This window comes from Ranitomeya variabilis, chromosome 5, assembly GCF_051348905.1.
Source record: "Ranitomeya variabilis isolate aRanVar5 chromosome 5, aRanVar5.hap1, whole genome shotgun sequence".
In the NCBI taxonomy this organism is placed as follows: Eukaryota; Metazoa; Chordata; class Amphibia; order Anura; family Dendrobatidae; genus Ranitomeya; species Ranitomeya variabilis.
In genome coordinates, this window is record NC_135236.1 from 46,339,240 (window position 1) to 46,411,328 (window position 72,089).

At 46.8% G+C, this 72,089-nt stretch overlaps 1 protein-coding gene across 2 annotated transcripts; it reads right to left on the reverse strand.

Moving 5' to 3' along the window:
* Positions 1-13,670: 13,670 nt before the first annotated feature.
* LOC143774322 (uncharacterized) lies at positions 13,671-54,808 on the reverse strand. 2 transcript variants are annotated; one of them, XM_077261786.1, is made up of 10 exons: positions 54,672-54,808; positions 35,385-35,523; positions 35,140-35,219; positions 21,363-21,557; positions 19,980-20,118; positions 19,723-19,802; positions 18,758-18,952; positions 15,720-15,858; positions 15,467-15,532; positions 13,671-14,079 (listed from the first exon to the last, which is right to left on the reverse strand). In XM_077261786.1, the coding sequence occupies exons 1-10, from the start codon at positions 54,730-54,732 to the stop codon at positions 14,064-14,066; spliced, it is 1,110 nt and encodes a 369-aa protein (XP_077117901.1). In that variant the 5' UTR covers positions 54,733-54,808; the 3' UTR covers positions 13,671-14,063. The 2 variants fall into 2 exon arrangements, with proteins under 2 accessions (XP_077117901.1, XP_077117899.1); XM_077261784.1 differs by having other exon boundaries at positions 13,673-14,079; positions 15,453-15,532.
* Positions 54,809-72,089: the final 17,281 nt, after the last annotated feature.

A 72,089-nucleotide genomic window follows, 5' to 3' on the forward strand; every position in this document is an offset into this window, starting at 1 on the left:
CTGTAATGCATAATAAATGAAGAGTCATCACCATCATCTCATTTTGTCGTTCCCATACAGGTGATAATTGGGAGCCAAAAAATTCAATGCTCTGCCATGTTAGATTCTGAAGCAGGAGGGAATTTCATGGACTTACAATTCACACTTGACAATAGCATTGCAAGTAGGAGTAAGTTCATGCCCATCGATATGAAAACTGGATGGATCACATTTATCGTCTGGACCTGTTACTCACGAGACAATTGAACTGGAAATCTGTATGGAGCCGAATCATCATGAAGCGGTTAGTTTTCATCTTATTTTGTCTCCAAACTTTCCAGCTATTCTAAGAATTCCCTGGTTTTCAATTCATAACCCATCTATCAACTGGGCATCGAGGACCATTACCTTTCCTCTGAATCCTGTAAGAACAATTTCCATGCTAATGTATCTGTTTCCAAACAAACTCAAATTTCTGAGATTTCTCATCAGAATTGTGACAATCTACCACCTCAGTACCAGCAGTTCAGTGAGGTCTGCAGTAAGAAGTTAGCCGATCAACTGCCTCCTCATCGTCCTTATGACTGTCCCATCGATTTACTTCCTGGAGCGTCAATTCCGTTTTGGGCAAATATATAATCTTTCTGAACCACAATTGACAGTAATAATGAAATACCTAGGCGAAAACTTAGAGAAAGGCTTCATTCAACCTTCTTCGCCAGCTGGAGCACCCATGTTTTTCGTAAAAAAGAAGGACTCAACCCTGTGGCCGTGAATTGATTATAGTGAAACCAATAAAATTACCATTAAGAATCGCTACCTACTCCCCTTTGCTAGAGAGACTGCGCTCTGCCAAGATTTTTTCCAAACTCGATCTAAGAAGGGCTTATAATTCTAATACGAATCCGCCTTTAGAACTCTATGTAGACATTTTGAATATCTGTTTATGCCTTTCGGTCTTAGCAACATTCTTGCCACCTTTCAGCACTTCATCAATGATGTTTTTTGAGACTTTTTAGATCGATTTGTTGTTGTTTATTTTGATGACATTCTTATATTTTCAGATACCCTGGAGGAGCATCGCAGACATGTCCAGTTAGTCCTGGAACGTCTACTAGAAAACCATCTCTATATCAAACTCGAAAAATGTGAATTTGAACAAAGTAGAACTCAATTTCTTGAATATATCATCTCCCCAGAAGGTCTGAGCATGGATCCCAGTAAGGTCAGAGCAGTAGTTGACTGGAATACCCCAAGAAATCTAAAAGTCCTTCAGTGCTTTGGAGGAAACAGAAAATTAATTAAAAACTTTTCAAAAATAATTTTACCAATTACTTCACTCACAAAGAAAACCAAAGTGTTTTCCTGGTTCCCAGAGGCGCAGGTGGCATTTGACAAATTAAAGACACTTTTTCTTCCGCACCATTACTAGTCCATCCAGATCCTGAACTGTCGTTTGTTGTCAAAGTAGGAGCCTCAGACTCTGCGGTTGTCACAGCAAAAGTTGCAACTTCATCCCTGTGCATTTCTTTGTCTTAACATGTCAGCTGCAGAAAAGAATTATGACTTTTGAAATAAAGAACTTTTAGCTATTAAAGTCGCCCTCTCCGAATGGAAACATCTTTTGGAAGGGGCCAATCATCCGGTGACAGTCCTTACTGACCACTAAAATTTAGAATTTATCTGTACTGCTAAGAGGTTGTCTGCAAGACAAGCACTTTTGGCCTCATTTTTCTGCAAGTTTAATTTTATAATTTCTAATCGGCCTGGTTCAAGAAACGGCAAGGCTGATGCTCTGCCCAGGATATTTACCAAACCTCAGGAGAGGTCTAACACTCTCTGTACCATTCTAACCCAACATGGTTTTTTAGGGAATACTGGACACCAAATAATTTTTAACAAAGATTAAAGATGGATACCAAACTGACTTTTTTCTTAATCATTCTTCTAAACTTTTCCATGATTCTAAACTTGTAGGACACCCTGGAGTCACGAAAACTACTGCTTCATTCTTTTTTGTGGTCTAATTGTAGAAAGGGTGTAAGAAAATATGTTTCATCTTGTTTAACATTTGCACGGAACAAGAAGCCACGATCTTCACCTCTAGGACCTCTTCAACCTCTTCCAGTTCCATCCTGGCCTTGGGGATCAATCTCAATGGATTTTATCATGGACCTACCTCCAGCTAAAGAATTGATTATTATCCTCATTGTGGTGGGTCAGTGTTATGATCTGGTGGCCCAGGAGCAGCATGGATGAGCTCTGGAGTAGGTGGCCTCTATACTGACCGCAGACCCTGAACTTAACACCGCAACTAGAAGTAGCCGTGGGATGTTCCTGTCACTCCCTAGACACCTTGTCACAGCAGGGGAACTAATTACCCCTAAAGAAACAGGAAAACTATCTTGCCTCAGAGAAAATGCCCAAAGGAAAGACAGCCCCCCACAAATATTGACTGTGAGAAGAGAGGGAAATTACAAACGCAAACTGAAAACAGAATTTAGCAAAGGAGGCCACGCTACCTAGAAAGAAAAGACAGGGCAGAGTACTGTGCGGTCAGTATTAAATACTACAAAAATCCACCACAGAGAATACAAAAATCTCCACACCTAACTAAAGGCGTGGAGGGTAACTGCAACTCCAGAGCTTCCAGCTTGGCTGAAAAAATCCTTACACAGACAAAGCTGGACAAGAAAAAACATAGCAATTCACTGAACTATAAAGTCCACCGCATGTGGACTGCAAAAACAAAGCCAGGACTTATCTTTGATGATTTGGACAATCCAGCAGGAGAAACCAAGCAGAGATGTGAATTCCCCAGAATACAATGGACAACTGGCACTCACCAAAGGGTGAGGCCAGACTAAATAGCCCCGTCCAAAGTGGTCGCAGCTGATGACTGCTCTGAAGGACAAACAGCAGCACTACCACTTATAACCACAGGAGGGAGCCCAAGAGCAGAACCCACAACAGAATTCACAACAGTACCCCCCCCTTGAGGAGGGGTCACCGAACCCTCACCAGAGCCCCCAGGACGATCAGGACGAGCCAAATGGAAGCCACAAACCAAATCGCCAGCATGAACATCGGAGGCAACAACCCAAGAATTATCCTCCTGGCCATAACCCTTCCACTTGACAAGATACTGAAGCCTCCGTCTTGAAAAACAAGAATCCAAGATCTTCTCCACAACATACTCCAACTCCCCATCAATCAACACCGGGGCAGGAGGATCAACAGAGGGAACCACGAGCACCACATATTTCCGCAACAAAGATCTATGAAAAACATTATGGATGGAAAAAGAGGCTGGAAGGGCCAAACGAAAAGACACTGGATTGATAATCTCAGAAATCCTATAAGGACCAAAAAACCGAGGTTTGAACTTCGGGGAAGAAACCTTCATAGGAACATGACGGGAAGACAACCAGACCAAATCCCCAACCCGAAGCCGGGAACCCACACGCCGACGACGGTTGGCAAAATGCTGAGCCTCCTCCTGAGACAAAACCAAATTGTCCACAACATGAGCCCAAATTTGCTGCAACCTGTCAACCACAGAGTCCACCCCAGGACAATCAGAAGACTCAACCTGCCCTGAAGAAAAACGAGGATGAAACCCAGAATTACAAAAGAAGGGTGAAACCAAAGTAGCAGAACTAGCCCGATTATTAAGGGCAAACTCGGCCAATGGCAAGAAAGCCACCCTATCATCCTGATCAGCAGACACAAAGCATCTTAAATAAGTCTCCAAAGTCTGGTTAGTTCGTTCGGTTTGACCGTTTGTTTGAAATCAAATCAATGCCTAGCTTAGCACAAAAGGACCGCTAAAACCTAGAAACAAACAGGGAACCTCTATCGGACACAATATTCTCCGGAATGCCATGCAAACGAACCACATGAAAAAACAACGGAACCAACTCAGAAGAGGAAGGCAATTTAGGCAAAGGTACCAAATGAATCATCTTAGAAAACCGGTCACAGACCACCCAGATAACCGACATCCTCTGGGAAACAGGAAGATCCGAAATAAAATTCATAGAAATATGCATCCAAGGCCTCTCAGGGACCGGCAAAGGCAAAAGCAACCCACTGGCGCGGGAGCAGCAAGGTTTAGCCCGCGCACAAGTCCCACAGGACTGCACAAAAGAACGCACATCCCGTGACAAAAAAGGCCACCAAAAGGACCTACAAACCAAATCTCTGGTACCAAAAATCCCAGGATGGCCAGCCAACACAGAACAATGAACCTCAGAAATCACTTTACTAGTCCATCTGTCAGGAACAAACAGTTTCCCCGCTGGACAGCGATCAGGTTTATCAGCCTGAAACTCCTGAAGAGCCCGTCGCAAATCAGGGGAGATAGTGGAAAGAATCACACCCTCCTTCAGAATACCAACCGGCTCAAGAACCCCAGGGGAATCAGGCAAAAAACTCCTAGAGAGGGCATCAGCCTTAACATTCTTAGAACCCGGAAGATACGAGACAACAAAATCAAAACGAGAGAAAAACAGGGACCATCGAGCCTGTCTAGGATTCAGCCGTTTGGCAGACTCGAGGTAAATAAGATTCTTATGATCGGTCAAGACCACAATACGGTGCTTGGCCCCCTCAAGCCAATGTCGCCACTCCTCAAATGCCCACTTCATAGCCAACAACCCACGATTACCGACATCATAATTGCGTTCCGCAGGCGAGAACTTCCGAGAGAAGAAGGCACACGGTTTCATCGAAGAACCATCAGAACTCCTCTGAGACAAAACGTCCCCTGCCCCAATTTCAGAAGCGTCAACCTCAACCTGAAAAGGAAGAGAAACATCCGGCTGACGCAACACAGGGGCAGAAGTAAATCGGTGCTTAAGCTCCTGAAAGGCAGAAACAGCCTCAGAGGACCAATTCGTTACATCAGCGCCCTTCCTCGTCAAATCGGTCAGGGGTTTAACCACACTAGAGAAGTTGGCGATAAAAATTAGCAAAGCCCAAAAATTTCTGAAGGCTCTTCACGGATGTGGGCTGGATCCAATCATGAATGGCCTGAACCTTAACCGGATCAATTTCTATAGATGATAGAGAAAAAATGAAGCCCAAAAAAAAAACCTTCTGAACTCCAAAGAGGCACTTAGACCCCTTCACAAACAAGGCATTATCACGAAGGACCTGAAATACCATCCTGACTTGTTTCACATGAGACTCCCAATCATCTGAAAAAATCAAAATATCATCCAAATATACAATCATGAATTTATCAAGATAATTCCGAAAAATATCATGCATGAAGGACTGAAACACAGATGGGGCATTAGAGAGTCCAAATGGCATCACAAGATATTCAAAATGACCCTCGGGCGTATTAAACGCAGTTTTCCATTTGTCACCCTGCTTAATACGAACAAGATTATATGCCCCTCGAAGGTCAGTCTTAGTAAACCAACTAGCCCCCTTAATCCTGGCAAACAAATCAGAAAGCAAAGGCAAAGGGTATTGGAATTTGACCGTGATCTTATTCAAGAGGCAATAATCAATACAGTGTCTCAAGGAGCCATCCTTCTTGGCAACAAAAAATAAACCTGCTCCCAATGGAGAAGAAGATGGCCGAATATGTCCCTTTTCCAAAGACTCCTTAACATAACTCCGCATGGCGGCATGTTCAGGCACAGACAGGTTGAAAAGTCGGCCCTTAGGGAACTTACAGCCTGGAATCAAGTCAATAGCACAATCACAGTCCCTATGCGGTGGAAGGGAACTGGACTTGGGCTCATCGAAAACATCCTGGGAATCTGACAGAAACTCAGGAATTTCAGAAGAAGGGGAGGAGGAAATTGACATCAGAGGAACGTCATCATGAAACCCCTGACAACCCCAACTAGTCACAGACATAGATTTCCAATCCAACACCGGATTATGTACCTGTAACCATGGAAACCCCAGCACAATAGCATCATGCAAATTATGCAACACCAGGAAACGACAATCTTCCTGATGGGTTGGCGCCATGCACATGGTTAACTGTGTCCAAAACTGAGGTTTATTTTTAGCCAATGGTGTAGCATCAATGCCCCTCAAAGGGATAGGACTCTGCAAAGGCTGCAAGGGAAAACCACAACGTCTGGCAAATTCTAAGTACATTAAATTTAAAGCAGCGCCTGAATCCACAAATGCCATGACAGATAATGAGCAGATCAGGGTCACAGATAACAGAAATTTAGGTTGTACAGTACTGATGGTAACGGAATTAGCGATTCTCTTGGCACGCTTAGGGCAATCAGAAATAACATGAGCAGAATCGCCGCAGTAAAAGCACAACCTATTCTGACGTCTGAATCCTTGGCGTTCAGCTCGAGACACAATCCTATCACACTGCATTGGCTCAGGACTCCGCTCGGAAGACAACGCCATAGTGTGCACAACTCTGCACTCACGCAAGCGCCGATCAATTTGAATGGCCAGAGACATAGAGTCACTCAGACCTGCAGGCGTGGGGAACCCCACCATAACATCTTTAACAGATTCAGAAAGACCCTTTCTGAAAATTGCCGCCAAAGCATCCTCATTCCATTTAGTAAGCACAGACCATTTTCTAAATTTCTGGCAATACGATTCTGCCGCTTCTTGACCCTGACACAGGGCCAACAAGGTTTTCTCAGCATGATCCACAGAATTAGGTTCATCATACAATAACCCAAGCGCCTGAAAAAAGGTGTCTACATTAAGCAAGGCCGGATTCCCAGACTCCAGGGAAAATGCCCAATCCTGAGGGTCACCACGCAACAGAGATATGACAATTTTTACCTGCTGGATGGGATCACCAGAAGAACGGGGCTTCAGAGCAATAAACAGTTTACAATTATTTTTAAAGCTCAGAAATTTGGACCTGTCCCCAAAAAACAGATCAGGGGTAGGAATTCTAGGCTCCAAAACAGGAGTCTGCACGATATAATCAGAAATACCCTGCACTCTAGCAGCAAGTTGATCCACACGAGAAGCAAGTCCCTGAACATCCATATCAGCTCTTAACTCTTGAGCCACCCAGAGGTAAAGAGGGGAAAAAAAACCCCACAGAGTACAGAAAAAAAAATGGCTCAGCACTTTCTTTCCCTTCTTTTGAGAGGCGGTTAACTCATTGTTGGCCAGTTGTACTGTTATGATCTGGTGGCCCAGGAGCAGCATGGACGAGCTCTGGAGTAGGTGGCCTCTATACTGACCGCAGACCCTGAACTTAACACCGCAACTAGAAGTAGCCGTGGGATGTTCCTGTCACTCCCTAGACACCTCGTCACAGCAGGGGAACTAATTACCCCTAAAGAAAGAAACAGGAAAACTATCTTGCCTCAGAGAAAATGCCCAAAGGAAAGACAGCCCCCACAAATATTGACTGTGAGAGGATAGGGAAATTACAAACGCAGACTAAAAACAGAATTTAGCAAAGGAGGCCACGCTACCTAGAAAGAAAAGACAGGGCAGAGTACTGTGCGGTCAGTATTAAATACTACAAAAATCCACCACAGAGAATACAAAAATCTCCACACCTAACTAAAGGCATGGAGGGTAACTCTGCAACTCCAGAGCTTCCAGCTTGGCTGAATAAATCCTTACGCAGACAAAGCTGGACAAGAAAAAACATAGCAATTCACTGAACTATAAAGTCCACCGCATGTGGACTGCAAAAACAAAGCCAGGACTTATCTTTGATGATTTGGACAATCCAGCAGGAGAAACCAAGCAGAGATGTGAATTCCCCAGAATACAATGGACAACTGGCACTCACCAAAGGGTGAGGCCAGACTAAATAGCCCCGTCCAAAGTGGTCGCACCTGATGACTGCTGTGAAGGACAAACAGCAGCACTACCACTTATAACCACAGGAGGGAGCCCAAGAGCAGAACCCACAACAGAATTCACAACAGGTCAGCTCATAATGACGCCAAGCACAGTTCTACATCCCAAAGCCCATGTTTTGCTAACAATGGCTTGCATCGGGTATTTATTCATAATTTTCCCTTTAATACTTCGGTTCCTGCTGTTACCGACAGACTTAGTTGCAGAAAGCTCAGAAATAACTAATTGAGATGTTACAAAAGGCCCAAGAAGATTACAAACAAACAGCAGATAAACGTCACAAAGCCCCTCCAACCCTTCAGGTAGGTGACAAGCAGGGCCGGACTGGCCATCAGGCAGTTCTGGCAAATGTCAGAAGGGCCGGTGGCAGTCATGGGCCGCTCCCAGCACCGACTCCCCCCCCAACTCACGCCCCCCTGCCGCCGCCTCACCCCCCCCCAGCGCCGCCGCATTCAACTATACCGGCGCAGTTGAATGCAATGATAGAGAAGAGAGCGTCTGCTGTCGCTCCCTCTCCCATTATTCCCCGCCCTGGCTCTGACACTGTGGGTGCACGATGACATCATATCATCGCGCACCTGCTGTGTGACCAGGCAGACTGCAGCTGCTGAGACCAGAGCTGGGAGCAGTGCGGGGCATGAGGAGAGGTGAGTGGTTTTTTTTTTTAAATATATCACTGAGTGATAACTGGATTGTGGGGCTATTGGGGGGCTGCATTACATTCTATGGGGGCTGTGCTGTATTACCTTCTATGGGGGCTGTGCTGCATTACATTCTATGGGGGCTGTGCTGTATTACATTTTATGGGGGCTGTGCTGCATTACTTTCTATGGGGCTGTGCTGCATCACATTCTATGGGGGCTGTGCTGTATTACATTCAATGGGGGCTGTTGTTATGATCTGGTGGCCTAGGAGCAGCATGGGACGTACTCTGGAGAAGGTGGTACCTGTACTGACCGCAGACCCTGAACTTAACACCGCAACTAGAAGTAGCCGTGGAATGTACCTAGCGCTCCCTAGACATCTCGACACAGCCGGAGGACTAATTACCCCTATAGATAGAAAAGGGAAAACTATCTTGCCTCAGAGAAAATTCCCAAAGGATAGGCAGCCCCCCACAAATATTGACTGTGAGAGGAAAGGGAAATAACATACGCAGACTGAAATCAGATTTTAGCAAAGGAGGCCGCTCTAGCTAAATAGAAAGGATAGGACAGAGTACTATGCGGTCAGTATAAAAACACTAGAATATCCACCACAGAAAATACAAAATCGCCACAGCTAACTAAAGATATGGAGAGTATATCTGCATCTCCAGAGATACCAGCTTGGCTAAACAAATCCTTATACAGACCAAGCTGGACAAGACAAAAACATGGAAAAGAACTGAACAATAGACCACAGCATGTGGACAGCAAAATAGGCCAGAACTTATCTTTGTTGAAATGAACAGCAAAGCAGGAGAGACCAGGCAAGGATGCGAATCCTCCAGGAACAATGGACAACTGGCACTGACTAAAGGGTGAAGCAAGACTAAATAGCCCAGTCCAAACTGCAAAAAGTGAACACACCTGATAACTGCTGTGATTCAGAGACAGCAGCGCTACCACTTAGAACCACCGGAGGGAGCCCAAGAGCAGAATTCACAACAGTACCCCCCCTTGAAGAGGGGTCACCGAACCCTCACCAGAGCCCCCAGGCCAATCCGGACGAGCCAAATGAAAGGCATGAACCAAATCCTCAGCATGAACATCGGAGGCAACAACCCAAGAATTATCCTCCTGGCCATAACCCTTCCATTTGACAAGATACTGAAGCTTCCGCCTCGAAAAACGAGAATCCAAAATCTTCTCAACCACATACTCCAACTCCCCATCAATCAACACCGGGGCAGGAGGATCAACAGAGGGAGCAACGGGCACCACATATTTCCGCAACAAAGATCTATGAAAAACATTATGGATGGAAAAAGAGGCAGGAAGGGCCAAACGAAAAGATACCGGATTGAAAATCTCAGAAATCCTATAAGGGCCAATAAACCGAGGCTTAAACTTAGGGGAAGAAACCTTCATAGGAACATGACGGGAAGACAACCAAACCAAATCCCCAACCCGAAGCCGGGAACCAGCACGCCGACGACGGTTGGCAAAACGCTGAGCCCCCTCCTGAGACAACACCAACTTGTCCACCACATGAGCCCAAATTTGCTGCAACCTATCAACCACAGAGTCCACCCCAGGACAATCAGAAGGCTCAACCTGCCCCGAAGAAAAACGAGGATGAAAACCAGAGTTTTCTATATCTGGCTATATCCTGACTACAATTCCTGGCTATCCTCAAGATCCTACTGCTACTCTGTGTACTGACTACTGGCTATATCTTGGCTATGCTATCTGCCGATGCTTCCCCTAGTGGTTGCAATATCACCACAACTCAGGACAGTCAACAACAGCATTGGGAATGAGGGCGCTAACCAGATCCCTAGAACTAGGAACGCTCTAGTCTTTCCCTGTCCCCTGGATTACTCCTGAAGGTGCAAATGCCGGGTGGATGTGCCTTACTATGCTCCAGTATCAGCCCTTATCTGTCCCCTCCCCTACCCAGGGTAGTAGTATGATGAAGTGTTTAGGTATACACTAGCCAGACAAACAAAGGAAGATGGACAGGGGATAAATGAAAACAACAATCATACACTCACCAAACAATGGAGTGGAAGACAGGAGAGTTAAAGCAATCTTCTGTACAATCTCCAAATGCCAACTCTAACCACAAACTACATCTCCAACTCCAAACCAGGCAGTAAGAACTAACACTGGTAATTCCTATGTGCCAGAAGTGAGTATCTATAGCAGAGGGGAGTGTCCAACACTGAACAGCTGAGAAAATCCAGGTAGGAAAGCTCATGGGGCCTCAACTGAACAAATTAACTCTTGCATTGCTAGCATGGAAAAAAACTGCATTGTTTAACAAGATAGTGAAGCACTTCTAACCAGTGCAGGAGTTTGTGAAACCAGATGCCACAATCTTCTGGCGTCTCTCTATCGTAGTATCCCCGTGACAAAAACACTGACATAGCTCTAGCAACCAAAATATAAATTGCAAAAATATATAACACAAGGTTTTTTATTTTTAAGTTTTTTATTTTGGAAAAGTAGCAAAACTTAAAAAAATATATACATTTGGTCTAATTGGAATCATGCTGATTGTAAGTTTGCCTTATAGAGGGTAATCTTGCCTTTTAGATTGTAAACTTTCCTTATAGATTTTAAGCTTGCCTTATAGATTCTAAGCTTTCCTTATAGATTGTATGCTTGTCTTATAGATGGTAAGCTGGTCTTATAGATGGAAATCTTGCCTTAAAAATGGATTAGCTGGTCTTATAGATTACAAGCTTGCCTTATAGTTTGTAAGCTTGCCTTATAGATGGTAAGCTTGCCTTATAGATGGTAAGCTTGCTTTATAGATGATATGCTTGCCTTATAGCTAGTAAGCTTGCCTTACAGATTGTACACTTGCCTTATAGATTGTATGCTTTCCTTATAGATGGTAAGCTTGACTTATAGATTGCAGCTTGCCATACAGATTGTAAGTTTGCCTTACAGATTGTAAGCTTGCATTATAGATTTTAAGCTTGTCTTACAGATGGTAAACTTGTCTTATAGATGGTAAGCTTACCTTATGGATTGTAAGCTTGCCTAATAGCTTGTAAGCTTGTCTTTTAGATGGTAAGCTTGGCTTATGGATTGTAAGCTTGCCTTAGAGATTTTAAACTTGACTTATAGATTGTAAGCTTGTCTTATAGATGGAACGCTTGCCTTATATATGGTAAACTTGCCTTATAGATTGCACGCTTGCCTTATAGATGATAAGCTTGACTTATGGATTGTAAGCATGCCTTATAGCTTGTAAGCTTACCTTAGAGATGGTAAGCTTGCTTTAGAGATTGTAAGCTTTTCTCATAGATGAATTACTTGCCTTATACACTCACCGGCCACTTTATTAGGTACACCATGCTAGTAACGGGTTGGACCCCTTTTGCCTTCAGAACTGCCTCAATTCTTCGTGGCATAGATTCAACAAGGTGCTGGAAGCATTCCTCAGAGATTTTGGTCCATATTGACATGATGGCATCACACAGTTGCCGCAGATTTGTCGGCTGCACATCCCAAAGATGCTCCATACAAGGCAGGATGGATCCATGCTTTCATGTTGTTTACGCCAAATTCTGACCCTACCATCCGAATGTCGCAGCAGAAATCGAGACTCATCAGACCAAGCAAAGCTTTTCCAATCTTCTACTGTCCAATTTCGATGAGCTTGTGCAAATTGTAGCCTCAGTTTCCTGTTCTTAGCTGAAAGGAGTGGTACCCGGTGTGGTCTTCTGCTGCTGTAGCCCATCTGCCTCAAAGTTCGACGCACTGTGCGTTCAGAGATGCTCTTAGGCCTACCTTGGTTGTAACGGGTGGCGATTTGAGTCACTGTTGCCTTTCTATCAGCTCGAACCAGTCTGCCCATTCTCCTCTGACCTCTGGCATCAACAAGGCATTTCCGCCCACAGAACTGCCGCTCACTGGATTTTTTTTCTTTTTCGGACCATTCTCTGTAAACCCTAGAGATGGTTGTGCGTGAAAATCCCAGTAGATCAGCAGTTTCTGAAATACTCAGACCAGCCCTTCTGGCACCAACAACCATGCCACGTTCAAAGGCACTCAAATCACCTTTCTTCCCCATACTGATGCTCGGTTTGAACTGCAGGAGATTGTCTTGACCATGTCTACATGCCTAAATGCACTGAGTTGCCGCCATGTGATTGGCTGATTAGAAATTAAGTGTTAACAAGAAGTTGGACAGGTGTACCTAATAAAGTGGCCAGTGAGTGTATATGGTAAGCTTACCTTATAGACTGCATGCTTGCCTTATAGATTGTAAGCTTGTCTTATGGATTGTAAGCTTGTCTGATAGTTTGTAAGATTGCCTTATAGACGGTAAGCTCACCTTATAAATGGTAAGCTTGCCATATAAATGGTAAACTTGCCTTATAGATGATTGGTAAGCTTATCTTATAGATGGTAAGTTTGCCTTATAAATGGTAATTGTTGTGGATTCTGTTTGCGGGCTCCCTCTGGTGGTTACTGCTGGTACTGGGTGACTTTGGTGGGTTGCGGCCTTTGGTTTCCATCTGTCCATCAGAGGCTGGGTGTTTCCTATTTTACCTGGCCTCTCTGTCATTTCCCTTGCCGGCTATCAATGTATTCAGATGTGCTCTGTTTGGTTCCTGCCTACCTGCTCCCAGATCTTTCAGGATAAGCTAAGTGCTGATTTTCAGTTGTTTGGTTTTTTGTCCAGCTTGCTTAGAATGTCTCTTTGTTAGCTGGTTGCTCTAGTGGACTGAGGTTCTCCCCATGTGCCATGAGTTGGCACATGGGTTCTTGTAATCTCAGGATGGTTTTTTTGATTAGGGTTTTTTGCTGACCGCTCAGTCCCCTTTTTTATCGTTCTGCTTTCTAGTTTTCAGCGGGCCTCTATTTGCTAAAGCTATATACATCATCTCTATGTGTGTGCCTTCCTCACATTTCACCGTCAATACATGTGGGGGGCAACTATATCTTTGGGGTTCATTCCTCTGGAGGCAAGTGAGGTCTTATTTTCTCTGCAGTACTAGTTAGCTCTTAGGCTGGTGCGTGGCGTCTAGAACCAACGTAGGCACGCTCCCTGGCTATCTCTAGTTGCGTTTGTCAGGCGTAGGGCAGCGGTCAGCCCAGGTTCCATCACCCTAGAGCTCGTCCGATATTTATTATACTTTGCTCATCCTGTGCTATCCCTAGCCATTGGGGATTCATGACAGGTAATCTTGCAAGCTTATCATCCATGATCTTAGCATCTCTGAGCAGTTGGTGCTATCAACTCTGAATGAATGGAAAAAGGAATGAAGAAGCTTGCAGATCACCTTCCAGCCTCAATAAAGATGGCTCCGCGCCTTCAGTCCACCCCATGGTCCATGGCCCCTCTGTTCCATGGAGTAGCTCACTATTCTGATGTGGGTCCGGCACTACAGTGGTGTTGGCCTTTATGGATTTCTTTGTGGTACAGTTATTTTTATTAGTAGATGCTGAAGACTCCTTTCAAGGTGTGTATGGACTGTCTCAGAAATGGAACTGTTTTGGTTGTAGAGATTGTGATTTTTTTGTTTCGTTGAGGGCAACTTCTTGTTGAAGCCTTTGGTAAAAAGCTGGTACTAAAACTGTTTTCTACAAGGAAGTCTTCCTGCAAAGCAGAGCAAAGATTATTAGAAGTGACCAAATACCGATTGTAATGTTATGTATTTGTTGACAAAAAAATATTCCTCCTCTATATCTATAGTCTTATTGCCACAGCAGATCGAGAACCTCACCCTTTATTATACACCCGGTGACTTTGTCCACCCATTATCCAGCTATGTGGCCACAGAAGACTTCTCTAAGTAGCTGAAATCTATCTATTATCTATCTATCTATTATCTATCTATCTATTTATCTATTATCTATCTATTGATCTTTCTATCTATCTATCTATCTATCCATCTATCTATCTATCTATCATCTATCTATCTATCTATCTATCTATCTATCTATCTAGCTATCTATCATCTATCTATTATCTATTTATCTATTATCTATCTAATATCTATCTATCATCTATCATCTATCAATTATCTATCAATCTCTCTATTATCTATCTATCAATCATCCATCTATTATCTATCTATCATCGATCTATCATCTATCTATCAATCATCTTATCTATTATCTATCATCTATCTATTATCTATCTTTCTATTTATCTGCCTATCATCTATCTATCTATCTACTGTACCTATCATCTCTCTATGTATTATCTATTTATTATCTGTCTATCTATCTCTCTCTATTATCTATCATCTATCTATTATATCTCTAACTATCTATCATTTATCTATCTATCTATTATCTATCTATCATTTATCTATCTATTATCTATCATCTATCTATCATCTATCTATCTATCTATCTATCTATCTATCTATCTATCTATCTAACATCTATCTATTATCTATCTATCTATCATCTATCATCTATCTATCTATCTATCTATCTATCTATCTATCTATCTATCTTTCTATCTATCTGTCTATCTATCTATCATCTATCTATCTATCATCTATCTATTATCTATCTATCTATTATCTATCTGTATATCATCTATCTATTATCTATCTATCTATCTATCTATCTATCTATCTATCTATCTATCTATCTATTATCTATCTGTATATCATCTATCTATTATCTATCTATCTATCTATCTATCTATCTATCTATCTATCTATCTATCTATCATCTATCTATCTATCTATCTATCTATCTATTATCTATCTATCTATCTATTATATATCTATTATCTATCTATCTATTACGTATATATCATCTTTGTATTGTTCTATTCTGTATTTCTCATTATTGTGTGGTCACAATTGAAATAAAATAATAAAGTTCTAGATTGGACAAGTAATTATATCCTTGGAGGTGACAGAACGTCCTCAGAGACAATCTTTGCCCATCAGAGATGATTTGCTCCTCTACATCCATAGTCTTATTGCTGCAGCAGATGGACAATCTCACCCTGGTTAATGCACCTGATGACATTTTCTACCCATGATTCTCCTCTTTCTCCACAGAAGATTCCTCTTGGTAGAACAAATCTGAAAATATGAGAAAAATAGACAAGAAAGTGATGAGAAGACAAAGAGATAGAGCTATAGAGCTAAGGATGAGACAGAGACAGTAGATGTCCTCCACTCACCGGCAGACTATATAGGATGGGCCATCACATCGGAGGTCTTCTCCCGGAGGATGGAGCCCCTTTATATATATAGACCTCTCTCTTACCTGGCAACATTATTAGGGCAGGCTTCATATCGGGCATTTTCAACCAGATTTTGATAGAATCGTTCATTCATATCTGCATCCTTGAGGAATCTTCTACAGTCCTGACAATATTTCCAGTTATTGATTCCTTGTGAGACGCCTGAGAAGAGATGAGAGACAATTGACCAGGATGATGAAGTCAATCCGACCATCCTTCTCTTTACATCCTCACCAGGTACAGATCAGCCATAAAGTCCTGATTTTAGACCACAAGCCCTATCACGATTTTCACCAGTAGGACTACTTAGGTCCAGATAAGGTCTCCACCACTGGAGCTGAGAAGGAGCCGAGGTAAGGCAGTGTTCATACATGCCCGATTTACTTACAAAACAGCACAAGGTCCCAAAGAATTTCATGGATCAATTCACACATCTCTGATTTGAGGATCAATGGGTCCATGTGGTGTCCAATAAGAAATCGGGCAGCACACCGACGCTTCACATGTGTGACCCTAACCTAACACTGATAAAATGTGCACTGGTAGGACTGGGAAATGATCCAGCAATAGCTTTTAGAAGATGTGTGACACATTGCAGAAATGTTACAGGACTAACTGCACCTGTGAGGATATGAAGGTGTGAACTGGGATGACTGGGAAATGGTCAGAAATGTGAAGTTGTTCACCACTAGCTCTTCAGGGGTGTGTGCTAATATATCTGTGACGCTGAGCACAGGCCGGGCCCAGAAAATGTGGAAAATATGTAACCAGCCCTCATCCCAAGGTAGTGTAAGGGGTCACAGAGACTGTTTTATACCCCAAGCACGTCCCGTTTAAACATTGTGAAATGTTGCTTATTGTATATATTTTACTCTATGTTTATACATGTTGTATACTGCATACTGTAAGATGTGCCTTACGTTGTAGCTTAGGGAGGGTGCAGTTAGAAGTTAGCACACTAGCTGAAGATACTTAGTACTATAGTTTTACAGGAATAGTAACAGTTAACATAGGAGGGGCAACTGTCACGGGGATACAAGGAGGGCGAGAGCTAATAACCCGGGCCCCTGCAATTTCCCTCAGACTAGGGAAACCCTGACTGACCCTCTACCTGAAGTTTACACTGAAGGTGTGCATGTTCAGGCCTCCACCCTCACCCTGACTCCTGATTCAGCCCTAGACTGAACACCACCGCCCACCACCCAGTGAATGCAATAGACCAATACCCACAGTTATAACAAACAAGGATACAGGAAAATATACACCACGCCGCAGTCAATCAGGAATCTATATATATAATTGTCTAAGGGTTTTTCCGTCTGTCTGTCTGTCTGTCTGTCTGTCTGTCTGTCTGTCTGTCCTGGAAATCCCGTGTCTCTGATTGGTCGAGGCTGCCAGGCCTCGACCAATCAGAGACGGGCACAGCATGGCGACGATGATGTCATAATGGAAATCCCACGTCTCTGATTGGTCGAGGCCGCCAGGCCTCGACCAATCAGAGACGGGCACAGCATGGCGACGATGATGTCATAAAGGTTGCCTCGACCAATCAGTGACGGGCACAGTCTGCCGTGAATTTGCCTCGACCAATCAGCGACGGGCACAGTATCGACGTAGATGTCATAATGGTTGCCATGGCGACGATGATGTCATAAAGGTTGCCTCGACCAATCAGCGACGGGCACAGTCTGCCGTGAATTCTGGAATCATCATTGTCCATATACTACGGGGACATGCATATTCTAGAATACCCGATGCATTAGAATCGGGCCACAGTCTAGTACACTATAAAGGTGAAGGGCAAAATAAATACAAATATAGGAAGGAGTAAATAAGACAAAGGAAAATACACCACCAGCAACGAATCTCCAACAACCAGCTCTCCACTCCGGACCGAGATAACTACGGATAAGACAGAAGCTATAATCGGCGACGCCCAAAGATCAGGAGAGCTATTTAAAGGAAATGGGCATGGCCCAGCTTCCAATCCGAGGATCAGATAAATTAACCCCGGAGCAGCCAGACGAAAACTAGCCGACGCCAATGAGCAAACAGTGGTCAAACGCGGAATTACCGCTGTCTGTCAGACGACCTGGTCTGAACAGTGTCCGACATGACAGCAACTCTGGGATAAGTGTAGTGAGCTTCCTGTTTGCAGTCAGTGAAGCCAGGGAGCTGGTACTGCTCAGTAGGGTCAGAGAGCCCAGACAATCCCGGAGTGCTCTAGAGCTCGGGGCTACACAGTGGGCCCCGCAATGTTTAAGGCAAGAAACCCAGCCATCCAGGGCCCACTGAGGCAGAAGTACAGCCTAACAGCAGCGTGACAGCAGTGGTGGAGTGGAAGCTACAGAGGAGAGGTTCTATACAGTACGAGGATGCAGGTCGCTCATCATGTGGCAGATCATCGCATGGGCAAATGCCCTCAGATCCTGGGTGAAACGGATGAGGGAAATCCAAGCACAATGAGTCTGGACAGCGAGGAACCTGCGTTATCGCAAGAGGTGATACGACCCGGGCACGTACTGAGGACCGTAGAAGGAAGTGCACGGAAAGTAGAGAATGTGGACTGTAAGAAACTCTATGCTGATGCTGTACCTGAAAAGGCAGAGGAAATGTGCTGTGTGGAACCTTCTGTTGATGCTGCTAAAGACATGGATGTGCTGAGAGAAGAAACCAGTTAAGTTATCTGTTTTAAGTTGAATGTGAACTCTGTCTCTATTTGTGCCACAACACCAGCAGCAGAACTTTGGCCGCTCAGATGGGACCCTGACAGTGCAGATGATGTAGCTGAAGATACGCTAAAAAGGGGACACTGTTTTCATGTGGCGGGAGGCCAGGGCGCGTGTAAACAGATATTCTCAGCCACGACTACGGCCCTGGTCCTCCCTCACAGTAGGACTGTTGTGTGCAACAGTGATGTGGTTTACCAGTAGTCCTTTAAAGGTGCATGCCCAACTAGGACTGGGATTGAATGAATGAAGAAGCCTAGAGACCACCTTCTAATCTCCATGAAATTGACACCACTCCTCAGTCCACTCCATAATCTGTGGCCCCTCCGTACCCTGCCGTACACCATTATTCTGATGTGACGGTTCCTTCTGCGTTCCTCCTTCCAAGGTCTGCATGGACTGTCCCGGAAATGGAGCTGCTTTGGTTGTAGATGTTGTGGTTTCTTGGGTGGTTGAGGGCAGCTTATTGTCAGAGCCTTTGGGGAAATCTTGTTGGTTCTCAGACGACTTTAGACAAGGTAGTCTACCTGCAAAGAGGAGACCAAGATTATTAGAAGGGACCTAATCTATCTATCTATCTATCTATCTATCTATCTATCTATCTATCATCTATCAATTATCAATCTATCTATTATCTATCTATCATCTATCAATTATCTATCTATTATCTGTCTATCATCTATCTATTATCTGTCTTTCTATTATCTATCTGCCTATTATCTATCTATCTATCTATCTATCTATCTATCTATCATCTATCTATCTATCTATCTATCTATCTATCTATCTATCTATCATTTATCTATCTGTTATCTATCTATCTATCTATCTATCTATCTATCATTTATCTATCTATCATCTATCTATCTATCTATCTATCTATCTATCTATCTATCTATCTATCATCTATCTATTATCTATCTTTCTATTATCTATCTGCCTATTATCTATCTCTCTATCTATTATCTATCTATCTATCTATCTATCTATCTATCTATCTATCTATCTATCTATTTATCATCTATCTATTATCTATCTATCTATCTATCTATCTATCTATCTATCTATCTATCTATCTATCATTTATCTATCTATTATCTATCTATCTATCTATCTATTATCTATCTATCTATTATATATATATTATCTGTCTATTCTTATTTCTCATTATTGTGTGGCTTAAGTAATTATATCCTTGGAGGTGACAGAACGTCCTCAGAGACAATCTTTGCCCATCAGTGATGATTTGCTCCTCTACATCCATAGTCTTATTGCTGCAGCAGATGGGGAATCTCACCTTGGTTAATGCACCCGATGATGTTTTCTACCCCTGATTCTCCTCTTTCTCCACAAAAGATTCCTCTTGGTAGAACAAATCTGAAAATATGAGAAAAATAGACAAGAAAGTGATGAGAAGACAAAGAGATAGAGCCAAGGATGAGACAGAGACAAGAGATTTCCTCCGCTAACCGGCAGACTATACAGGATGGGCCATCACATCGGAGGTCTTCTCCCGGAGGATGGAGCCCCTTTATATATAGACCTCTCTCTTACCTGGCAACATTATTAGGACAGGCTTCATATCGGGCATTTTCAACCAGATTTTGATAGAATCGTTCATTGATATCTGCATCCTTGAGGAATATTCTACAGTCCTGACAATATTTCCAGTTATTGATTCCTTGTGAGACGCCTGAGAAGAGATGAGAGACAATTGACCAGGATGATGAAGTCAATCTGACCATCCTTCTCTTTACATCCTCACCAGGTACAGATCAGCCATAAAGTCCTGATTTTAGACCACAAGCCCTATTACGATTTTCACCAGTAGGTCTACTTAGGTCCAGATAAGGTCTCCACCACTGGAGCTGAGAAGGAGCTTAGGTAAGGCAGTGTTCATACATGCCCGATTTACTTAGTTAGAAGTTAGGACACTAGATGAAGATACTTAGTACTATAGTTTTACAGGAATAGTAACAGTTAACATAGGAGGGGCAACTCTGGGATAAGTATAGTGAGCTTCCTGTTTGAAGTCAGTGAAGCCAGGGAGCTGGTACAGCTCAGTAGGGTCAGAGAGCCCAGACAATCCCGGAGTGCTCTAGAGCTCGGGGCTACACAGTGGGCCCCGCAATGTTTAAGGCAAGAAACCCAGCCATCCAGGGCCCACTGAGGCAGAAGTACAGCCTAACAGCAGCGTGACAGCAGTGGTAGAGTGGAAGCTACAGAGGAGAGGTCCTATACAGTACGAGGACGCAGGTCGCTCATCATGTGGCAGATCATCGCATGGGCTGATGCCCTCAGATCTGATGCGAAACGGACAAGGGAAATCCAAAGCACAATGAGTCTGGACAGGGAGGACCCTGCGTTTTTGCAAGAGGCGATACGACCCGGGCACGTACTGAGGACCGTAGAAGGAAGTGCACGGAAAGTAGAGAATGTGGACTGTAAGAAACTCTATGCTGATGCTGTACCTGAAAAGGCAGAGGAAATGTGCTGTGTGGAACCTAATGTTGATGCTGCTAAAGACATGGATGTGCTGAGAGAAGAAACCAGTTAAGTTATCTGTTTTAAGTTGAATGTGAACTCTGTCTCTATTTGTGCCACAACACCAGCAGCAGAACTTTGGCCGCTCAGATGGGACCCTGACAGTGCAGATGATGTAGCTGAAGATACGCTAAAAAGGGGACACTGTTTTCATGTGGCGGGAGGCCAGGGCGCGTGTAAACAGATATTCTCAGCCACGACTACGGCCCTGGTCCTCCCTCACAGTAGGACTGTTGTGTGCAACAGTGATGTGGTTTACCAGTAGTCCTTTAAAGGTGCATGCCCAACTAGGACTGGGATTGAATGAATGAAGAAGCCTAGAGACCACCTTCTAATCTCCATGAAATTGACACCACTCCTCAGTCCACTCCATAATCTGTGGCCCCTCCGTACCCTGCTGTACACCATTATTCTGATGTGATGGTTCCTTCTGCGTTCCTCCTTCCAAGGTCTGCATGGACTGTCCCGGAAATGGAGCTGCTTTGGTTGTGGATGTTGTGGTTTCTTGGGTGGTTGAGGGTAGTTTATTGTAAGAGCCTTTGGGGAAATCTTGTTGGTTCTCAGACGACTTTAGACAAGGTAGTCTACCTGCAAAGAGGAGACCAAGATTATTAGAAGGGACCTAATCTATCTATCTATCTATCTATCTATCTATCTATCTATCTATCTATCTATTATCTATCTATCATCTATCTATATATTATCTATCTATCTATTATCAATCTATGTATCTATTATCTGTCTATTATCAATCTTCTATCTATCTGTTATCTATCTATCTATCTATCTATCTATCTATTATCTAACTATCTATCTATTATCAGCTATCTATTTATATATCTATCATCTATCTATCTATTATCTATCTATTATCAATCTATCTATTACCTATCTATCTACCTATTATCTATCTATCCATCTATCTATCGATCTATCTATTATCTATCTACCTATTATTTATCTATTATCTATCTATCTATCTATCTATCTATCTATCTATCTATCTATCTATCATCTATCTATTATCTATTTATCTATTTATCTATCTATTATCTATCTATCTGTCTATTATCTATCTATTATCTATCTAGCATCAATCTATCTATTATCTATCTATCTATCTATCTATCTATCTATCTATCTATCTATCTATCTATCTATCATCTATCTATCTATCTATCTATCTATCTATCATCTATCTGTTATCTATCTATCTATTATCTATCTATTATCTATCTATTATCTATTCTATCTATTGTCTATCTATATCTATCTATCTATCTATCTATCTATCTATCTATCTATCTATCTATCTATCATCTATCTATCTATCTATCTATCTATCTATCTATCTATCTATCTATCTATTATCTATTTATCATCTATCTATTATCTAAGAGAAATAAAGCAGAACAGCACATTAAATACTGTCGGGTGCACAGGCCTTTACTGCAATCTATCCACTATGCAAACATTCCAATAGCATTAGAAAAAATAAGGCAGCACTCCTTTCTTTGGATGAAAAATCTGTGAGTTACTTCAGACCCCCATGGCAGGCGACATTTCGGCTCCTATGGAGCCTTTCTCAAGCAGTGAATCCTTTACAACAGTGAGTTTAAATAAAAGCATTAATTACTCATATCTTTTACAAATTTGTGATTTAAACATAGTTTTTAACAAAATTACCGTACTTAGTTCCATTGTATCCATAAGTACATTATGGTACATAGTGTGTCCATTTTTAAAAGGTGATGATTCCTACAAAGTGCCCGTTATATACCGTGCGCTGTATTTTATAAATAGGACAATCATCTCATAGATATTATTACTAAAGTGCAGCTGTGCTTAGAAATGTTAAAAGAACTCACCCTGATGGGACCACCACAAAGCACATGGAGGACATGGTTTCACAATAGTAAGGTTGCCAAAGGGGTTAAAAATAGTGAGTTTGATCTTAAGGAATTGGGATTTAAAACCCAGAGCAATTTTGTACACCCAACCAATTCTGCAGTAATTGAGGCATTCATAAAAACAGTCAAAACGGATATAGAGGTTTTAAAAAAAGTTCCACAAATAATTTTAAATGCCCGAACATCACGGAAGAGGAACAAAAAGCTCTCAAAGAACTTGTCCATGACAAGGACATAATAATAAAGCCCGTGGATAAAGGGGGAGCGGTCGTCGTCATGGACAAATTAATGTATATTTCAGAAATTAATAATCAACTAAGTGACACTAATGTATATAAAAAATTGAGTGGGGATCCTAAATTTCAGATTATGAGTGAGATAGAAAATGCCTACAGAGGGCCTTAAATCAGGGAATCATAGATAAAGACACATTTGATTTCCTATTGATTAAAAATCCCAGGATGCCGGTATTGTATACGGTCCCAAAGGTACATAAATCCCTTAAAAATCCACCGGGACGACCCATAGTATCATGGATAGATTCAATCTTTAGTACTATCGGTACATTCTTAGATAAAGTTTTAAACCCAATAGCTAAAAATCTTACATCATATATACAAGATACATCAGACTTCTTGAGAAAGTTGGAAAAGGTGAAAATGGATGGAGTGACAATTTTAGCATCATTTGATGTAGTCTCTCTTTATACGTCAATAGACCATGATAGGGGAATATGGGCAATTGAGAAATCCTTCCCTGCTGTGCTCACGGAAAGTGACCCCACAACGGTTGTGTCTGTTTCTTAAGTTCCCTCACAACTCGATTTGATGTTCCTCTGTAATCCACCCCTCCCTGTATTCAGGTTGGAATGGCACCCGTTAGTCAGGTAGGCCTGGAGTTCTTCCGGGACCCTAGAGACGCCCCTCTCCCGCAATTGCCCCCCAAGACTTCATAGGTGATATGTGGTAGACAGCCCGCCTGAGACCGACTGTCCTGCCGCTGTTTGGAGTATGGCTTGAAGCTGTATTCTAATCCACTCCCTCGGCGTTCCGGCCACCGGTATTGCGCCTCAGCAGGGTGCTGCCTCTTTCAACAAAACCCCTGCTGGTATTCTCCTTCTGCTTGATCTCGTTTCTCACTCAGCACAATCTGCCTCGCTTCTAGTCCTTTCTTGGGCACCACCGCTAAGCTGAGCAGGCACGGTCCCGTTACGTTCTCTCAATGCCAAGCCTCTGCCAGGGTCCCACCCCTGGCAGAGACCCTACAGTCTCTCCCTTCACAACACCCTCTGCCACAAGGTGTTGCTCCGTTCAATCCCGTCAGCGTTCTCTCTAACTTCCTGCCTGACCCCCAGTTTACCCACTATGGTGGGGAGTGGCCTAATGAATAGCACCCTTAGCTCCCCCCGGAGGCCCTGCTGTGAAACATATTGGTGTCTGTGATACCTGATTGGAGGAACTCCTTCGGTGCCATCGAACGTACTATGGCTCCCCTTAGCGGCGGAGCCACAGTACTGCAACGACCAGGACTCTGGGGCGCTGCACTCCCCCCTGGTTAAACACAGTACTCCGGGACTGGGAAGAAAAACAACAATACAGATTAGTAAACAGACATACAATTTTGTTGAGTGCAAAACAATAAGTATACTTGAACAGGCTTCCCTTTATGGGAGGTGAGGACACTTTTAACGTTACAAACATAGTCAACATTATAAATTACAGGCTATACATAACTCCTGTTACCCAACCGGGTATTCTACTTACTGCAAATTCTGGAACAATAAATTAACATTGCCTTTAAGAAACATACACTCTTAGTTTACCAAAGGCCTTCCTATAATCACATTACAGGGTAGGGTAACTTCACATTCTCCTACTTTGAACCTGCAGGACCGCCTGTCCCTATGGCACCAGACCTACTGCCTCTCCTTTCTTTTACAGGACCGCCCCGTTCAGCCAGGGCCTACTGCCTTTCGCTACTATACATAGTATAGACATAACATTCCTTTCGTTTAAAGAACTCTGAGCCAGCTCTACTCGGCTCCTTTAAGGACTCACTCTCTAACCCCTACGGGTTCGCTTTCTGTCCTTAGTAACAAAGTAACTTTCTATGGGGACGCAGGGTTTACCTTCTATCCTCACCTTCATCATTACTTCTTTACTTTCAACTATGCAGATCTCTACTTCTACCCCTGTGGGCTCTCTGCATCTTTTCCTTTCACAAAACATTATCTTCAGATTTCACAATTCAAACAATTTAAACACATATAACTTTTCATGTAAAACAGTTACATTCTTTTCAAAGCATCATCATATTACTGTTCTAAAACAGTATCGCTTTCAAGTTCAATTCCACGCATCCCCTTTAAGAGGGGACCAAGCCTTTCTGAGGTAGCTCGTCTTCTCAGCCTACCAATCCACGCAAAGGCTCCGGAATGGCATCTTCGCAAAGTGTCTTTTAACTAAAACCAGTAGGAGGCACCCTTAAGAAGGCGCAACTATTTACAAGGAAGTTCGAATCATGCACAGTCCATGATTTCTGCAGTTTGTGTAAAACTTTTGGAAAACAACAATAGTGACCCCGGGTCAACAAAGGGGTCACCTTTTAAAGTTTATCCTAGACAGGTTTTAGCAACAAACAATCAGGAACAGTTAAAGGAAAACTATTTACATTTTTCAGGTTTCCGAGGTTTATTCTTCTTCAGGTGGCTTTGGTTCCGGGACCCCGGCCACTGTAGCGCCAGTGTCCGCGGTTCGAACATGCAGATGAACTTGATTGGCCAGCTCTGGGGCTGCCACCAGGCGTACCGTTGCGATGGTGACAAGTTCTGGTACTCCCGGGACCAGGTCTGGGGTAGCTAGTGCCGCGGCTCCAGACATACACCGCCGAACATTCCGTGCATACCACCCGAGTGGGTTCAAGTGGCGGCTGTAGGTCACTGGATCCCCCTTTTGTAAGGGTTCTCCGCTTCGGCCACAACAGGGAGCTCTCACGTTACAATGCGCAACGAAAACATCAGTATCCAGTCCCGACTCGTGTATGAGGCCCCACCCCCTTTTTACATGGTAGGCCAACACAGTGCCCCGCCTTACCGCGTCTCTGTCATCCCCTGTCGGGGGGGGTTGTCGTACTTTCGATGGGCCCATCGACTCAGTCCCTTTCCGTCCTTTCCACTGCAAAATCAAGCACTGTCTATATTGTTCCCATGTAAGCACCGCAAGAGTGGACCCGTTCTCCCGGGATCCATCTGCTTTAAACCAGGGGGTGTCCCACCGAAGAACCACTCCATCTAAGCTCACATCCACGGGCTCCCCCACTCCAGTCGACAGCGGTGGCACCATCCTCCCCAGGTCATCGGGGGATAGCACCATTAGCCCTGCCGAGATAAGTCGCTCCCTACTGAGACGGAGGTGGGTCATGGAATCGGGCTCGTGAAGGGGAGCAGGGACGTCGGCCATACCTGCGCCTAATGTGGTTCCATCGGTGTCGCTCCGGTCCATTAACAAGGGTGCTGGAGTCGGCTGCAGCCCGGACTGCGGCTCCTCCAATAGGATTCTCGGATTCGGCTCCGCTTGCTGTAGTTCCTCCTCCTCTAACTCCGAAGTCAGGATTGGTGGACGTAGCCCCGCTGTCGGGTCCGCAGGCTTCCGGTCCACCGTTGGTAAAGGAGGACAAGCCGGAATCGCTTCCTCCTCGCTCAGGCACTCGCCGTTCATCATCGCTGCCCGATAGTCGGTGGCAGTGCATGCACCTAACTCCGCCATTTCTCCGAGGTCGGGCTTCTCCGTCCCCAGCCCCTCGCTGTTGCATATCAAGGGGTGTTTCTCTTCCGTTTTGGGGCGGGTCATTCCTCTGCAACCAGAAGTGCAGGGGGCGGTAGCCATTTCTCGCGCCACACTGGGAGTCTCCGCCCATAACACGCCCTCCTTCCCCTTGGATGTAGCAATGGCGGCGCCTTTTGGCGGGAACTTTTGGCGGCTAATGGCGCAGCACAGTCTTACAATAAAGTACAGTCCAAGCACAGTAAATCACAGTCTCTAGGCACACATGACCTGATTCTTCAGGCTTAAGTAGATCCTGTTCGTGACGCCAAGTTGGAGCGCCCCCACACCGCCGCAGGGCCGAGGGGTACCCGGAGCCGGGCCTCTAGGTCTCAGTCCTGGGGTTGTCACGGTGGCTAGACCCGGTCCGTGGCCCTGTCCGTCAGTGGGGGACGTCCGGTGAAATAAGTGGTGCTAATGGTGGTGTAGCGGTGCAGTTGTGGGGTGCAGGTCGCGGTAAATAACGAGGACACCAGGTTGCAGTCTCTTTACCTCTTTACTGGAGATCTCTGAGTCCTCAGTCCAGAATACGGTTCACCAGGCTGCGCAAGTCCGGCCGGTCCAATGGCACCTCCAGAGTCCTCCTCTCAGGTGGAAATCTGTGCCTTCCTTCTAGCGCTATGTGTTGTAGTCCTTCCCTGCTGTGCTCACGGAAAGTGACCCCACAACGGTTGTGTCTGTTTCTTAAGTTCCCTCACAACTCGATTTGATGTTCCTCTGTAATCCACCCCTCCCTGTATTCAGGTTGGAATGGCACCCGTTTGTCAGGTAGGCCTGGAGTTCTTCCGGGACCCTAGAGACGCCCCTCTCCCGCAATTGCCCCCCAAGACTTCATAGGTGATATGTGGTAGACAGCCCGCCTGAGACCGACTGTCCTGCCGCTGTTTGGAGTATGGCTTGAAGCTGTATTCTAATCCACTCCCTCGGCGTTCCGGCCACCGGTATTGCGCCTCAGCAGGGTGCTGCCTCTTTCAACAAAACCCCTGCTGGTATTCTCCTTCTGCTTGATCTCGTTTCTCACTCAGCACAATCTGCCTCGCTTCTAGTCCTTTCTTGGGCACCGCCGCTAAGCTGAGCAGGCACGGTCCCGTTACGTTCTCTCAATGCCAAGCCTCTGCCAGGGTCCCACCCCTGGCAGAGACCCTACAGTCTCTCCCTTCACAACACCCTCTGCCACAAGGTGTTGCTCCGTTCAATCCCGTCAGCGTTCTCTCTAACTTCCTGCCTGACCCCCAGTTTACCCACTATGGTGGGGAGTGGCCTAATGAATAGCACCCTTAGCTCCCCCCGGAGGCCCTGCTGTGAAACATATTGGTGTCTGTGATACCTGATTGGAGGAACTCCTTCAGTGCCATCGAACGTACCATGGCTCCCCTTAGTGGCTGAGCCACAGTACTGCAACGACCAGGACTCTGGGGCGCTGCACATAAATTGTTCTTTGATTATTAAAGGTAGCATATTTGAACATCCTAATACACACAAAAAATACTCTATTAGACATTTCTTAACATGCAATTCAGATTTCGTGATATATCTATTACAATGTCCATGTAACCTATGGTACACAGGAGAAACAACATGGGATTTCAAAACACCCATAAACCATCACCAGTATACCATCAGAAAGAAAAGGATGGACCTTCCAGTCCCCAAACATTTTGTGGAATCTGGACATACAGAAAAGGATTTGAGATTTAGACTAATAGATACAGTCCCCATAAAGAGGAAGGGAGGAAATAGAGAAAGACTCTTGAAACAGAAAAACTAAAATGGATTTCCGAATTGAACACTTTAAAGCCAATGGGGCTAAATGTGGACTACAAACTACACACAGTCTTTTGTTCTCTTACAATATGTCCTTGAGTAATAGGAGATCTTTGTTTCTGCAGTATAGTAAGATACAAATGCCTAAAGGATAAACTAATCAGTAATTAAATGTTTTTAAATAACCTTTATATATTAAAACTAAAAATGTTTTTTTCTTCTTTTTTTCCAGATAAACAAAACACACTGCACAAGAAGTCACCAATATAAACCAGCCCAGGTGGGACACACCAGCGTGTGGAGGATAAGTTCTTTTCACAGGAAGTCACCAATGTAAACCAGCCCAGGTGGGACACACCAGCGTGTGGAGGATAAGTTCTTTTCACAGGAAGTCACCAATGTAAACCAGCCCAGGTGGGACACACCAGCGTGTGGAGGATAAGTTCTGTTCACAGGAAGTCACCAATGTAATCCAGCCCAGGTGGGACACACCAGCGTGTGGAGGATAAGTTCTGTTCACAGGAAGTCACCAATGTAAACCAGCCCAGGTGGGACACACCAGCGTGTGGAGGATAAGTTCTTTTCACAGGAAGTCACCAATGTAAACCAGCCCAGGTGGGACACACCAGCGTGTGGAGGATAAGTTCTGTTCACAGGAAGTCACCAATGTAATCCAGCCCAGGTGGGACACACCAGCGTGTGGAGGATAAGTTCTGTTCACAGGAAGTCACCAATGTAAACCAGCCCAGGTGGGACACACCAGCGTGTGGAGGATAAGTTCTTTTTAAATCTAATTTTACAATGTTAAAAAATCTTTTTCATTTTTTTCATGTATAAATAATAATAAATAATAAATAAATCCCATTAATAATAAGGGAGGAATTGAAAAAAAAATATAAAAAAATAATAAGGGAGGCATAAAAAAATAAAAAAACATGTATAAACAGTTGTGAAGGATTGGGATAAATAGAGCTGGACGTAATAATGACACCTATATGGACTTTGGTCGAGACACTTTGGCCATAACAGGTTATATGTCTCCCTAGGATACCATTGGTTGCAGGAGGTGACCTGTATGAGGCACTGTCAGGTAAACCAGGGTGTACCATATAGTCCGTATGCTCATATATTTAAATCCCTATACCCGTACAAACCAGCCATTTTGAGAAATAACAATATTGGGAAGACATGATCATTTATACAGCACTTCTCAAAACTGCAATGTGGGTGGTTCGGAGGTATTCTGATAAATGCCGCAATAAAACAAAGTCATTTTGTGATATAGCTTTAATAAATAATCCTTCCTCACCTAAGATGGCACCTAGACGTCCGAAATGACGCAGTGCGCAGGTGCAAAATGGGCATCAGACACGCACTGAATTCTATTGGCTGAAAGCGTCTACAGACGCCGTGAGACACTAGCGCAAGCACAGTAAAGATCTCTGCACACCGAAAAACTGCAAGGAATTGTCCTCCATGTGCTTTGTGGTGGTCCCATCAGGGTGAGTTCTTGTAACATTTCTAAGCACAGCTGCACTTTAGTAATAATATCTATGAGATGATTGTCCTATTTATAAAATACAGCGCACGGTATATAACGGGCACTTTGTAGGAATCGTCACCTTTTAAAAATGGACACACTATGTACCATAATGTACTTATGGATACCATGGAACTAAGTAATTTTGTTAAAAACTATGTTTAAATCACAAATTTGTAAAAGATATGAGTAATTAATGCTTTTATTTAAACTCACTGTTGTAAAGGATTCACTGCTTGAGAAAGGCTCCATAGGAGCCGAAATGTCGCCTGCCATGGGGGTCTGAAGTAACTCACAGATTTTTCATCCAAAGAAAGGAGTGCTGCCTTATTTTTTTTAATGCTATCTATTATCTATCTATCTATCTATCTATCTATCATCTATCTATCTACAGTGGGGCAAATAAGTATTTAGTCAGTCAGCAATAGTGCAAGTTCCACCACTTAAAAAGATGAGAGGCGTCTGTAATTTACATCATAGGTAGACCTCAACTATGGGAGACAAACTGAGAAAAAAAAATCCAGAAAATCACATTGTGTGTTTTTTTAACATTTTATTTGCATATTATGGTGGAAAATAAGTATTTGGTCAGAAACAAACAATCAAGATTTCTGGCTCTCACAGACCTGTAACTTCTTCTTTAAGAGTCTCCTCTTTCTTCCACTCATTATCTGTAGTAATGGCACCTGTTTAAACTTGTTATCAGTATAAAAAGACACCTGTGCACACCCTCAAACAGTCTGACTCCAAACTCCACTATGGTGAAGACCAAAGAGCTGTCAAAGGACACCAGAAACAAAATTGTAGCCCTGCACCAGGCTGGGAAGACTGAATCTGCAATAGCCAACCAGCTTGGAGTGAAGAAATCAACAGTGGGAGCAATAATTAGAAAATGGAAGACATACAAGACCACTGATAATCTCCCTCGATCTGGGGCTCCATGCAAAATCCCACCCCGTGGGGTCAGAATGATCACAAGAACGGTGAGCAAAAATCCCAGAACCACGCGGGGGGACCTAGTGAATGAACTGCAGAGAGCTGGGACCAATGTAACAAGGCCTACCATAAGTAACACACTACGCCACCATGGACTCAGGTCCTGCAATGCCAGACGTGTCCCACTGCTTAAGCCAGTACATGTCCGGGCCCGTCTGAAGTTTGCTAGAGAGCATTTGGATGATCCAGAGGAGTTTTGGGAGAATGTCCTATGGTCTGATGAAACCAAACTGGAACTGTTTGGTAGAAACTTGTCGTGTTTGGAGGAAAAAGAATACTGAGTTGCATCCATCAAACACCATACCTACTGTAAAGCATGGTGGTGGGAACATCATGCTTTGGGGCTGTTTCTCTGCAAAGGGGCCAGGACGACTGATCCGGGTACATGAAAGAATGAATGGGGCCATGTTTCATGAGATTTTGAGTGCAAACCTCCTTCCATCAGCAAGGGCATTGAAGATGAAACGTGGCTGGGTCTTTCAACATGACAATGATCCAAAGCACACCACCAGGGCAATGAAGGAGTGGCTTCGTAAGAAGCATTTCAAGGTCCTGGAGTGGCCTAGCCAGTCTCCAGATCTCAACCCTATAGAAAACCTTTGGAGGAAGTTGAAAGTCCATGTTGCCCAATGACAGGCCCAAAACATCACTGCTCTAGAGGAGATCTGCATGGAGGAATGGGCCAACATACCAACGACAGTGTGTGGCAACCTTGTGAAGACTTACAGAAAACGTTTGACCTCTGTCATTGCCAACAAAGGATATATTACAAAGTATTGAGATTAAATTTTGTTTCTGACCAAATACTTATTTTCCACCATAATATGCAAATAAAATGATAAAAAAACAGACAATGTGATTTTCTGGATTTTTTTTTCTCAGTTTGTCTCCCATAGTTGAGGTCTACCTATGATGTAAATTACAGACGCCTCTCATCTTTTTAAGTGGTGGAACTTGCACTATTGCTGACTGACTAAATACTTTTTTGCCCTACTGTATCTATTATCTATCTATTATCTATCTATCTATTTATTATCTATCTATCTATCTATCTATTTATCTATCTATCTATCTATCTATCTATCTATCTATCTATTATCTATCTATCTATCTATATATCTGCGGCGCCCCCACTGCCGCAGGGCCAAGGGGCACCCGTTACCGGGCCTCTGAGTCTCTGCTCTGGGACTGTCACGGTGGCTAGGCCCGGTCCGTGACCCTGCCGAGGGGCGCACAGTAGATGATAGAAATGATATGAATAGTAGTGATGGTCGTGGTGAGGCTGTAGTGGTGCGGTGCAGTAAATAACGAGGACACCAGGTTGCAGTCTCTTTACTGAAGATCTCTGGGTCCTCAGTCCGGAGTCCGGATAACCAGGCTGCGCAAGTCCGGCCGGTCCAATGGCACCTCCAGAGTTCTCTTAACAGGTGGAAATCTGTGCCTTCCTTCTAGCGCTATGTGTTGCGGTCCTTCCCTGCTGTGCTTACGGAAAGTCCCCACAACTGTTGTGTCCGTTTCTTAAGTTCCCTCTCAACTCGATTAGATGATGTTCTGCTAATCCTCCGTCCCTCCCTGATGTTACGGTTAGGACGGCACCCGTTTGACGGGTAGGCTCGGAGCTCTTCCGGGACCCTAGAGTCGCCCCTCTCCACTAGTTGCCCCCCAAGACTGCATAGGTGATTTTGGTGAGACAGCCCGCCTTTGACTGACTGTCCTGCCGTTGGTTTAGAGTATTGCTTGAAGCTAGATATTGTAATACTCCCTCGGCGTTCCGGCCGCCGGTAGTGCGCCTCAGTAGGATGTTGCCTCGGTCTTACAGCACGACCCCTACTGGTATTCTCCTTGTTGCTTTGATCTCGTTTCTCACTCAGCACAATCTATCTCGCTTCCAATCCCTCCTTGGGCACCGCCGCTATCCTGAGCAGGCACGGTCCCATTACGTTCGCTCAAGTTGCCAAGCCTCTGTCAGGATCCCACCCCTGACAGGGACCCTACCGAATCTTCTCCCGCAACACCCTCTGCCACAAGGTGTTGCCTGGTTCCAACCCAGTCAGCTTTCTGCCTAACTTCCTGCCTGACCCCCAATTTTACCAGTGTGTGGAGAGTGGCCTAGTAAATAGAACCCTTAGCTCCCCCTGGAGGCCCGGCGGTGAAATGTATTGGTGTCTGTGATACCTGATCAGATGAACTCCTTCAGTGCCATCAGACGTACCATAGCTCCCCTTAGTGGCGGAGCCACAGTACTGCAACAACCAGGACTCTGGGGCGCTGCATATCTATCTATCTATCAATCTATCTATTATCTATCTATCTATCTATCTATCTATCTATCTATCTATCTATCTATCTATCTATTTTCTATCTATCTAGACAATTATCTATCTATTATCTATCTATTATGTATCAATCTATTATCTATCTATTATCTATCTTTCTATCTATCTATCTATCTATCTATCTATCTATCTATCTATCTATCTATCTATTATCTATCTATCTATTATCTATCTATCTATTATATATCTATTGCTGCAGCAGATGGACAATCTCACCCTGGTTAATGCACCTGATGACATTTTCCACCCATGATTCTCCTCTTTCTCCACAGAAGATTCCTCTAGGTAGCTCAAATCTGAAAATGGGAGAAAAATAGACAAGAAAGTGATGAGAAGACAAAGAGATAGAGTCAAGGATGAAACAGAGACAAGAGATGTCCTCCACTCACCGGCAGACTATATAGGATGGGCCATCACATCGGAGGTCTTCTCCAGGAGGATGGAGCCCCTTTATATATATAGACCTCTCTCTTACCTGGCAACATTATTAGGGCAGGCTTCATATCAGGCATTTTCAACCAGATTTTGATAGAATCGTTCATTCATATCTGCATCCTTGAGGAATCTTCTACAGTCCTGACAATATTTCCAGTTATTGATTCCTTGTGAGACGCCTGAGAAGAGATGAGAGACAATTGACCAGGATGATGAAGTCAATCCGACCATCCTTCTCTTTACATCCTCACCAGGTACAGATCAGCCATAAAGTCCTGATTTTAGACCACAAGCCCTATCACGATTTTCACCAGTAGGACTACTTAGGTCCAGATAAGGTCTCCACCACTGGAGCTGAGAAGGAGCCGAGGTAAGGCAGTGTTCATACATGCCCGATTTACTTACAAAACAGCACAAGGTCCCAAAGAATTTCATGGATCAATTCACACATCTCTGATTTGAGGATCAATGGGTCCATGTGGTGTCCAATAAGAAATCGGGCAGCACACCGACGCTTCACATGTGTGACCCTAACCTAACACTGATAAAATGTGCACTGGTAGGACTGGGAAATGATCCAGCAATAGCTTTTAGAAGATGTGTGACACATTGCAGAAATGTTACAGGACTAACTGCACCTGTGAGGATATGAAGGTGTGAACTGGGATGACTGGGAAATGGTCAGAAATGTGAAGTTGTTCACCACTAGCTCTTCAGGGGTGTGTGCTAATATATCTGTGACGCTGAGCACAGGCCGGGCCCAGAAAATGTGGAAAAGATGTAACCAGCCCTCATCCCAAAGTAGGACTGTTGTGTGCAGTGGTTAGACAGTGATGTGGTTTACTAGTATCTCCATGAAATTGACACCCCTCTTCAGTCCACCCCATGATCTGTGGCCCCTCCGTACCCTGCCGTACGCCATTATTCTGATGTGACGGTTCCTTCTGTGTTCCGCCTTCCAACGTCTGTATGGACTGTCCCGGAAATGGCGCTGGTTTGGTTGTGGATGTTGTGGTTTCTTGGGTGAATGAGGGTGGTTTGGTGTCGGAGCCCTTGGGGAAATCTTGCTGGTTCTCAGACGGGTTTAGGCAAGGTAGTCTACCTGCAAAGAGGAGACCAAGATTATTAGAAAGGACCTAATCTATTATCTATCAATTATCTATCTATCTATCTATCTATCTATTATCTATCTATTCTGTATTTCTCATTATTGTGTGATCACAACTGAAAGTGATAAAGTTCTAGATTGGACAAGTAATTATATCCTTGGAGGTGACAGAACGTCCTCAGAGACAATCTTTGTCCATCAGTGATGATTTGCTCCTCTACATCCATAGTCTTATTGCTGCAGCAGATGGAGAATCTCACCCTGGTTAATGCACCTGATGACATTTTCTACCCATGATTCTCCTCTTTCTCCACAGAAGATTCCTCTTGGTAGCACAAATCTGAAAAATAGACAAGAAAGTTATGAGAAGACAAAGCGATAGAGCCAAGGATGAGACAGAGACAATAGACCACTGGCAGAATATATAGGATGGGCCATCACATAGGAAGTCTTCTCCCGGAGGATGGAGCCCCTGTATACATAGACACATAGACATCTCTCTTACCTGGCGATATTGTGGGGACATTCTTCATATGTGGCATTTTGAACCAGATATTGATAAAATCGATCATTCATAGCTGAATCCTTGAGGAATCTTCCACAGTCCTGACAATATTTCCAGTGATTGCGTCCTTGTGAGACACCTGAGAAGAGATGAGAGACAATCAATCAAAATGATGCAGTCAATCTGAGAGGAGTGGTGTACTGTAGGAGAGGGCTGTATACAGAGGCTGAGGAGTGATGTGCTGTAAGAAGGGGCAGTATACAGGTACTGAGGAGCGATGTACTGTAGGAGGAGGCTGTATATAGGTGTTTGAGGAGTTATGTACTGTAGAAGTGGGCTGTTTACTAGTGATTAGGAGCGATGTACTGTAGGAGGGGGCTGTATACAGGTTCTGAGGAGTAATGTACTGTAGAAGAGGGCTGTATACAGGTGCTGAGGAGTGGTGTACTGTAAGAGGGGGCTGCATACAGGTGCTGAGGAGGGATGTGCTGTAGGAGGAGGCTGTATGCAGGTGCTGAGGAGTGATTTAGTGTAGAAGTGGGCTGTTTACTAGTGATTAGGAGCGATGTGCTATAGGAGAGGGCTGTATACAGAGGCTGAGGAGTGATGTACTGTAAGCGGGGGCTGTATACAGGTGCTGAGTAGTGATGTACTGTAGGAGGGGGCTGTATACAGGTGATGAGTAGTGATGTGCTGTAGGAGGAGGCTGTATACAGGTGCTGAGGAGTGATGTACTGTAGGATGGAGCTGTATGCAGGTGCTGAGGATAGATGTACTGTAGGAAGGGGCTGTATACAAGTGCTGAGTAGTGATGTACTGTAGGAGGGGGCTGTATACAGGTGATGAGTAGTGATGTGCTGTAAGAGGAGGCTGTATACAGGTGCTGAGGATAGATGTACTGTAGGAGAGGGCTGTATACAGGTGATGAGTAGTGATGTACTGTAGGAGGGAGCTGTATACAGGTGCTGAGGATACATGTACTGTAAGAGGGGGCTGTATACAGGTGATGAGTAGTGATGTGCTGTAGGAGGGGGCTGTATACAGGTGCTGAGGAGTGATGTACTGTAGGAGGGGGCTGTGTACAGAGGCTGAGGAGTGATGTATTATAGGAGGGAGCTGTATACAGGTGCTGAGGATACATGTACTGTAGGAGAGGGCTGTATACAGGTGATGAGTAGTGATGTGCTGTAGGAGGGGGCTGTATACAGGTGCTGAGGATAGATGTACTGTAGGAGGGAGCTGTATACAGGTGCTGAGGATAGATGTAGTGTAGGAGGGGGCTGTATACAGGTGCTGAGGAGTGATGTACTGTAGGAGGGGGCTGTATACAGTTGCTGAGGAGTGATGTACTGTAGGAGGGAGCTGTATACAGGTGCTGAGGAGAGATGTGCTGTAGGAGAGGGCTGTATACAGGTGCTGAGGAGTGATGTACTGTAGGAGGGAGCTGTATACAGGTGCTGAGGATAGATGTACTGTAGGAAGGAACTGTATACAGGTGCTGAGGATAGATGTAGTGTAGGAGGGGGCTGTATACAGGTGCTGAGGAGTGATGTACTGTAGGAGGGGGCTGTATACAGGTGCTGAGGATAGATCTACTGTAGGCGGGAGCTGTATACAGGTGCTGAGGATAGTTGTACTGTAGGAGGGGCTGTATACAGGTGCTGTGGAGTGACGTACTGTAGGAGGGAGCTGTATACAGGTGCTGAGGATAGCTGTACTGTAGGAGGGGGCTGTATACAGGTGCTGAGGAGTGATGTACTGTAGGAGGGGCGGTATACAGAGGCTGAGGAGTGATGTACTGTAGGAGAGGGCTGTATACAGGTGATGAGTAGTGATGTGCTGAAGGAGGGGGCTGTATACTGGTGCTGAGGATAGATGTACTGTAGGAGGGAGCTGTATACAGGTGCTGAGGAGTGATGTACTGTAGGAGGGAGCTGTATACAGAGGCTGAGGAGTGATGTACTGTAGGAGAGTGCTGTATACAGGTGATGAGTAGTGATGTACTGTAGGAGGGAGCTGTATACAGGTGCTGAGGAGTGATGTACTGTAGGAGGGAGCTGTATACAGGTGCTTAGGATAGATGTACTGTAAGAAGGAGCTGTATACAGGTGCTGAGGAGTGATGTACTGTAGGAGGGGGCTGTATACAGGTGCTGAGGAGGGATGTACTGTAGGAGGGAGCTGTATACAGGTGCTGAGGATAGATGTACTGTAGGAGAGGGCTGTATACAGGTGATGAGTAGCGATGTGCTGTAGGAGGGGGCTGTATACAGGTGCTGAGGAGTGATGTACTGTAGGAGAGGGCTGTATACAGGTGCTGAGGAGTGATGTGCTGTAGGAGGGAGCTGTATGCAGTTGCTGAGGATAGATGTACTGTAGTAGAGGGCTGTATACTGGTGCTAAGGAGTGATGTACTGTAGGAGGGAGCTGTATACAGGTGCTGAGGAGTGATGTACTGTAGGAGGGAGCTGTATACTGGTGCTGAGGAGTGATGTACTGTAGGAGGGGCTGTATACAGAGGCTGAGGATAGATGTATGCAGCGCCCCAGAGTCCTGGTCGTTGCAGTAACGTCGCTCTGCCACTAAGGGGAGTGATGTTACGTCTGATTGCACTAAAGGAGTTTCTCTGACCAGGTAACACTCACACTACACTTCACACTCCGGCCACCAGGGGGGGTGGTTCTATCTAGTAGGCCACTCCTCACACTCTGGTAAAACTGGGGGTTGGACAGGAAGATAGAGAGAAGTAACTGGGAAGAGCTAGTGAGAGGACCTGTCAGGGATGGGATCCTGGCAGACTCCTAAGAGCAGAACTAACCAGTGAACAACGGGAATACAGAAAAGAGGATTAGGACCAGAAGGAGTCCTGCTGTTAGACCAAGGCAACATCCTTCTGAGGCGCAAACAGTCGGTGGCCGGAACGCCGAGCAAGTAAGAGACTCTAAGTACTACTGCAAACCACGGCAGGACAGCCAATTATAGGTTGGCTGTCTCACACAAATCACCTAAGCAGACAACGGAGGCAGCTGTGGGAGAGGGGCGACTCTAGGGTCCCGGAAGAACTCCAGGCCTACCCCGTCATACGGGTGCGTCCTACCATATCACCTGGGGGACGGAGAGAACGAACATCAGAGACAGACAGAATCAGTTGTGAGGACTATCCCGGGAGCTCAGCAGGGAAGGACTACAACACACAGCGCTAGAAGGTAGACACTGATTCCCACCTGTAAAGAGGACTCCTGATGTGCCTTTGGACCGGCCGGTCTCAAACAGCCCTGTTGACAGCGCTCTGGACTGAGGACTCTAAAACCTTCAGTAAAGAGGTAAAGAGACTGCAACCTGGTGTCCTCGGTATTTACTACGACCTACACTGCACCGCAATATCACCACCATTTACCACCACCTTTCACTGGACGCCCCTCAGCAGGGTCACGGACCGGGTCTAGCCACCGTGACAACCCCAGAACAGAGTCTCAGAGGCCCGGTACCGGGTACTCCTCGGCCCTGCGGCAGTGGGGGCGCTGCAACTTGGCGTCACGAACAGGATCTACTTAAGCCTGAAGAATCAGGTCATGTGTGCCTTGGAACTGTGATTTATTGTGCTTGGACTGTAACTTATTGCAAAGACTGTGTGTTGACAATTGCCGCCAAGAGTTCCCGCCACGATTCGCCATCGCAGTGTGCGGAAGGAGGAGCCTCAGCTTCGTGGGCGGGACCGTCCAAAAAGAAGCGCGGAACGAGAAAGCGCGGTAACGTGCCGATCCCGGAAGAGGAACTCCGGTCTCCAGCAGGTTAGTGGAGGAAGGGCCAGCCATGTCCGAGTCGGGAGGAGCGGGGGAAGAGGCCGCAGCCAGGGACGCAGGGGCACCTCCGGGCCCCGCAGCGGGTGAAGCCGCGGCCCTAATACCACCACCGATTGCCGCAGAACCCGCTGTTCCCCTCAGCCAGTCGGACACTGCCGCTAACACAAAAGCCATAATGCCCTTCTCTATGCCGTACCTGCCCGGAGCGGCCTGGCTCCGACGATACTCTGGGGAGTCGCATACATTCACTGACTTTAAGGAAGGGCTCTGCAGCCTGCTCGAGTTCTATCCCCTGGCAGAGCCTCAGAAGGTTCATATGATAACCGGCCAACTCTTTGGAGCGGCTCTGAGAGAATTGAAGTTCTGGCCCGCCGAGGATAAGGGAACTGCACAGCAGATTTTTGCAAAGCTTAAAGCTACCTTCGATACTCGCACTGCTACAGAAATTAAATTGACTTTCTATGGATGCAAACAGAGACCACAGGATAGCTTACGGGACTATGCCCTTAATCTTCAGGAGGCGATGCGGGCCATTAAGCAGGGTGACCCCGCCAGCATGCAGGATGAGGATAAAATCCTGAAGGAGCGGTTCATTGAGGGGCTCCTGTGCAGTCACCAGCGGGGCCAATTGCACTTCCTGGCCATGCAAAATCCAGACTTGACTTTTGCGCAATTCAAAGATAAAGCTATCCAGGCATTGCAGGAGCAACAGCCCAGCCGTGCAACACCTCCCCGGCGTCCCGCTCTCACATACCACCAGGAGGTGGCGTCGGATGCCCCAGTCACCGCCGAGGCCGATGCCCAGAGCCTGGAGGACGACTCCCCTGCAGGACTTCGCCTCCAGATGCAGGAGCTAACCAAGAGCGTTGCTGCCCTGACCCGGACGGTGCAGTCCCTACAGGAGGCCCCCAAGGAGAAGATCCGGTTGGCCTCCAGACCAGAGGATGTCCCTTGGATGCGACAGAGGAGGACTCCGCCGACCAGAGGCCGGAACGACGATCGCTTCCACCAGGACGGACGACCCATCTGCCGCCGTTGTCACCAGGTGGGCCACCTTGCAAGGTACTATCCTTTAAACGAGCAACCCCTGGGGCAAAGGGCCAACCCCCAGGAGTAGGACGGTCAGGCCCGCAGCATTGGAGAACCAAGTACATTGGAGGACGACCATTTCTCCCTGTAGTGGTTGATGGAATCCCCTTGAACGCTTTGCTGGACACCGGTTCTCAGGTGACGACTATACCTTACGTGCTTTATAAATGGTATTGGGAGGACACCGATATTACTCGTGGCCCTGACGATGATTTCACCATAATAGCCAGTAATGGTCAGCCGTTGCCACAAGTGGGGTATAAGGAGGTCACCATCAAGGTGGGGCGGGTGGAATTGAAAGCCCAAGGGATTGTGATTGTTGATATTGATCGTCGAGAATGTAATCCCATGATGACTCTTGGTACTAATGTTATAAAAAATTGTCTTGCAGAAGTTATTGTTTTGTTGCAACAGGTGGCAGAAACCGCTGGCCACAGTGAGCAACGTGCCCTGCAGAAGGAAATCAGAGCTCTGATGCAGAGACAGCAGGTAGAGCTGACTGGTGGTGAGATTGGTCGTGTCACCGTGAGTGATTCAAACCCCATTGCGATACCCCCCAGGAGTGAAATGTTAATATGGTGTCGGGCAGCCATAGGCCTCAGGGGAAAGGACTACCAGTCCTTGGTAGAACCCGTATATTCAGACAATAGGCCTACTATTCTGACAGCCCGGGGGGTGGTCGACGTTCGCCAGGGGAGAGTGCCCGTACGTGTCCTCAATTCTGGGTAGGAAGAGGTTCACCTCACCAAGTATGCCACGCTCGCCAGATTGTTCACTGTTAATAATAGTGTGATACAGACACCTGAACCCTTGGTCCCGTCAAACGTGGCGGAGGACAATGGTTCTGCAGAGCACTCGAAAGATTGGTGTCGAGAATTACATGTGGGCTCTGATTCTACCCCATCCCATCAGAAACAGGGGGCCTACAGGGTGGTACACGAGTACGAGCAGGTATTCAGCAAACACCCCTTAGATTTTGGGCAGGTGAAAGGGATCCAACATCATATCCCCACGGGAGACCACCGACCCATAAAAGAGAGATATCGCCCTGTACCCCCAGCTCATTACCAGTGTGCCAAGGACATGTTGTGGGAAATGAAGGAGGCTGGGGTGGTGAGAGACAGCTGTAGCCCCTGGGCAGCTCCGTTAGTCCTTGTTAAAAAGAAAGATGGTACAATGAGGATGTGTGTTGATTACAGGCAGTTGAATCGCATTACACAAAAGGACGCATACCCACTGCCCAGGATAGAGGAGTCTCTGGCTGCCTTAAAATCTGCTAACTACTTCTCTACCTTAGATCTCACCAGTGGGTACTGGCAGGTTCCTGTAGCGGAGGCGGACAAAGAGAAGACGGCCTTCACGACACCAATGGGTCTCTGCGAGTTCAGTTACATGCCCTTCGGATTGTGCAATGCTCCCGGGACGTTCCAGAGGATGATGGAGTGCTGCCTGGGACACATGAACTTCGAAACCGTGCTGCTGTATTTGGATGATGTCATTGTCTTCTCTAAGACCTACAAAGACCATCTGAAGCACCTGGCCGAGGTGTTTGAAGCCCTGTCCAACTTTGGCTTAAAGGTGAAACCGTCCAAGTGTCATCTGCTGAAACCTAAAGTGCAGTACCTGGGCCATGTGGTGAGCGCTGAAGGAGTGGCCCCAGACCCCGACAAGGTCACGGTGATCAGGGACTGGCCAAAGCCCAGTGACCTTCACGAAGTCCGGCAGTTCCTCGGGCTGGTAGGCTATTACCGGAGGTTCATTAAGGACTTTACCAAGAAGGCCGCGCCCTTGCAAAACCTATTGGTGGGCCAACCAAAGAAGACCAAGGGGAGGAACACCCCCTTTGATTGGAACGAGGAGCTGGAGGGATCCTTCACTTGTTTGAAGTCGGCATTGACGGGAGAAGAGGTACTGGCTTATCCCGAATACGACCAACCGTTTGGGCTGTACACAGATGCCAGCAATGTGGGATTAGGAGCCGTGCTGTCCCAGGTCCAGAAAGGCAAAGAAAGGGTGATCGCTTACGCCAGCAGGAAACTCCGTCCCACGGAAAGAAACCCTGACAACTACAGTTCCTTTAAGCTGGAATTCCTTGCCATCGTCTGGGCAGTGACAGAGAGGTTCAAACACTACCTGGCCTCCGCGAAATTCACCGTCTTCACGAATAACAATCCGCTAACGCATCTAGATACTGCCAAACTCGGAGCCTTGGAACAGCGGTGGATGGCCCGGCTGTCCAACTACGATTTCACCATCAAGTACCGGGCAGGACACAAGAATGCCAATGCCGATGCCTTGTCCCGAATGCCCAATTTGCCAGAAACGGGAGAAGACCCGGAGGCACTTGAAGAGGTGGAGCTGCCTGCATTCCATCGCCCCAAAGCCACTCAGAACTCCCATCATGTGAAGAACAGGCACAGGAACCAACCGGATGCCACGCTGAATCCCCTGCCCCATCACGGGTGGGCAGAGACCCAGGATGGTGACCCCGCGGTCCGTCGGGTGAAAGAGCTCTTGACGCAGGCAGGGTTGCATCCCGGCCCAGATGATCCACAGGAAACCCAACAGCTGTGGAAGGGGAGAAGCAAACTGTTTATCCATGATGGCAAGCTGTGCAGGAGGAGCATCGACCCACGTACTCATGAATTGGTGTGGCAGATAGTGGTGCCAAGGCGAGATGCGCCCATGGTTCTGGGAGCCTACCACGATGGAGCCGGACACTTCGGATGGAGGAAGCTAGAGAGGCTACTCCGAGGGAGGTTCTATTGGATTGGCATGAAGAGTGCCATTGAGAAGTGGTGTCGGGAGTGCGGTCCATGTAGTCTACGCAGGAAGGACCGTGGCAGCCAACAGGCTCCCCTGCAGCCTATCATCACCAAACGGCCGCTCGAACTGGTCGCGCTGGATCATGTGAAGTTGACACCTAGCCGGTCAGGCTATATCTACGCTCTTACCATCGTAGATCACTACTCCAGATTTTTGGTGGTAGTACCTGTCAAGGATCTAACGGCCAGGACTGCCGCCAAGGCCTTCCAGCAGTACTTTTGTAGGCCCCATGGCTATCTGGAGAAGGTACTGACCGATCAGGGACCAGCATTCGAAGCAGAAGTGTTCCAAGAGTTCTGCCAACTGTACGGGTGTAAGAAGATCCGAACCACGCCGTACCATCCTCAAACCAATGGGATGTGCGAAAAGATGAACCAGGTGGTGATCGACTTATTGAAGACCTTGCCCGTAGAGGAACGGAACCTGTGGCCGACAAAGTTGCCTGACTTGGTGGATATCTACAATCACATCCCAGTAAATTCCACCAACTGTACTCCAGCGTACCTAATGAGGGGAAGGCCTAGCCAGTTACCCGTTGATCTGGACATGGGGGTCCTAGTCCCCGAAGATACCTTGCCGGATGCAGATTGGGATGCAGAAAGGCAGCGAAGGTACCGCAAAGTACAGGAGTGCGTGGAAAGAAGTCTCGCCCAGGCTAGGCAAAAACAAGAAAGAGACTACAACCAGCACGCTCCTGCGATTCCCCTGTCACCTGGTGAGCAAGTACTTAAATGAAAGAGGAGACTACACAAGCTCGATGACCAATGGGAAGCGGAACCGTATACCATCCTGCCATCCGATTTCGACAACACGAAGGTCTGTCTCATCCGCAAGGACAGAGGGGAGACCTCGACAGCGGTATCCAGGGATCACCTTAAGGTCTGCCCCGATAAGTTGAGAGAGAGGGACATGGCCCCAAGAATCTCCCCGCCGGTGGAAGAGGAGAAGATGATCCATACCGTCCTTGGTGACTTTCCCCAGTCCTGGACCCAGATAAATCAGGCCATCGTGGTACCTGTTCTAACGTTTCAACAGCCGGACCCACCAGAAGCAATGGTGGTACCAGATTATCCGGCCCCGCAACCTCAACAAGCCCTACCTGAAGATACCATGCCAACCGTTGAACCGGCAAATCCTCCCTCTGCTATCGGTGAATCTGCTGTACCCACTGTTGATAGCAGCAGCTCTGAGAGCCCCAACCTGCCAGTGCTACCCAGACTCACTAGAAGTGTAGCTAGAAGACAGTGCACTACACCAGCGGTAGCAAGCATAGCGGGTCCTGTTAGGCCAATAGCAACCCCTGCGCTGCGAAGGTCCACACGCAGCACTCAGAACCAAACTCCCCTCCGCTACAAAACTTGGAGGTATTAGCAAGGGCTGCTATTTAGTTGAAAATGTTTGTGTGCATATCTTTTGTTACAGGTTTTAAAATGGACAATAGAGTAACAGACGGTGAATTGCTCTAAAACTTTCAAAAGGGGGACCCCTTTGTTTACCCGGGGTCCCCGCTGTTTCAACCATTGAACTGAGAGTCATAAACTGTGCATGACCTAACTTTCGCAACGTTCAAGAGTCCTCACCTCCCATAAAGGGAAGCACTGTTATGTTTAATTGTTTATGCTATTTCAAAATTTTGTGTGCTTTCTGTTGACATGTATTGTTGTTCTTGTTTTCCCAGTCCGGGAGTACTGGATTTAACCGGGGGGGGGGGGAGTGCAGCGCCCCAGAGTCCTGGTCGTTGCAGTAACGTCGCTCTGCCACTAAGGGGAGTGATGTTACATCTGATTGCACTAAAGGAGTTTCTCTGACCAGGTAACACTCACACTACACTTCACACTCCGGCCACCAGGGGGGGTGGTTCTATCTAGTAGGCCACTCCTCACACTCTGGTAAAACTGGGGGTTGGACAGGAAGATAGAGAGAAGTAACTGGGAAGAGCTAGTGAGAGGACCTGTCAGGGATGGGATCCTGCCAGACTCCTAAGAGCAGAACTAACCAGTGAACAACGGGAATACAGAAAAGAGGATTAGGACCAGAAGGAGTCCTGCTGTTAGACCGAGGCAACATCCTTCTGAGGCGCAAACAGTCGGTGGCCGGAACGCCGAGCAAGTAAGAGACTCTAAGTACTACTGCAAACCACGGCCGGACAGTCAGTCATAGGCGGGCTGTCTCACACAAATCACCTAAGCAGACAACGGAGGCAGCTGTGGGAGAGGGGCGACTCTAGGGTCCCGGAAGAACTCCAGGCCTACCCCGTCATACGGGTGCGTCCTACCATATCACCTGGGGGACGGAGAGAACGAACATCAGAGACAGACAGAATCAGTTGTGAGGACTATCCCGGGAGCTCAGCAGGGAAGGACTACAACACACAGCGCTAGAAGGTAGACACTGATTCCCACCTGTAAAGAGAACTCCTGATGTGCCTTTGGACCGGCCGGTCTCAAACAGCCCTGTTAACAGCGCTCTGGACTGAGGACTCTAAAACCTTCAGTAAAGAGGTAAAGAGACTGCAACCTGGTGTCCTCGTTATTTACTACGACCTACACTGCACCGCAATATCACCACCATTTACCACCACCTTTCACTGGACGCCCCTCAGCAGGGTCACGGACCGGGTCTAGCCACCGTGACAACCCCAGAACAGATTTGAAAAAACTGACCGTCACATCCATACATAGACTAAGTGTGAACAGGTGCTGAACCTAGAGTAACCAACTCATATATAGTCAAGTAAAAAAGGCAGCACACTGCAGCGCTAAGACATGCAAACATGAAACATGAAAACTGAACTGCAATACTGCACTAGAAATATGAAAAATGAGAGCGTTTAGTGCATAAAAATGGCCAATTTTATGTGTACCTGATAGCCCCTTTACGGCATCTCTCGTATATCAGGTCCTACGCTTGCCTACCTCGCTGAGAATAAACGTCTCCATGTGAATGGGTACCTGTGAAAACCTCTTCCCAGACTCATATTCTCTCTCTCTGTGGAGGGGTACTGGACCTGCTGCGATTAAAACACCTGGGCTAGGAGGCGGAGTGCTCAGTCAGAAGGCTAAATAATATATTTGAAAAAACTGACCGTCACATCCATACATAGACTAAGTGTGAACAGGTGCTGAACCTAGAGTAACCAACTCATATATAGTCAAGTAAAAAAGGCAGCACACTGCAGCGCTAAGACATGCAAACATGAAACATGAAAATATCAGGTCCTACGCTTGCCATTTTTATGCGCTAAACGCTCTCATTTTTCATATTTCTAGTGCAGTATTGCAGTTCAGTTTTCATGTTTCATGTTTGCATGTCTTAGCGCTGCAGTGTGCTGCCTTTTTTACTTAACCCCAGAACAGAGACTCAGAGGCCCGGTACCGGGTACTCCTCGGCCCTGCGGCAGTGGGGGCGCTGCATGTACTGTAGGAGAGGGCTGTATACAGGTGCCGAGGAGTGATGTACTGTAGGAGAGGGCTGTATACAGGTGATGAGTAGTGATGTGCTGTAGGAGGGGGCTGTATACTGGTGCTGAGGATAGATGTACTGTAGGAGGGAGCTGTATACAGGTGCTTAGGATAGATGTACTGTAGGAAGGAGCTGTATACAGGTGCTGAGGAGGAATGTACTGTAGGAGGGAGCTGTATACAGATGCTGAGGATAGATGTACTGTAGGAGAGGGCTGTATATAGGTGATGAGTAGTGATGTGCAGTAGGAGGGGGCTGTATACAGGTGCTGAGGAGTGATGTACTGTAGGAGGGAGCTGTATACAGGTGCTGTGGAGTGATGTACTGTAGGAAGGAGCTGTATGCAGGTGCTGAGGATAGATGTACTGTAGGAGAGGGCTGTATACTGGTGCTAAGGAGTGATGTACTGTAGGAGGGGGCTGTATGCAGGTGCTGAGGATAGATGTACTGTAGGAGAGGGCTGTATACAGGTGCTGAGGAGTGATGTACTGTAGGAGGGAGCTGTATGCAGGTGCTGAGGATAGATGTCCTGTAGGTGAGGGCTGTATACTGGTGCTGAGGATAGATGTACTGTAGAAGGGGGCTGTATACAGGTGCTGAGGAGTGATGTACTGTAGGAGGGAGCTGTATACAGGTGCTGAGGATAGATGTACTGTAGGAAGGAGCTGTATACAGGTGCTGAGGAGTGATGTGCTGTAGGAGGGGGCTGTATACAGGTGCTGAGGAGTGATGTACTGTAGGAGGGAGCTGTATACAGGTGCTGAGGAGTGATGTACTGTAGGAGGGAGCTGTATATAGGTGCTGAGGATAGATGTACTGTAGGAAGGAGCTGTATACAGGTGCTGAAGATAGATGTAGTGTAGGAGGGGGCTGTAGACAGGTGCTGAGGAATGATGTACTGTAGGAGGGAGCTGTATACAGGTGCTGAGGAGTGATGTACTGTAGGAGAGGGCTGTATACAGGTGCTGAGGAGTGATGTACTGTAGGAGGGAGCTGTATACAGGTGCTGAGGAATGATGTGCTGTAGGAGGGGGCTGTATACAGGTGCTGAGGATAGATGTGCTGTAGGAGAGGGCTGTATACTGGTGCTGAGGAGTGATGTACTGTAGGAGGGAGCTGTATACAGGTGCTGAGGAGAGATGTGCTGTAGGAGAGGGCTGTATACAGGTGCTGAGGAGTGATGTGATGTAGGAGGGAGCTGTATACAGGGGCTAAGGAGTGATGTGCTGTAGGAGGGAGCTGTATACTGGTGCTGAGGAGTGATGTACTGTAGGAGGGAGCTGTATGCAGGTGCTGAGGATAGATGTACTGTAGTAGGGGGCTGTATACAGGTGCTGAGGAGTGATGTGATGTAGGAGGGAGCTGTATACAGGGGCTGAGGAGTGGTGTGCTGTAGGAGGGAGCTGTATACTGGTGCTGAGGAGTGATGTACTGTAGGAGGGAGCTGTATGCAGGTGCTGAGGATAGATGTACTGAAGGAGAGGGCTGTATACTGGTGCTAAGGAGTGATGTACTGTAGGAGGGAGCTGTATACAGGTGCTGAGGAGTGATGTACTGTAGGAGGGAGCTGTATGCAGATGCTGAGGATAGATGTACTGTAGGAGAGGGCTGTATACTGGTGCTAAGGAGTGATGTACTGTAGGAGGGGGCTGTATGCAGGTGCTGAGGATAGATGTACTGTAGGAAGGAGCTGTATACAGGTGCTGAGGATAGATGTAGTGTAGGAGGGGGCTGTAGACAGGTGCTGAGGAGTGATGTACTGTAGGAGGGAGCTGTATACAGGTGCTGAGGAGTGATGTACTGTAGGAGGGAGCTGTATGCAGGTGCTGAGGATAGATGTCCTGTAGGTGAGGGCTGTATACTGGTGCTGAGGATAGATGTACTGTAGAAGGGGGCTGTATACAGGTGCTGAGGAGTGATGTACTGTAGTAGGGAGCTGTATACAGGTGCTGAGGATAGATGTACTGTAGGAGGGAGCTGTGTTCAGGTGCTGAGGAGTGATGTACTGTAGGAGGGAGCTGTATACAAGTGCTGAGGATAGATGTGCTGTAGGAGGGAGCTGTGTTCAGGTGCTGAGGTGTGATGTACTGTAGGAGGGAGCTGTATACAGGTGCTGAGGAGTGATGTACTGTAGGAGGGAGCTGTATGCAGGTGCTGAGGATAGATGTCCTGTAGGAGAGGGCTGTATACTGGTGCTAAGGAGTGATGTACTGTAGGAGGGAGCTGTATATAGGAGCTGAGGATAGATGTACTGTAGGAAGGAGCTGTATACAGGTGCTGAAGATAGATGTAGTGTAGGAGGGGGCTGTAGACAGGTGCTGAGGAGTGATGTACTGTAGGAGGGAGCTGTATACAGGTGCTGAGGAGTGATGTACTGTAGGAGGGAGCTGTATACAGGTGCTGAGGAGTGATGTACTGTAGGAGAGGGCTGTATACAGGTGCTGAGGAGTGATGTACTGTAGGAGAGGGCTGTATACAGGTGCTGAGGAGTGATGTACTGTAGGAGGGAGCTGTATACAGGTGCTGAGGAGTAATGTGCTGTAGGAGGGGGCTGTATACAGGTGCTGAGGATAGATGTGCTGTAGGAGAGGGCTGTATACTGGTGCTGAGGAGTGATGTACTGTAGGAGGGAGCTGTATACAGGTGCTGAGGAGTGATGTACTGTAGGAGGGGGCTGTATACAGGTGCTGAGGATAGCTGTACTGTAGGAGGGGGCTGTATACAGGTGCTGAGGAGTGATGTGATGTAGGAGGGAGCTGTATACAAGGGCTGAGGAGTGATGTGCTGTAGGTGGGAGCTGTATACAGGTGCTAAGGAGCGATGTACTTTAGGAGAGGGCTGTATACAGGTGCCGAGGAGTGATGTACTGTAGGAGGGAGCTGTATACAGGTGCTGAGGAGTGATTTACTGTAGGAGGGAGCTGTATACAGGTGCTCATGAGTGATGTATTGTAGGAGGGAGCTGTATACAGGTGCTAAGGAGCAATGTACTGTAGGAGAGGGCTGTATACAGGTGCTGATGAGTGATGTACGGTAGGAGAGGGCTGTATACAGGTGCTGATGAGTGATGTACTGTAGGAGGGGGCTGTGTACAGGTGCTGATGAGTGATGTACTGTAGGAGAGGGCTGTATACACGTGCTGAGGAGTGATGTACTGTAGGAGAGGGCTGTATACAGGTGCTGATAAGTGATGTACTGTAGGAGGGAGCTGTATACAGGTGCTAAGGAGCAATGTACTGTAGGAGAGGGCTGTATACAGGTGCTGATGAGTGATTGAGTGATGTACTGTAGGAGGGAGCTATATACAGGTGATGAGTAGTGATGTACTGTAGGAGAGAGCTGTATACAGGTGCTGAGGAGTGATGTACTGTAGGAGAGGGCTGTATACAGGTGCTGATGAGTGATGTACTGTAGGAGAGGGCTGTATACAGGTGCTGAGGAGTGATGTACTGTAGAAGGGAGCTGTATACAGGTGCTGAGGAGTGATGTATCATAGGAGGGGGCTGTAGACAGGTGATCTAAAATGATAAATGAAAGTTAAACACAAACCACTGTATAATAAAGTGATTAAGACGTAATCATCCCCAAACAATTCAAAAGAGACATCCAAGTATATTGTATTCCACACTGAGCCTTTTTGGTTGATGTGATGACAATCTAATTCATGTATCCAGCGTAATACGAGTGACTGGTGGGATTATAGACATGGAGTCTTTATCTGTGGTGGTTTAAAATTATCTCTACATCTATAGTAGGCCTAAATGTTCATCAGACCGTCCTCAGCAGAGCAGTAGACACTAGTGATGAGCGAATATACTCGTTACAAGAGATTTCTCGAGCACGCTCGGGTGTCCTCCGAGTATTTTTTAGTGCTCGGAGATTTAGTTTTTCTTGCCGCAGCTGAATGATTTACATCTGTTAGCATAAATACATGTGGGGGTTGCCTGGTTGCTAGGGAATCCCCACATGTACTTATGTTGTCTAACAGATGTAAACCATTCAGCTGCGGCAAGAAAAACTAAATCTCCGAGCACTAAAAAGTACTCGGAGGACCCCCGAGCGTGCTCGAGAAATCTCGAGTAACGAGTATATTCGCCCATCACTAATAGACACCCTATCACAAAGCCTCCAACAGCACCAGCAGGGTGTCACCGTAACAGAGTTATTAGAATGAGACGCTTTCCTTATTTGCAAAATTAGAACATTTTATTGTCGACATTCCGAGCAGAAGAAATCCTCAGCGTAGATTATTAACCCCTCACCGGACTGCAGGGATGAATTCTGCGCCAGACATCTGCTCGTGGTTCCTGCAGCCTCGGCCAAGTCTTCGTTCACACTCCGCAGGGACAGTGCTGGGTTTTCCCTATGACAACACTTCCCGTCCTGAGGTCTCACACTCCCACAGACACATCTGATGGCCAATATTTCAGGCAGTATGGCTGTGATCCTAATATCCCCCCTGGGGTAAGTGTGGGACCGCACAGGGCGATTTTAGGAAGATTTCTCTTTATTTTCGGGTTGTACCGGCCACCATGGAGACACATTCCTCACATCCTGAGGTAACGGCAGACATTGCCCAGACATGAACCTTCTCCGCACCTTACAGATCTTATCTGCTGGATGCGTCATCTCCACGCTGTGCCCACAGGGCGATGGTTGTGTGTGCCAGCCATAGATGCCACATAAGTGGTCCGGTTGCTCTACCAATGTCCCCAGCATCTGGCGACCCCCGGCAGGTACTGAGACCCCGACATTCACCGCTCATGTGCAGGAGCTGAGCCCGCGCCATACACGGCTGTGCCACCCTACAGCTCCGATCACGGCAGCGTACCCCCTTACACATTGCCATCAATCATGACCACAGCATGTAAACGGATGGAAATAGGGGTAGTTTTCCCTTCAAATGGCCATCGTGGCCCCTTCTGTGTCAAGTGACTCCTTTCACTGGGGCACCAAGGAGTTAGTGTCCCTGATGCTGTGACGAGCGTCTCGGCTCCAGGTGCCCCCCGGGGTATGTGTCATGGGCGATGGTGGAGGGGACAGAAAACAGACTGTGATGGAGGAGAGGTCCCAGCGGCACAGAGTATTTCAGGAGAGGAGCAGCTGCCGGCTCTGCTGGATGATGTGGGAGAAATAACATTGCTCCTGGACCAACGGCTGCGTCCTGCTGGAAGCCAAGAATAATGCTGTGCGGCGTCTGTTGTTCCTCCCATATGGAGCCTCTCCCCACTATGTGCACAGCGGAGAGGGGACACAATGCCCCCCATAATAACACAGTACAGGGGGCCGGGGGAGGCTCGTACATCACGACCCCCACAATAAGGAGAGAAACGTCTCATCAGTGTGTGATGGCGGCTGTGAGGCCACTGCTGAGAGGAGAAGAAAGGCATATCACCGCCATACAGAGCCCACAAATCACTGCCATACAGTGCCACAAATCACCGCCATACAGAGCCCACATATCACCGCCATACAGAGCCCACAAATCACCGCCATACAGAGCCCACAAATCACCACCATACAGAGCCCACATATCACCGCCATACAGAGCCCACAAATCACCGCCATACAGAGCCCACAAATCACCACCATACAGAGCCCACATATCACCGCCATACAGAGCCCACAAATCACCGCCATACAGAGCCCACAAATCACCACCATACAGAGCCCACAAATCACCGCCATACAGAGCCCACAAATCACCGCCATACAGTGCCCACAAATCACCGCCATATAGAGCCCACATATCACCACCATACAGAGCCCACAAATCACCGCCATACAGTGCCCACAAATCACCGCCATATAGAGCCCACATATCACCACCATACAGTGCCGACATATCACCGCCATACAGAGCCCACATATCACCCCCATACAGAGCCCACATATCACCACCATATAGTGCCCACATATCACCACCATTCAGAGCCCACATATCACCGCTATACAGAGCCCACATATCACCGCCATACAGAGGCCACATATCACCGTTATACAGAGCCCACATATCACCGCCATACAGAGGCCACAAATCACTGCCATACAGAGCCCACATATCACCGCCGTACAGTGCCCACATATCACCGCCATACAGAGCCCACATATTATCGCCATACTGAGCCCACATATCACCGCCATACAGAGCCCACAAATTATCGCCATACAGAGCCCACATATCACCGCCATACAGTGCCCACTTATCACCACCATACAGTGCCACAAATCACAGCCATACAGTGCCCACATATCACTGCCATACAGTGCCACAAATCACCGCCATACAGTGCCCACATATCACCGCCATACAGTGCCCACATATCACCACCATACAGTGCCCACAAATCACTGCCATACAGTGCCACAAATCACCGCCATACAGTGCCCACATATCACCACCATACAGTGCCACAAATCACAGCCATACAGTGCCCACAAATCACTGCCATACTGTGCCACAAATCACCGCCATACAGAGCCCACAAATCACCACCACACAGTGCCACAAATCACCACCATACAGAGCCCACATATCACCGCCATACAGAGCCACATATCACCCCCATACAGAGCCCACATATCACCACCATACAGTGTTCACATATCACCGCCATACAGAGCCCACATACAGAATTTTTGCTTTCTTGGCCTTTCTTCACAGAATATGAATGATAACACCAAAACTTTTTCTCCACTCATGGTTAGTGGTTGGGTGAAGCCATCTATTGTCAAACTACTGTGTTTTCTCTTTTTAAATCATAATGACAACCCAAAACATCCAAATGACCCTGATCACAAGTTCACATACCCCATTTCTTAATACTGTGTATTGCCCCCTCTATCATCAATGACAGCTTGTAGTCTTTTGTGGTAGTTGTGGATGAGGTTCTTTATTTTCTCAGATGGTAAAGCTGCCCACTCTTCTTGGCAAAAAGCCTCCAGTTCCTGTAAATTCCTGTCTAGCATGAACTGTGCGCTTGAGATCTCCCCAGAGTGGCTCAATGATATTGAGGTCAGGAGACTGAGATGGCCACTCCAGAACCTTCACTTTGTTCTGCTGTAGCCAATGACAGGTCGACTTGACCTTGTGTTTTGCATCGTCATGTTGGAACGTCTAAGTACGTTCGATGTGCAGCTTCCGGGCTGATGATTGCAAATTTGCCTCCAATATTTGTTGATAACGTGCTGAATTCATCTTTCCTTCAACCTTGTACAAGTTTCCTGTGCCTTTGTAGCTCACACATCCCCAAAACATCAGCGATCCACCTCCATGCTTTACAGTAGGAATGGTGTTCCTTTTATTATAGGCCTTGTTGACCTCTCTCCAAATGTAACGTTTATGGCTGTGGACAAAAAGTTAAATTTTGGTCTCATCACTCCAAATTACCTTGTTCCAGAAGTTTTGAGGCTTCCCTCTGTGCTGTTTTGTGTATTGTAGGCGAGATACTTTGTGGCATTTGCGCAGTAATGACTTTCTTCTGGCGATTCGACCATGTTGCCCATTTTTCTTCAGGTGCCTCCTTATTGTGCATCTTGAAACAGCCAAATCGCTAGTTCTCAGAGAGTGCAGTATTTCAGCTGATGTTATTTGTGGGTTTTTCTTCGCATCCTGAACAATTTTCCTGGCAGTTGTGGACGACCTTTAAGTTGGTCTACCTGACCGTGGTTTTGTTTTTACAGAGCTCCAGATTTTACATTTGTTAATCACAGTTTGAATGCTGCTGACTGGCATTATCAATTCCTTTGATATCTTTTTGTATCCCTTTCCTGTTTTATACAGTTCAACTACCTTTTCCCGTAGATCCATTGACAATTCTTTTGCTTTCCCCATGACTCACAATCCAGAAACATCAGTGGCTAGATGAAAGATGCAAGAGTCTGTCTAGATCCCAGAATCTCACTCAGCTTTTATGCACACACTGATTACAAGCAAACAGGTCACAGGTGAGGATGTTACCTTTAGTAGCCATTCAAACCATTTGTGTCAACTTCTGTGCATGTTATCAGGCCAAAAATCATCAGATTAGATGTAAAGTAAATGCCTGAAAGCCGCAGTGCGCTCCGCTCAATGTGAGCCAGGCGTCCTGTACGGGGTGCGGCACATACCTGGCTGTGGGATCAGCTCCAAAATCAGGAAGAGGAACAGAAGATTCCCTGGATTCCGCATGTCGGGACGTGTTCAGTGCAGCGGAGGTGACCTGTAGATGTCGGGACGTGTCCGGCACGGCGGAGGTGACCTGTAGATGGTGGCTCCTGGTGACAGTGCAGACTGGAGAGAAGACGTGTCCCTGGATCTCTTACTCCTTCCTCAGTGTCTGCCTTCTCTCCGCCCGTCTCGCCCACTCTCTTCTTTACAAACCGCGCTGATTCTGATTTTTCTGCTCCCTGAGGCAATATGTGAAATGTTGCGGCTCCACCTTTGCGATATAAACCCGCAATGAATAGATGTGATTCCAAATTATTTTCCTTAAGGCGTAGGAGGTGTTCACAGGATCACAGTGCTCCTTGTTGTGCACAAATGACTCCTCAGCTCGGGAAGATTCTGCCGTTATCAGACTCACACCGAGGCTTTTATAATTAATAGGTGATAACAAATTGAGACATTTGTATAAATCCCATCGCTTTATGTCTTTATATCTCCATTTTCCGAGACCAAAATGTTTTTCTTTCTCTATTTCTGGAGCCGCGTGAGGGCTGGTTTCTATGTAGAGATCTGGTTGTTTTATTGATAACAGTTGTAACGGGCTGGGTGGTGGAACCACTTTGCCCAAGAAAGACCTGGAGGGGCGTGACTAGGAGCCTCACCCAATCAGACCATGGATATGCAGCGGCGTATGACACCGAGATCTGAGGAGCGACAAGGGAGGTGGTCCAGGTGCTACTTCAGGACTGACCTCGGGTGCATGACAGCTAACCCCTAGGAACGGGAAGCTTGGGCGGCCCGAGGGAATGTCCAACAGATGCAGGCAGGCAAAGTAAGATGACAGGTACCGCAGATTCAACGGAACTGGCAGACAGAGAGATGAACACTGGCGGGTGCAACTGGACCAGCTGTCATTGAAGTGAGCACTGGCATGTGCAACTGGACTGGCTGGACAGTCACAGAGAACGAGACTTTGGGGTGTTGACCGTAGACCTCAAAACACAGAGATTTGGGAGAACAGTCACTCACATGCAGGGCCATATTTAGAGTTTCTGCTGCCCTAGGCACTTTTAGTGCTGCCTCCCCCATTGGTGAGTATGACACTATCGGCAGTGACTTCGGCAAAAATCGCAGATGTAACGTCGCCTTTTGCAGCAGATCCGGCAGTTTTTCCGCATCTGCCGCGTAACGGATCACTTACGGCAACACTGCGTTCGGCCTCATTCATTCCCTATGGGACTTGTGGACATGTGCGGCACTTGCGGTTTTGCAGCGATCAGGCAAATGCAATATTTGCAGCAATGGAAAAAAACGCTGCTAGCAGTGTTTTTTTTGTCTCACCGCAAAGGCAAAACCACAAGTGTCGTACATGTCCGCAAGTAGCCATCACTATCTGTCCCTGCACCTTGCTAGCTCATCCCTATCCATCCCTCCCTGACCTAAAACTACACTATAAAGCTTTAGGAATACAATTTATTAACTGACATATTCCTATGATAATGAGGGCTCCAGGCTATGGTGTAGACTAGGACGGGCAGTCTCCGGGTCTCCATTCTCTCTCTGTGGACACCCTCAGTCCCTGCCTCACTGCCTGTGCACAGACATCCCTCCACCGGACATGGTAATTACCGCTCGCAGTAGCATACCGGCAGAGGTGTAGCTAGGGTTTCTGGCACCCGGGGAAAGAATTCCCCAAGGACATATGTGATTTGCACACTTAGTCTTGTACCCACGAGCTCCTCTCCCTAATGCTCTCAATGTTCAGTGAAAAACTGAGAAGCAGAAGAGAAGCTCGTTGTCACAGGACCATAAGTATGAAAATCACATATGAGCGAAGTGTCCATGCGAACCTGGAACCTGCAAAGCTGAATCCTGACATCGCAGCTTCTGAATTCTCACAACTAATGCACTGACAGACAATCATGTCAGCACAAGTGTTGTGAATTCCGTTCTTGGGCTCCCTCCGGTGGTTGTAAGTGGCACTTTTGTGAGTTCTGCTCTTGGGCTCCCTCCGGTGGATTTAAGTGGAACTGCTGCTCCTTGGATTTAGCAGTCAGCAGCTGCTTCCACTGATCGTCTATTCTGGCTCGGCTATTTATCCTGGCTCTATCCTTCAGCCAGTGCCAGTTGTCAATGGTTCCTGCTTGGATTCACATCTCTCTTGGATTTCCCTGATATTCTGACCAGTTCAGCAAAGATAAGTCCTTGCTTTGTTCTTTTGCTTTCCACTTGTTGTGGACTTAATTGTTCAGCACATACTATGTTTTTTCTAGTCCAGCTTGTCAGTATAGATTTATTCAGTTAAGCTGGAAGCTCTGGGAAGCAGATTTACCCTCCGCACCTTTAGTCAGGTGTGGAGATTTTTGTAACTCTGTGGTGGATTTTTCTAGTTTTTAATACTGACCGCACAGTATTCTGTCCTGTTCTATCTATCTAGCTAGATTGGCCTCCTTTGCTACATCCTAGTTTCATTCTGTGTATGCCATTTCCCTCTCCACTCACAGTCAATATTTGTGGGGGCTGTCTGTCCTTTGGGAATTTTCTCTGAGGCAAGATAGCTTTCCTGTTTCTATCTTTAGGGGTAGTTAGTCCTCCGGCTGTGACGAGGTGTCTAGGGAGTGACAGGAACATCCCACGGCTACTTCTAGTGTTGTGTTAAGCTCAGGAACTGCGGTCAGTACAGGTACCACCTCCTCCAGAGCACGTCCCATGTTGCTCCTAAACCACCAGTTCATAACACACAAGCATGTGATTTGTATACTTCTGACCACATTCCGACTAGACGTGCCCGGCCACACTCAGTTCATTTTCAGTGAGTGAGGCCACACATGTCTAGTCAGCACGTGACCGCATGTATCTAAATAGCCAGCACAAGAGAATCCTGACAGCGTGCAGTGCGCACTGTGAGAACTCAGAAGTCTGCAGTCACATAGAATGACTGCAGACTCATTATGAACCTGGACATCCCCTTTAATGCTCCCAACATAAATAAAAACATGAGAGTTAGTCAATATCACAAATAACATTTACCTCCAGGTACCTTATAGATGACGTAGTCTCTGGAGCCGTTCTCCTTCTTTTCTTCATCTTGTCCAGACCCCATGATGAGTTTTCTCATCCACAGCCGTCTCTGCAGACTTCCATCTTCTCCGCTCTTTTGCAGAAAATCTCCACCTGATGCCCTTAAAGATACAAGTGTCATTATAATGCTCCCGAATAAAAATTGCCCCTCACTATATTGTTTGCACAAAATATGACCCCACATTGTCCCTCTTATGGTACATGCTCTTCACACTGACCTCTCCTTTCCATACTGGCCCCCTCTTCACACTGTCCTCTCATACTGTGTCCCCCCCATAGGGCCCAGTATTTATATTGTACTCTCATCACACTCCCCCTCCTTGGTATACTGTCCCCTCCTGGCTGTGCCCTTACACTGTCTCCCCATGCTACGCCCCCACTACTCAGTTTCTATTCTGTGCCCATTCACTTTTCTCCCCCATACTGTCTTCTCACACTATTACCCACCTTCCTCATACCGTCTCCTCTCACATCCCTCCTGTTCACCATACTGTCTCCTCATATATTTACCCCCTCACTTTCTATACTGCCTGCTCACCCAACTCCCTATACTGTGTCTGCACACATCCCTGTTGTGAACTCTGTTCTCGAACTCCCTCCTGTGGTCAGGAATGGTACTTCTGTGAGTTCTGTCCGTGGACTCCCTCTGGTGGCTGAAAATGGAGCTGCTGGTCTTGAAATGGCTTCCTCACCTGCATCGTTTAGGACTGGGCTGGTTCCTCTATTTAACTCCGCTCAGATCGTTACTTGATGCCAGCTGTCAATGTATCAGTACTGGTTCAGATCTCTCTTGGATCTCCTAATGACCTGTCTACTCCAGCAGAAGCTAAGTCCCTGCTAAGCTCATTTGTTGTTCATTTGTGTGCTGAATATATTTCTTAGTACCTGCTAAGTTTCTGTCCAGCTGGCTATCATGATTTTGTTTTGCTAGCTGGAAGCTCTGGGTTGCAGAGTGGCACCACCGCACCGTGAGTCGGTGCGGGGGTTTTTTGATCACTCTGCGTGGCTTTTTGTAGTTTTTTGTGCTGACCGCAAAGATCCCTTTATCTATCTTCTGTCTATTTAGTAAGAAACCTGTTTCATTCCTGTGTTTGTGCCTTCCTCTTAACTCACAGTCAATATATGTGGGGGGCTGCCCTTTTCCTTTGAGGAATTTCTCTGAGGCAAGTGAGGCTTTATTTCTCTTTAGGGGTAGTTACCTCTCAGGCTGTGAAGAGTCGTCTAGGCAGAGTCAGGCACGATCCACGGCTAATTCTAGTGTGTGTGATAATAGGATTAGGGTTGCGGTCAGCAGAGCTCCCACTTCCCAGAGCTCGTCCTATTTTGCAGTTTGACTATCAGGTTGTTCTAGGTGCTCCTAACCACCAGGTCCATAACACATCCCATCACCCTCACTCCCCATACTCTGTCCACATACATTTTTCACATCGCTACTCATACTGTGTCCACATACATTCTCTGCTTCCCCTCCTCCCATCTTTGCATTCGTGGCTCTGCTCCCCCTCCTCCCATGTTTGTATGTGTGGCTCTGCTCCCCCTCCTCCCATCCTTGTATGCATGGCTCCGTTCCCCCCTCCTACTCTCATCCTTGTATGCGTGGCTCTGCTCCCCCCTCCCCCTATCTTTGTATGCGTGGCTTTGCTCCCCCCTCCTCCCATCCTTGTATGCGTGGCTCTGCTTCCCCTTCCCCTCCTCCCATCCTTGTATGCGTGGCTCTGCTCCCCCTCTTCCCATCCTTGTACGCATGGCTCTGCTCCCCCCTTCCCTCCTCCCATCCTTGTATGTGTGGCTCTGTTCCCCCCTCCTCCTCTCATCCTTGTATGCGTGGCTCCGTCCCCCTCCTCCTCCTCCCATCCTTGAATGCGTGGCTCCGTTCCCCCCTCCTCCCATCCTTGTATGCGTGGCTCCGATCCCACCTCCTCCCATCCTTGTATGCGTGGCTCTGTTCCCCCCTCCTCCCATCCTTGTATGCGTGGCTCCGTTCCCCCCTCCTCCCATCCTTGTATGCGTAGCTCCATTCCCCCCTCCTCCTATCCTTGTATGCGTAGCTCCATTCCCTCCCCTCCTCCCATCCTTGTATGCGTGGCTCCCTTCCCCACTCCTCCCATCCTTGTATGCGTGGCTCTGTTCCCCCCCTCCTCCCATCCTTGTATGCATGGCTCCATTCCCCCTCCTCCTCCCATCCTTGTATGCGTGGCTCCGTTCCCCCCTCCTCCCATCCTTGTATGTGTGACTCTGTTCCCCCCCTCCTCCCATCCTTGTATGCATGGCTCTGCTCCCCCGTTCCCTCCTCCCATCCTTGTATGCGTGGCTCCATTACACCCTCCTCCTCCCATCCTTGTATGCGTGGCTCCGTCCCCCTCCTCCTTCTCCCATCCTTGTATGCGTGGCTCCGTTCCCCCCTCCTCCCATCCTTGTATGCGTGGCTCCGTTCCCCCCTCCTCCCATCCTTGTATGTGTGACTCCGTTCCCCCCTCCTCCCATCCTTGTATGTGTGGCTTCGTCCCCCCCTCCTCCCATCCTTGTATGCTTGGCTTCATTCCCCCCTCCTCCCATCCTTGTATGCGTGGCTCCGTTCCCCCCTCCTCCCATCCTTGTATGCGTGGCTCCGTTCCCCCGTCCTCCCATTCTTGTATGCGTGGCTCCATTCCCCCCTCCTCCCATCCTTGTATTCGTGCCTCTGTTCCCCCCTCCTCGTATGCGTGGCTCCGCTCCCCCTCCTTCTCCCATCCTTGTATGCATGGCTCCATTCCCCCCTCCTGGTATACGTGGCTTCATTCCCCCCTCCTCCCATCCTTGTATGCGTGGCTCCATTCCCCCACTCCTCCCATCCTTGTATGCGTGGCTCCATTCCGCCCCTCCTCCCATCCTTGTATGCGTGGCTCTGCTCCCCTTTCCCCTCCTCCTATCCTTGTATGCGTGGCTCTGCTCCCCCCTTCCCCTCCTCCCATCCTTGTATGCGTGGCTCTGCTCCCCCCTTCCCCTCCTCCCATGTATGCGTAGCTCTGTCCCCCTCCTCCTCCTCCCATCCTTGTATGCGTGGCTTCGCTCCCCCCTGCTCCCATCCTTGTATGCGTGGCTCCATTACCCCCCTCCTCCCATCCTTGTATGCGTGGCTCCATTCCCTCCCTCCTCCCATCCATGTATGCGTGGCTCCATTCCCCCCTCCTGCCATCCTTGTATGCGTGGCTCCATTTCCCCCTCTTCTCATCCTTGTATGCGTTGCTCCGTTCCCCCCTCCTCGTATGCGTGACTCCATTCCCCCTCCTCCCATCCTTGTATGCGTGGCTCCGTTCCCCCCTCCTCCCATCCTTGTATGCGTGGCTCCATTCCCCCCCTCCCATCCTTGTATGCCTGGCTCCGTTCCCCCCTTCCTCCCATCCTTGTATGCGTGGCTCCGTGTTCCCCCCCCCCATCCTTGTATGCGTGGCTCCATTCCCCACCTCCTCTCATCCTTGTATGCGTGACTCCGTTCCCCCCCTCCTCCCATCCTTGTATGTGCAGCGCCCCAGAGTCCTGGTCGTTGCAGTAATGTCGCTCTTCCACCAGGGGGAGTGATGTTACGTCTGATTGTACTAAAGGAGTTCACCTGACCAGGTATCACAGTCACACACTACACTTCACACTCCAGTATACCAGGGGGAGCAAAGGTTCTATGTACTAGGCCACTCCTCACAGATGGGTAAAACTGGTGGGTTGGATAGGAACTCAGTCAGAAGCTGCCTGGGTTAGACCCAGAGAGGACCTGTCAGGCAGACGGGGGAGAAGGAGGAACATCTGAGCTGCAGACAGAGGTCCCTGTCAGGGGTGGGATCCTGACAGAGGCCGAGCATGAGATAGAACGTTACGGAGCTGCGCCTGCACTTCATTGCGGCAGCATCCTAAGAAAGGTCACGAAGCGAAGTATATTGTGGAGAGTGAGAAACGAGATCACAGTGTAAGAGGGTGGTGCTGTTATGGATAATAAGAAACACGCTGTCACTTTAAGAGGCTGCATCCCCTTGTCTTATGTGATGGTATGTTCTGCTGTTCTCCCCTACTCTTGTTTTTGCTATGAACTGGTCGGGGCTGTGTGGAGTGGGTGGAGCTGAGCAGCGTGTGGGAGAAGAAGTTTTGAGAGGGAACTGAGAGCTCGGTGAGCTGTTCTGCCTGCAAGGAAGAGTCGTTGGCTGCAAGAAACACTACACAGCTTGAGACGAACTGCGATTGTTAAATAGACTTTCCCGGTTACAGCGAAGGGTGGCTGTTCTGCGCTGGTTTGTGGAGCCACGAAGATACTGAGAAGGGGACTTACGGTTTCCAGGAGCAAAGAGAAGACCACGCTTTACAGAGCCGACAGGAATCCGTGCGCACCACCGTTTTGGACTTCGGGGGCCCCCTGGGACTGGACCTGTGTCCCCAACATCACCGTGAGTCTGTTCCTGTCTGGTGCACCAGTTAGGGCCTAGTTCAGGGTTCAGTAGTTAGACCACGGTAGCCGTGTGGCCTGCGTAGTAAAGGCCAGGGAGATTATATGCAGAGTAGCAACGATATATGTTTTATTGTGTAAAGTTGCTTGTGAGATAGATTCTGAGTTTGCAATTGCTTAAGCACTGTGCTATTTTACAGACAAATTGACTCATGTGCATTATCTTTTGTTATTGTAAACCCCTGTTTGCACCTTCCTTGTCCTTTCCATTTCCTGTCTCCCAATAAATCTATCCCTTGTTGTTTGCACCTCGTCTTGTGTACAGTAGTCTTCCTGCACCGTGGTGGTCCCTCGGCCATCGCTTCAACAGCACAAGGAGATAACACCGGGAGGAGTTTTGCCTTAAGACCGGCAACATCCTTCTGAGGCGCGTAGCCGGTGGCCGGAACACTGAGGGAGTAATAGGCTCTACGCATTACTTCAGAGACCTGCAGGACCGTTAATTCCAAGTTGGCTGCCCGACCTTAATACCTATGAAGACAACGGAGGCAAATTGTGGGAGAGGGGCGTCTCTAGGGTCCCTATAAAATAGCTCCAGGCCTACCTTGTCATACGGGTTGTCCTATCCATATCATCTGGGGGACAGAGAGAGAGAACATCAGAAACATCCACGGAAGTTGTGAGGACTATCCCGTAGTGCTCAGCAGGGAGGTACTACAACAGACAGGCGCTAGTAGGAAGGCTACTGATTTCCACCCGTAAAGGGAACTCTGGATGTGCCTTCGGACCGGCCGGATTCAGCCAGCCCTGTGAACAGTACTCTGGACTGTGGACGCTGAAGTCTTCAGTAAAAGGTAAAGAGACTGCAACCTTTGTGTCCTCGTTATTCCTTGCACCTTACGATGTCCACCATCACCACCTACACATCTTTGAAGCCCTGGGGATATTCTTCACCTGTGGGAAGGTACACCATTTAGCTTCCATTCCATCACCCCAGCGGACCCCTAGCAGCGTCGGTCACCCTGACCGAATACAGCAGTGTTATGGACCTGGTGGTTAGGAGAACCCGGAATGACCTGATAGTTAATGTCAGAATAGGAACAAGCTCTGGGGAAATGGGAACTCTGCTGACCGCAAACCAGAAGAGCAGGGTTTCAGAGCAAGAAACAGTTTACAATTATTTTTGAAATTCAGAAACCTAGATCTATCTCCAGAAAACAAATCAGGAATTGGAATTCTAGGCTCTAACATCGGATTCTGAACTACATAATTTTGAATGTTTTGTACCCTTGCAGCGAGTTGATCCACACTAGAGGACAGACCTTGAATGTCCATACCTACACCTGAGTCCTGAACCACCCAGAGGTTAAGGGGAAAAGAAAGACAAAACACACTGCAGAGAAAAAAAAATGGTCTCAGAACTTCTCTTATCCCTCTATTGAGATGCATTAACACTTTGTGATCCAGCTGTACTGTTATGGACCTGGTGGTTAGGAGCACCCGGAATGACCTGATAGTTAATCTCAGAATAGGAACAAGCTCCGAGGAAATGGGAACTCTGCTGACCGCAAACCCTACTCCTATCACACACACTAGAACTAGCCGTGGAGCGTGCCTAACTCTGTCTAGACGCCTCTTCACAGCCTAAGAGCTAGCTACCCCTAAAGAAAGGAAATATAGCCTCCCCTTGCCTCAGAGAAATTCCCCAAAGGAAAAGGCAGCCCCCCACAAGTATTGACTGTGAGTAAAGAGGAAATTACAAACACAGGAATGAAAATAGGTTTTAGCAAAGGAGGCCAGACTAACTAAACAGATCGAGGATAGAAAAGGGATCTTTGCGGTCAACACAAAAAACTACAAAATACCACGCAGAGTGTGCAAAAAGACCCCCGCACCAACTCACGGTGCGGTGGTGCCACTCTGCACCCCCAGAGCTTCCAGCTAGCAAGGCAATATCATGGTAGCAAGCTGGACTGAAACTTAGCAAGAAAAACAATGAACAACAAATAAACTAGCAAGAACTTAGCTTCTGCTGGAGTAGGCAGGTCATCAGAAAGAGCCAGAGAGATCTGAACCAGTACTAAGACATTGACAGCTGGCATGGAATAACGATCTGAGTGGAGTTAAATAGAGCAGCCAGTCTAGCAATAACGAGGGCAGCTGAGAAGGCCCCTCAAGCACTAGTAGCTCCACTCACAGCCACCAGAGGGAGTTCACAGACAGAACTCGCCGAAGTACCATTCATGACCACAGGAGGGAGATCGAGAACGGAATTCACAACAGTACCCCCCCCCCTTGAGGAGGGGTCACCGAACCCTCACCAGAGCCCCCAGGCCGATCAGGACGAGCCAAATGAAAGGCACAAACTAAATCGGCAGCATGGACATCAGAGGCAACAACCCAGGAATTATCCTCCTGACCATAGCCCTTCCATTTGACCAGGTACTGAAGTTTCCGTCTCGAAATACGAGAATCCAAAATCTTCTCCACCACATACTCCAACTCCCCCTCAACCAACACCGGGGCAGGAGGATCAACGGAGGGAACCATAGGCGCCACATATCTCCGCAGCAACGACTTATGGAACACATTATGGATGGCAAAAGAAGCTGGAAGGGCCAAACGAAATGACACCGGATTGAGAATTTCAGAAATCTTATAAGGACCAATGAAACGAGGCTTAAACTTAGGAGAAGAAACCTTCATAGGAACATAACGAGACGACAACCAAACCAAGTCCCCAACACGAAGTCGGGGACCAACACAGCGACGGCGGTTAGCGAAACGTTGAGCCTTCTCCTGGGACAATGTCAAATTGTCCACCACGTGAGTCCAAATTTGTTGCAACCTGTCCACCACAGAATCTACACCAGGACAGTCCGAAGGCTCAACCTGCCCTGAAGAGAAACGAGGATGAAAACCAGAATTGCAAAAAAAAGGCGAAACCAAAGTAGCCGAACTGGCCCGATTATTAACCCCTTCACCCCCAAGGGTGGTTTGCACGTTATGGACCGGGCCAATTTTTACAAATCTGACCACTGTCCCTTTATGAGGTTATAAATCTGGAACGCTTTAATGGATCCTGGTGATTCTGACATTGTTTTCTCGTGACATATTGTACTTCATGCTAGTGGTAAAATTTCTTTGATATTACCTGCGTTTATTTGTGAAAAAAATGGAAATTTGGTGAAAATTTTGAAAATTTCGCAATTTTCCAAATTTGAATTTTTATGCAATTAAATCACAGTGATATGTCACACAAAATACTTAATAAGTAACATTTCCCACATGTCTACTTTACATCAGCACCATTTTGGAACTAACATTTTTTTTTGTTAGGGAGTTATAAGGGTTAAAAGTTGACCAGCAATTTCTCATATTTACAACACCATTTTTTTAGGGACCACATCTCATTTGAAGTCATTTTGAGGGGTCTATATGATAGAAAATACCCAAGTGTGACACCATTCTAAAAACTGCACCCCTCAAGGTGCTCAAAACCACATTCAAAAAGTTTATTAACCCTTCAGGTGTTTCACAGGAATTTTTGGAATGTTTAAATAAAAATGAACATTTAACTTTTTTTCACACAAAATTTCCTTCAGCTCCTATTTGTTTTATTTTACCAAGGGTAACAGGAGAAAATGGACCCCAAAAGATGTTATACAATTTGTCCTGAGTACGCCGATACCCCATATGTGGGGGTAAACCACTGTTTGGGCGCATGACAGAGCTCGGAAGCAAAGGAGCGCCATTTGACTTTTCAATGCAAAATTGACTGGAATTGAGATGGGACGCCATGTTGCGTTTGGAGAGCCACTGATGTGCCTAAACATTGAAACCCCCCACAAGTGACACCATTTTGGAAAGTAGACCCCCTAAGGAACTTATCTAGATGAGTGGTGAGCACTTTGACCCACCAAGTGCTTCACAGAAGTTTATAATGCAGGACCATAAAAATAAAAAATCATATTTTTTCACAAAAATGATCTTTTCGCCCCCAATTTTTTATTTTCCCAAGGGTAAGAGAAGAAATTGGACCACAAAAGTTGTGCAATTTGTCCTGAGTACGCTGATACCCCATATGTGGGGGTAAACCACTGTTTGGGCGCATGGGAGAGCTCGGAAGGGAAGGAGCGCCGTTTGACTTGTCACTGCAAAATTGACAGGAATTGAGATGGGACGCCATGTTGCGTTTGGAGAGCCACTGATGTGCCTAAACATTGAAACCCCCCACAAGTGACACCATTTTGGAAAGTAGACCCCCTAAGGAACTTATCTAGATGTGTGTTGAGCACTTTGACCCACCAAGTGCTTCACAGAAGTTTATAATGCAGGACCGTAAAAATAAAAAATCATATTTTTTCACAAAAATGATCTTTTCGCCCCCAATTTTTTATGTTCCCAAGGGTAAGAGAAGAAATTGGACCACAAAAGATGTTGTGCAATTTGTCCTGAGTACGCTGATACCCCATATGTGGGGGTAAACCACTGTTTGGGCGCATGGGAGAGCTCGGAAGGGAAGGAGCGCCATTTGACTTTTCACTGCAAAATTGACAGGAATTGAGATGGGACGCCATGTTGCGTTTGGAGAGCCACTGATGTGCCTAAACATTGAAACCCCCCACAAGTGACACCATTTTGGAAAGTAGACCCCCTAAGGAACTTATCTAGAGGTGTGGTGAGCACTTTGACCCACCAAGCGCTTCACAGAAGTTTATAATGCAGAGCCGTAAAAATAAAACAAAAATTTTTTCCCACAAAAATTATATTTTAGCCCCCAGTTTTGTATTTTCCCGAGGGTAACAGGAGAAATTGGACCCCAAAAATTGTTGTCCAATATGTACCTAAACAGTAAAAACCCCCCACAAGTGACACCATTTTGGAAAGTAGACCCCCTAAGGAACTCATCTAGATGTGTTGTGAGAGATTTGAACCCCCAAGTGTTTCACTACAGTTTATAACGCAGAGCCGTGCAAATAAAAAATATTTTTTTTTCCACAAAAATTATTTTTTAGCCCCCAGTTTTGTATTTTTCCAATGGTAACAGGAGAAACTAGACCCTATATATTGTTGTCCAATTTGTCCTGAGTACGCTGATACCTGATATCTGGGGGGAACCACCGTTTGAGCGCATGGCAGAGCTCGGAAGGGAAGGAGCATCATTTGCAATGCAGACTTAGATGGATTGGTCTGCAGGCGTCACATTGTGTTTGCAGAGCCCCTAATGTACCTAAACAGTAGAAACCCCCCACATGTGACCCAATATTGGAAACTAGACCCCCCAAGGAACTTATCTAGTTGTGTTGTGAGAACTTTGAACCCCCAAGTGTTTCACTACAGTTTATAACGCAGAGCCGTGAAAATAAAAAAATAAAAAATTTCCCGCCAAAATTATTTTTTAGCTCCCAGTTTTGTATTTTCCCAATGGTAGCAGGAGAAATTGGACCCCAAAAGTTGTTGTCCAATTTGTATTGAGTACGCTGATACCCCATATGTGGGGGGGGACCACCGTTTGGGCGCATGGGTGGGCTCGGAAGGGAAGGAGCGCCATTTGGAATGCAGACTTAGATGGAATGGTCTGCAGGCGTCACATTGCGTTTGCAGAGCCCCTAATGTACCTAAACAGTAGAAACCCCCCACAATTGACACCATTTTGGAAAGTAGACCCCCTAAGGAACTCATCTAGACGTGTTGTGAGAGCTTTGAACCCCCAAGTGTTTCACTACAGTTTATAACGCAGAGCCATGTGTTGTGAATTTGGATTCTGGGCTCCCCCGGTGGCTACTGGTGGAATTGAACTGGTGTTGTCATCTTCTCTGTTCACCTGTTCCCATCAAGATGTGGGAGTCGCTATATAACCTTGCTGCTCTGTTAGTTGCTTGCCGGTCAACAATGTTATCAGAAGCCTCTCTGTGCTTGTTCCTGCTCCTGGACAACTACTAGATAAGTTGGACTCTTGTCCATGTTTGTTTTTGCATTTTTGTTCCAGTTCACAGCTGAAGTTTCGTTACTGTGTCTGGAAAGCTCTTGTGAACAGGAATTGCCACTCTGGTGTTATGAGTTAATGCCAGAGTTTTAAGGTAATTTCTGGATGGTGTTTTGATAGGGTTTTCAGCTGACCATGAAAGTGTCCTTTCTGTCTTCTGCTATGTAGTAAGTGGACCTCAAATTTGCTAAACCTATTTTCATACTACGTTTGTTGTTTCATCTTAATTCACCGCCAATACATGTGGGGGGCCTCTGTCTCCTTTCGGGGTATTTCTCTAGAGGTGAGCTAGGACTAATATTTTCCTCTGCTAGCATTATTTAGTCCTCCGGCTGGTGCTGGGCATCTAGAATCAACGTAGGCATGCTACCCGGCCACTGCTAGTTGTGCGTTAGGTTTAGTTCATGGTCAGCTCAGTTCCCATCTTCCAAGAGCTAGTTCCTATATATGCTGATGCTATGTTCTCTTGCCATTGAGAACATGATAGTTTGACCGGCCCACTAAAGGGTTAAAATCCTTGGCTGAGAAAGGAGAGAAATAAGAAGTCTGCTGAGAATTTTTTTTTTTTTTTTTTTTTCTCCTTCTAATCTTTGAATGGCTCTGTGTCCACCTGTTTGTAATGGATCTTCAGAGTGTAATTGCAGGTTTGAATAATCTCGCCACGAAGGTACAAAATTTGCAAGACTTTGTTTGTCATGCACCTGTATCTGAGCCGAGAATTCCTTTGCCGGAATTTTTCTCGGGGAATAGATCTGGGTTTCAGAATTTTCGAAATAATTGCAAATTATTTTTGTCCCTGAAATTTCGCTCTGCCGGAGACCCTGCACAGCAGGTCAGGATTGTGATTTCCTTGCTCCGGGGCGACCCTCAAGACTGGGCTTTTTCATTGACACCAGGGGATCCTGCGTTGCTCAATGTGGATGCGTTTTTTCTGGCCTTGGGGTTGCTTTATGACGAACCTCATTTGGAGCTTCAGGCAGAAAAAACTTTGATGTCCCTATCTCAGGGGCAAGATGAAGCGGAAATTTACTGTCAGAGATTCCGTAAATGGTCTGTGCTTACTCAGTGGAATGAGTGCGCCCTGGCGGCGACTTTCAGAGAGGGTCTCTCTGATGCCATTAAGGATGTTATGGTGGGGTTCCCTGTGCCTGCGGGTCTGAATGAGTCCATGACAATGGCTATTCAGATCGATAGGCGTTTGCGGGAGCGCAAACCAGTGCACCATCTGGCGGTGTCCACTGAGAAGTCGCCAGAGAGTATGCAGTGTGATAGAATTCTGTCCCGAAGCGAGCGGCAGAATTTTAGACGGAAAAATGGGTTGTGTTTCTATTGTGGTGATTCTACTCATGTTATATCAGCATGCTCTAAGTGCACTAAAAAGCTTGATAAATCTGTTTCCATTTGCACCTTACCGTCTAAGTTTATTCTATCTGTGACCCTGATTTGCTCTTTGTCATCTATTACCACGGACGCCTATGTCGACTCTGGCGCCGCTTTGAGTCTTATGGATTGGTCCTTTGCCAAACGCTGTGGGTATGATTTAGAGCCTTTGGAGACTCTTATTCCTCTGAAGGGGATTGACTCCACCCCATTGGCTAATAATAAACCACAATACTGGACACAAGTAACTATGCGTATTAATCCGGATCACCAGGAGACTATTCGCTTTCTGGTGCTGCATAATCTACATGATGATTTGGTGCTAGGATTGCCTTGGCTGCAATCTCACAACCCAGTCCTCGACTGGAAAGCTATGTCTGTGTTGAGCTGGGGATGTAAGGGGGCTCATGGGGATGTACCTGTGGTTTCCATTTCATCATCTATTCCCTCTGAAATTCCTGAGTTCCTGTCTGACTATCGTGACGTCTTTGAAGAATCCAAGCTTGGTTCATTACCTCTGCACCGAGAGTGCGATTGTGCCATAGATTTAATCCCGGGTAGTAAATACCCAAAGGGTCGTTTATTTAATCTGTCTGTGCCTGAACATGCTGCTATGCGAGAATATATAAAGGAGTCCTTGGAAAAGGGACATATTCGTCCATCGTCATCTCCCTTAGGAGCCGGTTTTTTCTTTGTGTCAAAAAAAGACGGCTCTTTGAGACCATGTATCGATTATCGGCTTTTGAATAAAATCACTGTAAAATATCAATACCCATTGCCGTTGCTGACTGATTTGTTTGCTCGCATAAAGGGGGCCAAGTGGTTCTCTAAGATTGACCTTCGTGGGGCGTATAATTTGGTGCGAATCAGGCAGGGGGATGAGTGGAAAACCGCATTTAATACGCCCGAGGGCCACTTTGAGTATTTAGTGATGCCTTTTGGTCTTTCAAATGCTCCGTCAGTTTTCCAGTCCTTTATGCATGATATTTTTCGCGATTATTTGGATAAATTTATGATTGTGTATCTGGATGATATTCTGATTTTTTCGGATGACTGGGACTCTCATGTCCAGCAGGTCAGGAGGGTTTTCCAGGTTTTGCGGTCTAATTCTTTGTGTGTGAAGGGTTCTAAGTGTGTTTTTGGGGTTCAGAGGATTTCCTTTTTGGGATATATTTTTTCTCCCTCTTCCATTGAAATGGATCCTGTCAAGGTTCAAGCTATTTGTGATTGGACGCAGCCCTCTTCTCTCAAGAGTCTTCAGAAATTTTTGGGCTTTGCTAACTTTTATCGTCGATTTATTGCTGGTTTTTCGGATATTGCTAAGCCATTGACCGATTTGACTAAGAAGGGTGCTGATGTTGCTGATTGGTCCCCTGATGCTGTGGAGGCCTTTCGGGAGCTTAAGCGCCGTTTTTCCTCTGCCCCTGTGTTGCGTCAGCCTGATGTTGCTCTACCTTTTCAGGTTGAGGTCGACGCTTCTGAGATCGGAGCTGGGGCAGTGTTGTCGCAGAAAAGTTCTGACTGCTCCGTGATGAGGCCTTGTGCCTTCTTTTCCCGTAAATTTTCGCCCGCTGAGCGGAATTATGATGTTGGGAATCGGGAGCTTTTGGCCATGAAGTGGGCTTTTGAGGAGTGGCGCCATTGGCTTGAGGGGGCCAGACATCAGGTGGTGGTATTGACTGACCACAAAAACTTGATTTATCTTGAGACCGCCAGGCGCCTGAATCCTAGACAGGCGCGCTGGTCATTATTCTTCTCTCGGTTTAATTTTGTGGTGTCATACCTACCGGGTTCTAAGAATGTTAAGGCGGATGCCCTTTCTAGGAGTTTTGAGCCTGACTCGCCTGGTAACTCTGAGCCCACAGGTATCCTTAAGGATGGAGTGGTATTGTCAGCCGTTTCTCCAGACCTGCGGCGGGCCTTGCAGGAGTTTCAGGCGGATAGACCGGATCGTTGCCCACCTGATAAACTGTTTGTTCCTGATGATTGGACCAGTAGAGTCATCTCTGAGGTTCATTCTTCTGCGTTGGCAGGTCATCCTGGCATTTTTGGTACCAGGGATTTGGTGGCAAGGTCCTTCTGGTGGCCTTCCCTGTCACGAGATGTGCGAGGCTTTGTGCAGTCTTGTGACGTTTGTGCTCGGGCCAAGCCTTGTTGCTCTCGGGCTAGTGGATTATTGTTGCCCTTGCCTATTCCTAAGAGGCCTTGGACGCACATCTCGATGGATTTTATTTCAGATCTGCCTGTTTCTCAGAAGATGTCTGTCATCTGGGTGGTGTGTGACCGTTTTTCTAAGATGGTCCATTTGGTTCCTCTGCCCAAGTTGCCTTCTTCTTCCGAGTTGGTTCCTCTGTTTTTTCAAAATGTTGTTCGTTTGCATGGTATTCCTGAGAATATCATTTCTGACAGAGGGACCCAATTCGTGTCTAGATTTTGGCGGGCATTCTGTGCTAGGATGGGCATAGATTTATCTTTTTCGTCCGCTTTCCATCCTCAGACGAATGGCCAGACCGAGCGGACTAA

Bases quoted from the DNA above. Each gene is read 5' to 3' on its own strand.
- LOC143774322 (XM_077261784.1), bottom strand. From the start codon at position 54,732: ATGCGGAATCCAGGGAATCTTCTGTTCCTCTTCCTGATTTTGGAGCTG. The intron at 21,558-35,139 runs GTGAGATTCTCC...TCCTCTTTGCAG, and splicing joins CATCAGGTGCATTAACCAGG to GTAGACTACCTTGTCTAAAG. The intron at 15,533-15,719 runs GTAAGAGAGAGG...TCATATTTTCAG, and splicing joins TGCCCTAATAATGTTGCCAG to ATTTGTTCTACCAAGAGGAA.